Source organism: Benincasa hispida, chromosome 4, assembly GCF_009727055.1.
Source record: "Benincasa hispida cultivar B227 chromosome 4, ASM972705v1, whole genome shotgun sequence".
NCBI classification, from domain to species: Eukaryota; Viridiplantae; Streptophyta; class Magnoliopsida; order Cucurbitales; family Cucurbitaceae; genus Benincasa; species Benincasa hispida.
Window position 1 is genome coordinate 40,551,730 of NC_052352.1, and position 55,357 is coordinate 40,607,086.

Here is a 55,357-nt window from a genome sequence, read left to right on the forward strand (position 1 = left end):
ATTTTTCTATTTTTAAAAATCCTGCAATTTTAAAGGTTGAACTATGTTTGCATTGGTACGATAAATTATAGTACAATCTCTACTTTTACTCTCATTTTGATCGACCGTGTTTTGTTTATAATTTTAAACCAAAACGCTATCAAAGTCAACATTGCTAATTAATGTTTTCCCATCTTAGGCATAAAGATATCTTTGACGAGATCACGATCAAAGTGTGTACAAACAATATTTGAGAGATTATCATCATTCTTCAGTTCTTCTTTCATGTACTCCATGAGCTCTTCAAAAGGATGAAAGAATAAACATCTTGGGATTTGCCATCCGAAGAACGAATGAAATTCGCTTTCAAAATCGAACTAATTCATGGAATGTTTCCTGCTTCATTTAACACATGATTTTTTAGATTTTTGAAAGACTTGTGCGATAGGTAAGAAAAAGTAGGAACCATAGGATAAAAATCTAAAAGGGTTGCTCAAAAAGTGTTTTCAATAAATATAAGGAAATATTGCAAGATAACATAATATATTAAATTTTAAAATAGTCAAATTTAACCTAATCAAAGTTCTCATCAAATTTCAAGCCTAGAGGTTGATTGGTTAGAAAAGTCTTCTCAATCATAGATATCTTTTTAATTGATTCACACCATTCCATTTAATAAAGAATTTTAAAAAATATATATATTGAGTCTTTCACTTTCCAAAAATACTACATATTTTATTTATTGACACTAATTCCATTTAGCTGAATTTTAGTTTTTTGAGTTCACATTTAAAATAAATTGAACAGATATGTAATATTTTTTTATAAAAAAAAAATACCATTAGAAAAAGAATAATATTGGGTTGAATAAGATAGATCACCATGATGACTTAAATAGGTTATATTTAATTAACTAAATAATAACATAAAAAGCATAGGATAGGTCAACTTTCATGCATTGAAACAGTCCAACATGACCTTCAAATTAAATTTAATTAAACAAATGCAAAATTACTAATATATAGATAACATCAAGTTGAATCTTTCTCGAAAATAATAATAAAAAGATCAATAACAATAATGTAAAAAATATATATATACACTATTATGATTCTATCATTTGAAACTTATATTACTTTAGTCTATACTTTCATTCAAATTTAATTATCTAATTTTCAATCAATCTTAACATTAATCCATAGCCTTAATTTACAGTTAACTTTCCCAAAAAGAGAAAATTCACTATTCTATTAACATTTTTGTTTTTTTTTTTTTTTTTTTTTGTTCCATTTGGGAAACATATTCCACATGGTATATTTTCTTAAATGAAAACTATTGTTTTTTGTGGTCAAATTATATAAAAATTAGCCAAATTTAATCATCTTCCCTTTTTTCCGTCTTCCTCCCTGTCTTCTTTTCCGTTTCCGCCATCTTCTCCTTATCCTTTTCCGTCTCTATCTCTGTCTGCTCCTCCTCCTCCTCCGTCTCTGTCTTCTTCTGTTCGATCTCGGTCTCTCTTTAACCCACGAACTTTCTTCTTCTTCTTCAGTCCAATCTCAGTCTCTCTCTCTAATCCACACACTCTAACATTCAGCAGCCACCACACTCATGCCCTATCGTCAATCCACCACCATTTGGGTCTACATCGCAAATCTAGTTGTACGTCGCTGTCAATGAGCCAATTTTCTCTCTCTACCTGATTCACTGTCTCTCTTCCTCTAACTCTTAGATCCATGTAGCCAATCCTCATCATCGTTGTCTTGTCATCGCCAGTGCTAGAGTTCGTCGGATTTTTGGATGTTTTAGGATAATTTTATTTGGTTCTTGAAACATCCATTAACTTTTGGGGTTAAAATTGATTATTAACCCATGAAGTTGGATACTAGATTTGAGTTATGTTGCTTTTAGATAGTTGTGATAGACATTGTTACATATGGATACTAATAGAATCAACATTTATTAGTGATAGAAACTGATACAAGTCTATCATTGATACTATCAGTAATAAAAACTGATAAAAGTCTATCACTAATGGACGTTGATAGAAGTAATCATTGATAAAGATTGATAGAAGTCTATCAGTGTCTATCAATGTCTATCAGTGATAAAAATGTATAAAAGTCTATCAGTGTTTATCAATGTCTATTGTCTATCAGTGATAAAAATGTATAGAAGTCTATCATTGATACTATAGTACTAGAAAATACAAGTTTGTTAGCGTTTTTTGCTATTTATGTAAATAGTTTGACATTTTTTCTATGTGTGAAAATTTTCTTAAAAGTTAACCTCATAGTAATGTTCTCTAATTAAAAAAATCACACTAATAACGAAAACTTATATTAAAATTTATTGAAAATCTATAACTAAAATAAATGAATTTCTAAGTACATAAACCAAAATTAAACGTAAGTTTAATTTATAGTATTTGAGTATTTGTTACAATCTACAAAATCTAAAATTGGTTGGCCGATTCACCTACAGATAATTTTTGTTAGTTTTAACCAATTTCAATACACTCAATTTTGATTTTTGGTCTTACACGAAAAGAGAACGATTTTGGTCCAATTAGTAGTCGATCGAGTGGTCAATTTGATTTTCAAAAAATTAATTTTGACTTTGATTGTACATTTTTCTAAAATAAATAGGCTTGTTCGAATTAAAAATCAGAGTTCCTGACTTAAACCACAAAATAATGCAAAGGTTAAATTATCATTTCCGTCTCTGCATTACAAATTACCTGCCATGTTCGTTCATATACTTTTACATTCTAATTTTAGCTCTTGAAAATAATCTGGGGTATTAGTTTGTCGCTAATTTTTTAGTTTTGAAAATATATTTATGATTAAATTTCAAATTTATTTAGAAAATCTCAAATATTTTATGATTTAATAAAAACCTCATCAATTGGACTATTTATGATGCTTTATCAAATCATAGTGACTAAATTCTAATTTTTATAAAAACATTCGAAACAAATTTACAATTTAAACCTATATTTATAATGCCTTTATTTTAATAAAAAAAAATATTTTTTTATTTAAATAATTTAATAAAAATTAGTTAAACTTAAGATTTACTGACATGAACTAATTTTTAATAATTGAAAACAGAAAATTAAAATGAAATGAAATTTGAAATATATGAACAATAAGTGGTATTTTAATTTATAATATAATATAAATTCAACGATGTTACTTTAAAAGCCTTCCCAGACGCGCACCTAGGTGCTTAGACATCGCATGGTGCTTGCTTGACAAAATAAGGCGCATGTCTTTTCCATTATTTTTAAGAAATAATAATGACCAATGTTTTCCTTATTTATTAACTAGAAAGATTAATAAGCTTAAATACAAAAATTTGTGTGTTTAGAATTTTGTTTTTCCATATTCCAATTCAGATATGTTTTCTTTATGTAAAATTAATAAATTTAAAAAAAAAAAAAAATGCTTTATTCTCACTTGTGTTCAAGCTCCAAAAGACTCAAATATCAATAAACAAAAAAAATAATAAAAAATAATATAGTTTCCACTGACTAAATAAATTAAAACAAAAAGACTTATAAAATCCAACCTAAAAATCCTTTTTTTTCTCTAGCTTCTAGTTAATACCTATATGGCTATATACACTACCCCCAATCTCCCAGCTCATTCATATGCATTCTAAGGAATTTTGAGTACCTCAGAACTCAGCATTGTTATCCCTATCCTTTTTAACAAAACACCTACCTCTCCTCCTCTCTAAGTTCTACCAGAAACAGAACCTCAGAAAAAATGTTGAGATATGGAAAAATTAGAGCCAACCTCATTCATCCAATTTAACGCGCTTCGAATGCATTTCCCGTATCCAATCGAGGCATTCTTCAGACGTTCCTGAGGGGCGTGCAAGCTGCCATGCAAGTATCTTTTGTTGCTGTAGAATATTTAAAGATGATCAGTACCAGAAAATCGCTTCGGTTTCATGCCATAATATTTTCTTGATAATTATAATATTCAATCGATATTTATGTATTAGAAATAATGATTGATCCTTCAATATCAGTGTAAAATGACTCAAATCCTTCATTTTCCATTTTATTGAAATATTGGCATAACGGAATTGTAATCCTTGGCTTGGCCTTTACTTGAAAATCCACTCACCCATTCTCTAACAAGTGGTCCTCCTGCTTTCAGCTGCAAAATGTTCATAATCTCCTTCCCATTCACCAGAGGTTTCACCTCCCACACATTTTCCAGACCTGAAAAGCAACAGGAAAATGGGCACGCCCGAGGAGAGGAGTTAGAAGCTAAAGATTGAACGAGGAAACGCAATGTTCTCATAATGCTTTGCTGCGCAGCTTTTGGGTTATACCTAATTTAACAATCTCATTGTAAACAACGTCAAAAAGTTCCTTTCGCTTTTCCAGTTCGTAGTGTCGGTTTAACAGATCTTGTGTATAATCTACATTAGCAGGATATAACAAGGTGGCCATCAATAAAGCTACAGGCCAGAAGTCTTTAATTTCCCGTAAAAGAAGCCCTGCGAAGAAAAAAATGTGTCAACAAAAACAAGGAACGAGTTATTACCCCCTGTAATTAGGACAAAATCATGATCAATAGAAAATCCAATAAACAACACATAATTTAGGAGAGGCCAACAGAAAATCCAATCAACAGATTAGAAGTAGATCGTTGAGGTTAATCTTAAAGGTTCCAAGATCCTTCATTGACAAAAGCTATTCTTGCATTTCTCTGATTGTAGATAACCAATAATTGATTCTCTAATTTTGTAAATTCACCTCTCCAGATATATGGTTGTGAAAGATGCTGTATTTTCTTCCACAAAGGGTCCTTATGATTAGTCTTTGAACATGCAAGCATTTACATACATTACAACAGATGTTTCTTCCATCAAAATGCGAGGAAAAAAACCTCCAAATACAAAACTAATTATCCAACTCCACAGGGACTTTCTGTATTGACTTACTAGGAAAACGAATATAAAACAAGCTCCAAGTAGAATGTAAGATACTTTAGTTTCGGATATTAGTAAGGTCATAAGGGTAATTAGTTAGGGAGTTAGTTTGTGTAATTTGTTAAAAAGAGGAGGGTGAGTGAGAGAAGGAAGACAATTGTTAAGTGATCTAGAGCTTGGGCTGGCATACTGATGAGGGGAGGTTCCAAGTGCCTTTATACTTAAATTATCTTGTTGTTCTTCCTCTTTTATATAAGAGTATATTTCTGATCTTATTCTAGTTAGAAAGTATTCTAAAATAGAATTAAATATATGACCAAGCCCTGCTATCAGAACATTCCTAAAGAATTACATTTTTTTTTTTATTTGTGTGTCATCCTTGCGCAAGGGCCATGCTAATCTTCTATATCATTCCAATTTTATCAGATGTCCCCGAATGAACATTCCTAAAGAATTACATTAAAAGTGGTCATCTATTCTTAAATCCGAAAGTGACTAAGCTGACTGATGCATGCAATGAAGAAGGGTACTGCTTCCAATGAATGAATAGACGGGAAAATAAAATTATGACAATTTTTTTTTTGAAAAAAAAAAGAAGAAGAAGAAAAAGGAGAGAGAGAGAGAGAGAGGAGCTTATTATGAATCTACATCATAAAAATCGTGGCAATAGCTAAATTTTCTTTCAAAGATATCAATCACACCGTTTCTTAATTGTCCATTGCTATAATTTGTTTTATATGAGGTTTTATATAGTACCAGTCAATACTCGAATCCTTGACGTAACAGGAACATCTTCACATCCAACACCCCAATCAAGTCCATTGGGTTGAATCTCCTCTTTAGATACAAGAGGAATCAAGGACAAAAACTTCTCCAAGGCCTGATGTACGTTAACAACCTATATGGGAAAGATGTAATCTGTAAAACAATCTCTGCAGATTCAAAATTCCACGGAAGCGTGTGACTTTGGATATATATATATTATATATATATATATATATATATATATATATTATATATATAATATAATGCAAAGAACAAACTAGGTCAGAGTATAACTAACTGTGTCGGCATCGCTAACTTTTCGCTTCAGAGAATCCCGAAAAATATAGTTGACAACAGGAACCTGCAGGGCACAGGATTCAAAATTTAAAGCAGACAAGAATATCGTAAACATATAATACAACATTTAGTGAAATGTCAAATACCAAAATGACTTTAGATGAATACCTTTTTGGACTTCTTGTCTTTAAATGTGAATTTTCTGAATGGAAGGAAGAGAGAAGCATACATAGAGAGCCTTTTCTGTTCATCCTAAAATTCAAATGTTACAGAACACCATAAGTAAAATAAAAACACTACCAAGGGCATAAAAGAAACAAATAAATAAATACCCATAATAAATTTATGCATATAAAAAAAACTATCAAGGGAGAAACTGCAAGGACATAACTCTAATAGCCCTTTCACTTACATTAAAGGTAAAGCATTTTATAAGTTGAATGAGGTTCCACGTGGCATCCAGACAAGCAATGCAAAGGCTGACAAAAAGGATAACCCAAAAACATAAGAGAGAGAAAGACAAGGAGAGACCGAGTTTCTGAGAATGAACTATAAGGCATATGGTAGAACTGCATGTATTCATTTAACAAGAAGCATTGATTTTTATCAATTTTCTTGATCTAAAGAATAATTATAATGTCAAATAGACAGTATGGGGTAATAGAACCCAGAGTGTTCGTTCTCCAACTTCTTGGCCTTATGCATGGCTCACGATATTATGTACTTGGTAAACTACACAAACAACTTTTTGGCAAGATGAACAGTCATACCTATTACACACCTCAGATATTTCAGGTTCAGTGTTAGCAGGAAGAGTAAAGACAGTCCAAAATAAAGTTAAATCACAAATGTAGCTCATTGCTTTAACTGGCTGATTCCCAGCAATCATAAGATCAATCTACATAAATGATAAAACCAAGAAAGAGTATCAAACCACTAAAATAGAGTAGGTTTACTGGATTTTATATATAAATATATTGTAATTAAATCATTTATGACTTATGAGAGAAACTAGAACATAAGATATTCGATATTAAGTGCACCTCAACTCCAATACGTTCTCTGCTAATCTTTGCAGCAAGAGCAGCCTTTACTTCTTCACATGCTGCAGCTTCTTTCAGTTCTTCGTCCAATGTGAACTCAAATCTTGCACCTGAAATAATAAATAAAGTAAATGTGCCATAAAGATAAAATGTAAATACAGAGCTTGGTTCAGAGAGCATATGCTCTCCTTTTCCAGTAAACAATTTTAGGCAATTAGAGAATAGAAACTAAAACAGTGTGCCACATTGAAGAGAAGTAAAGAGACAGTAGAAAGAGTAAAACGTAGCATATAAAGAAAATATATTTCACTCTAAGACCAAGAAAATGCAAAACACCTGAGAAACGATAGAAATTTAGTAAAAATGAAGGCAAACGAGGAAAAAGTACCGAAGTATTTTAACATAGAATCCTAAGCTAGCTTGTGAGAGAAAAGAAGCCCTAAACCAAATGAAAACCCAATAATTGGAATGATAAAGATTTAGATGATTGGAATGAATGACTTAATATCTTTCTAATATGATCAATTACAACGATATCGAGTTTTAAAGGATATACATTTTCCTATTAAAAAAATGAAATAAAATAAAATAAAAATGTTTTAAGAGATATATTAGTTTCCATATGTTGGTATTGTTTCAAGTAAGCCACGCCTTCAAGAGAATGATAGTATTGATAAACAGAAAATACAAGTAGGTCATGCCCCTTAAAAGAGATTAGAGTTCAAGACCAATGCTAAACCCGTGAACATAGAAGGAGAAAACAACATAAGATAGATGCAAGGCTCACATAATTAGTAAGACAAAGAAATAAATACAAACATACAGAAACGTATGGCTCGAAGGACTCGAAGTGGATCATCCATAAATGTAGCTTTAGCAGGTAAAGGAGTCACAATTTTCCCAAACTTCAAATCTGAAAGGCCTGCAGCAAGGTTGTAAAAGAAGTGGAGAAATGTAGAAAATGTTCCAACTAGTACTATTTTTAGATCTCAATTATCAAAGAATTTTGTAATATTCAATCCTTCTTTTTATGCATTAAATAGCCCATTTCATCTCTTATAATTATTTTATGATAAGAAATGAAGCTTTGTTTCTTTTTTAGAAAAGTTAAATAAATCAGTTCTCAACTTGGATTGCAAACAGAAGTAATTGATACAAACCTCTTTTCGTAAAATCTTCAACTATGCTCAAGTTGATATTGTAGAACAAGCTTTTGGGAAGAAAAAAAACCAACATTAATATAACAAGAAATAAATGTATATAATGTTGAAGGAATATAAGATCTTGAATGGGCAGGCTATGTGATAAAGAAAAATATACCTATTGATTGTTAAATCCCTTCTATATGCATCCTCTTCTGCCGTCCCAAACTTTTGCTGTAAAATCAAGTAAACGATTAACCATCATGCATATAACATACATTTAGACAAAATATCCAGCATTAGTTATACAAAATGTTGCAGATGACGTGATTGATTAAAGGTTTAAGCAAAGGTGCCTGAGTTAGCCCTTGCAAATCTAACAAGAACTTGGCCAAAATATCAATAACCAATGAAGATTTCTGCACTCACAACTAACCAGTCATCTTATGGCCAAAAATACACTATTTCTTACAGTCTGAAGTAGAAAATTTTTTATCTCCATAAGAACAAATATTAACAAATAAAGGGGGAAAACACATAGTCCAAAAGCTAAAAAGCTTTTCATCCTACAATGTTTGACATTTTAGACCATTGATCTCCCAGGTCGTTGCCTGGTAAAATTCCAACCTATAACTATAATCTTAAGGACAGCTGAAATTTCCCTATTAAAAACAAAACATGAACGTGGAAATTAATAAGACTGCACGTGGAAAACAGCAAATGACTACATACCTTAGCAGGAATACGGCTATTCTCACTGTACTCCTCACACCTCAAGTTTACAAAATCAATCCATATATCAAAGATACGCATCCTTGCTGTTTCTAGATGTTTTGATTGGTCAGGGTTACTGGAAAAATATAATTAGAAGTTAGGAATCGCTTCCAAACTGTTCAAAGGAATCCAAAAACTCACAAAGATCATGGGGGATTGAAACAGAATGTTCTGTCAATAACTTCATGCAGTGAAAATAAGGCCACAGCATAACAAACTTGAAAAGTTAAAATGAAACTATCTCCTCCTTAAACTAAAATGCCACCAAATATTCTCTTCAATACTCCTCCTAATTAGCATATAACTATGCAAATACACGCGATTCTCATACCATGGAATAACAGCGACTCCTTGCGCTTCTTCCCCAACTGTCAACAAATACTCTCTAACCTTATCCACAAACTCGCTACCCAACATATTGTCCAGAGCGATATCGATGTCATAACAATCTTTGCCGAGAAGCTGTAGAAACAAAAACCCATAAAAATTTATCCAAACCCAAATGAAATAAAAGAAATCTCCAAAACCCCACGAAATAGTTCCTAAATTCTGGCCCGTCAAAAGCAAGCAAACAATAATTAACACAATCTCAAAGCATGAGGGAGGGAGAGAGAGAGAGAGAGAGAGAGTGGGACCTTATCGCGAACCCAACCGCCAGCAACACGAAGCTGTGTTTGGAGATTGAAGTGACGAAGAGTCCCGAGAAGCCTATGAAAAATCTTTTCCTCGGTTTCAGTGAGTTCGATGTTGTCCTTGACTTGAACAAGTGGTTTGGGGGAAGAGATTGAGGTCGCCATTGATTTTGGAGAGGGAGTCGATGGGGGTCTGGTTGTGGGGAATTTGAGGGCAGGGAGAGAAGTTGAAAACTTGAGGAAAGAAGTGTGGAAAGAGAGTGAGGGAAGGATGAGAGAGTGGAGCTTCAGAGGTGATTTGAAAGAGAGAAGCAGTTTCATGGCTTTGTAGAGAAGAAGAAGAATAACTTGTCGCCTTCCATTTTCTCACAAACCTCAAAACTACGCGCCCTCCCGCCTGCTCTGTAATTTTTCGACCCTCTTCTGATTTTGTTCCATTGTAAAGGTTAAAAATTAAATAATAGTAATAATAATAACAATAATAATAATGGTTTAAATCAATTTGGGTCCCGAATGCACCAGTTGAACGGAGTCGATTTTTTATCAAATTTTCGATGAATAGACTATGATCGATTTAGTAGATGTTCAACTCGATCCTGACTATCAAGGGGTGTAAACTGTCAATCAACTTAATTCTTCAAAAAAAAAGTTTAAATGTCGGTTTAGATTTTTTTTCATACCGATGTCGACCAAGCCCCTCCTCTTCTCCGATCGACAGACTTCGGTTCAATCTTTAGTTGGTTGACTCGATTTTTCGGTCAATCATGCATACTCCTACTAAGGACCCATTAGATGACGTCTTTGTTTCTTGTTTTTCATTTTTGTTTCTCATTTTTTAAAATACTAGTTTACATATATCTCATTTGATAATCATTTTATTTTTTGTTTCCGTGTTTTAAAATTAAGTCTTGGATACTACTTTCACCTCTAAATTTATTCCTTTGTTATATAGTTTTTACTAATAGGACGTTTTTGGGCAAAGAGCTGGTTATTATAGTCATAGGTTATTATAGCTGGGTTATAATATAAACTATTTTAGTTTGAGAATAAAATAGTAAACACAATGAATTAAAACATGATGAATGTAAAATAGTAAAATTTGTAGTAAATAGTAAATAGGGAATACAAATTAGTATTTACTATAGCAAGAGGTGGTTACTATAATCTTACGATAATTTCTTGCCCAAAACACATCATAATAGTTTTAAAAATCAAGCCAATTTTTTAGAACTAAAAAAAAATAGCTTTCAAAATTTTATTTTTGGAATTTGGAATATAGTTAAGAATTCAATCATTGTATTTAAAAGATGCAATATAAGAAATGTAGATAAAATGGGTTAATTTTCAAAAACATAAACTAAAAACCAAATGGTTACCAAATGGAATCTTAATAATTGTTTCTTTTATTGTTTCTAAAATTCGAGAAACTGTTTTTTTATTTTATTTTAAATAAGGCCAAATTTGAGAAACATATTCAGTTTCTATTTTTATTTATTTCCATGTTTAACATGAATAAAAAAAATTGGATTTAGATTACGTTTCACGTTGTGTTAGTTGTGTAAAAAGTCACTTAGGAAAAAATATTAACAGTTTTTTGCATTTGGTAAAATAAATTTAAATTAAATCTGTTAATATCAGCTTTAAAAATACATTAATTTCATGTTGACTTCAAGAGTAGTATCCTTTTAGTATACATTAATTTATGATTCTCCTAAAATCAGTATAATTTTTAATTAATATTTAATTTTCAATTTTATATCTTAAAAAAAAAATTATTTTATATATTTATCTATTTCTTATCTAATCAAATATATTTTCTATCTTTCATGAATTAAATGCAACATTAAAAAAAGTATATAATATTCATTTCTTTAAAATAAAGCTATTTTCCAAAATATTTAAAAATCAATCTATAACAAACAAAATTTATTATACTAAACAATTATTTAAAATTTTAAATTAAAAAAAAAATTGATTATAAATCTATTTTAGTTAATATATCTAAAATAGTATGTTCTTGTATTTATTTATCAAACACTCTAATCTACCTTATCACGTTTAAGCTGAAATTTACCAAATACTATTTTACTTATTTTCATATCCAATTTTTCTAAAAGCACAGATACCAATAGTTATTTTAAAAGCTACTGCAATCTAAAACAAAACCATAGTTGATTGGTAGGCATGCACGCCCCAAGTCATTAGTGGACTTCAAAATGAAGTGACTTGTATTTTTAGATGATTAAGTTGTCAAATAAACTAGCCACCCTAAAAAAGTCTAGGGTTTCAATTTTAAGTTAAATGGTAAATTGGAAATTGATAGGAGAACTCAAAATGATACCATTGCATTTGTCTACAAAATGTTCATCAAGTGCTACATATAAAAACAACGTTCGAATGATGTCACTACATTGTTCTACAAATCGATTTGTAAGTTCATCTATGATTCTTTGCATTGTCTTGTATCATAAAGGGTCATGTTCGATTGAATGCTATACATGAAGAGAAACAGATCTATGAGTTGATATTGAAAAATGAGTTTGATGTGGATACGTTTGTTTTGAGTAGCTTAGTTAGCATGCGTAAGAAATGATGGGAAGAAGAACGCAAGAGCTTGTATTGATGGTGGAACATGTGTTCCTTACACCTATCAACCAACATCGAAAATAGCTCCGAAGGAAGGTAAATAGGTTGAAACCATGTCGGAGAGCAAAGGAGTTGAATATTAAATATTTTGTGGGTTATAAAAATGGAAACGACCAACCCAATTGACCTAAAGAAACTAGATCTCTATGATTATTAGCCTAAAGTAGACCAACGTATTTGGCATATAGAGCCTATTCATTTAAAGATTTTTTAAAAGTTACTAAAACGAAAGTTTTTTTAAAGTTTAGGGATAAAAAATATAATAACATTCAAAATTGATACATCAAAATAAAATTTAAACCAAAATTAAATCAGTATCACATAAAAAATATATCTATATAATACAAATAAATAGAGAGATCAAACTGCCAACCTTGCATGAAGGAGTTCATGGCAGTTTTTTTTTAAGTTCAAATAGTTTTTTTTTTTTTTTTTTAAATGTTTGACTGCAATTTAATTACCACTAAGCTGTAAGCTCATTTGGTGGGATTTATTTATTTATTTATTTGTCAATTTTGTTAGTTAATATTAACCCTATTATTTGGATAAATATCAATTTATATTTTTCAACTTTAAAATTCAAGAGTTAGTATCAATTTAACATAACTTTTGAACTTTTTATATAAGTGAATCAATTTAGACTTATATTATGATTTATTTTTCTTTAATAATTTTAACTTTTTTTCATTTTTAAATTATTAATGCATATAACTTTCACATTGTCTATAAAATTTCTTTTAAGTATAAATATTACAGTAAATTAAAGATGTGATAGTCAAATAAACGGTATCATTTTTTTAGGTAAATTTGAGTTGATTTTAAATGAAATTGTGTGGAAAAAGCTACCAACTACTAACAAATTGTCTAAATTAAATTCACCTATAAAAATTTGAGGTTTAACTTGATGCAAATAAACGTTTTCTTTTTCTTTTTAAAAGAGATGCAAACAAGCTAATTATAAATATATTTTTTTTCAAACTTAAAACACAAACCTTCGAAAACAAAGGTGTATTTTGTCCTAGATTTTTTTTTTTAAAAAAAAAAAATTGAACTTATAAATGATGTTTTCTTAATTTTATATATATTGTTATCTACTTTCGATTAGTGTTTTCAAAAACTAAGTCAATTCATACAAGAGGGAACAAAAAAGTTAACTTTTAGAAATTAAAAAAGATAGTGTTTTTGTTCCTAGAATTTGACTAGAAAAATAAATGGGTTGTTTGGGACACCAATTAGAAGTTGATCTAGTGAATAACTCACCCCATATTCAGGGCATCAAATATAGCATAGTATGTACAACTATTTATAACATACAATTAAGTATAATAAATAATATTTCAAAACTCTCTTTACATTACTATTTTCCACTCATCTTCTATTTTTTTCTTTGCTACAATGTTATTATTTCCTACTCAAATAACCACTCCAAATGCCCCAATTTTTTTTAACACAGAAGATTTTAAAAAAAAAATTACAAAAAAGACATGTAGAGCTAGGGGTGCAACAAAAAAACCGAAAAACCAAAAAAGAACCAAACCAATCCAAATCGATTCAATGATTTGGTTTGGTTTTTAGTATAAAATTGGACATATTAGTTTGCATTTGGAGAAAAACAAAAATAGTGGTTCGGATCGATTTTTTATTTAAAAAACCAATAAAAACCAAATCAAACGGAGGTATATACATACATTTAAAAATAAACTATGACATCAGGTATCTTTTAGTATTTTAATTATTATGGTGCATTATTTATCGTTTATAAAATAAAACCAATTATCATGGTGCTTGTATGTTCTTTATTTAAAAAAGTGCTAAGAAAAAAATAAAAATATCAAATTTCAATCTAGAAGAAAAAGAAATAGACTCAACTATAATTTAAAATTAATCAATTTTAAACAAAAATAGAAAGAAAAATAAAACCTGGAAAGAAAAAAGAAAATATCAAAAACCAAGAACCAAATCGATGATAAATCAAACCAATCTATTGGTTTTGTTCTTTATTTGACATTAGTTTGGATCCCTTCTTTGTAAAACCATTAGGTTTGATTGATTATTGGTTAGCCCCAAAACCGATTATTACCCTACAGTAACGATGAAGTGGATCAAAGTAATAAAAACAAAATAATAATAATACTAATAATAATTACAAAAATTTATAAGAAAAGAGTACACTAAACAAATTATAAATTTTTTCTAAAGTGTGTAATATAACATAAATCAAATACATTTTTCTCTCATCATTTATGATCTTTCTACCTACACTAATTTCCTTATACAGCAACTCATTCCCCTGTCTACTGGTGACAACAAAAACAAAGGCAATTAGAAATGGAGATTCCAATTCACATTGATAAACAACAGTATAACAATGGAAACCAAAAAAAAGAAACTGGATGAGCTCAGCCATTTCTACCACCCCTTCTGCTCACAGCATCACACACACGGCATGGCAGCGTGTCGAGGCTTGCAGCTCGGGTCCTTCTATAGTTACCCAATGCACGGCATCGTCTCCAAGCATGGTACTCGGCATAAGCTACTGGATCATCCGCAAGTCGCTTTACATAAGAAGCTAACTCTTCCAAGGAGCTGAATTTAGATCCATCAATTATAGAATGTGGAGGAACAAAGTCCCAAACATTAGGGGCACCAAAATAGATCGGAACCGAACCAGAGTCTAGCGCATAAAATAGCTTCTCTGTTACGTAACTCTCAGTCATTGTGTTTTCAATTGCGAGAACGAATTTGTAGTGAGACATTGCACAATGCAAGTGATCCCACCATTTTGGGGTGACACTGCCATCATTTGCACATTCAGGGTACATCGAAAGGGCCATATCGAGTCCACCTACGTTGTTCAAGCACTTGCCAAATGAATGATGAGGCAGCAAACTTAGAAGCTTCTTAGCAAGCTGATTTCTTTGGGGAAGACAACGAGACGACGACCAATAAATGAGTGTATCCTAAGAAAATTTCAATATCATTAGTATCACATTCCTTAACAAGTTAAGTCCTGCATTGCAGCACAGAAGAGGGGAGAAAATTCGGGTGGCATTACAAAGACAAACATCAGATGGGAAACCGAAAGGCTCACATTGTTTTTTTTAGAAGATACGTGATAGTTTCGACCATTGTGAAAGAGTGCTCCTGCATAAGTTGACTGAACATCATCGTCTGCATGATAACTAACAAATAGATCCTCCAAACCTGAGCGCTTCCGACCAGCCTCGAGATCCATATATATGCGAAGCGGATCTCCTCTGTGCCTCTAACAAACATTGAAGAGAAAAGTAAACAAAATTGGTCCAACCCCAACATAACAATAACAATGACAAAGGAGTTGGTACCCAGCATATTATCATGTCTAAGATAGAGGAAGCTGAAAAGGTATAGCATATTAAATCATGTACAAAGGGCAGAGACTAAGATTTCACAATGAAGTTTACACATTCTCAACGAAAGCTCTGTTACTCGTAGAAATGAAAACACGTTACCAAAATCAACAAGCAGTATTACTTCACAAAAACCTGGGAATCCTGATAGTTCCAATGATCCATGGTTATCGAGGTCGTATGACACGGTAAAGAATTTCTATTATACCGTCGATGAATTTATTTCAATTCTTCCTTCAAAAAGTGATATCTGTATTAAATCCAGTTACTTCAACAGATCGAAAGAAATAATCACCAAATAATGTGCAGAATCCATGTAGCTACCCCTTAAGAATCCATGTAGCTACCCCTTAACCAAACGACTTTGAACAAAATGTCACCCATAATTCGAACGGGATAAATGCGTTTTACTTTAAGAGTACCTCCACGTATATATAAAATCAATTTTCAGCATAAATGTGGAAATTTTTGCTTAGCAATCATCTATAGACTTGACTCGAGAATGCATCAGAACTTTCTACCTGCTCAGTATTCCTCATGTCATGTGGCTGACAAGGCAAAAAACTAATTGTTTAGCTTAAGTCGATGAATTCTTTGGGATGGACTAATACTTACAAGACAACTCCATTTCGTAATAACTAAAACAAAGTAGTCTGCCTAAGTATGGCAACGCTATGGCAGCACATTGGAACTGAAATAAGAACAAGGCCACATCCCAACCACCATTGAATTTAAACTCTCTGCAATCTTCATTTCCACAGTCGAAGAACAGATTTAAGATAAGACCACTAGTATTAAATCAGTTTTAAGGCAGGCCAGGATCCATTGGAACTGAAATAAGAACATGGCCACATCCTAACCACCATTGAACTTAAATTCTCTGCAATCTTCATTTCCACGGTCGAATAACAGATTTAAGATAAGTCCACTGGTACTAAATATCAGTTTTAAGGCCAGCCAGGATCCATCAGATCAAATTGTACTGAGTAATACTATCTACGGGCTCTCTCTCTCTCTCTCTCTTTTTCTGTCAGACCACCTTCCCGGACGAGCCAGCCGATAACTTTCCTCTACAGTCACTGGACCAAGGTCAGTTGAACCATTAATCACGCTCCAGCCACAAGACAATGATTCATCCACCAGACTTGGCTCTCCATTACATTAGTAGTACTAAACACAAAAACACTAACAACGATCAGCTCAAGATCTATTTCCAGCCAACCCCTTGATATAAAACAACAGAAATCAGCACTGCAGTAAAGCATAGCCTAATAACTTCAAGCACTTTATAGAGATTTAATCCCAAACATAAAGCACTTCTCATTATCTTCCATGGTTCAAACAATTAGAACTAACAATGGCTTCATCAAAACAGATCATAAGAACTGAACGAGGCAGAACAAACAATCATCCAAAATCGAGCAAAATGCAAATATTAGTGAGAGAGGAAGAGATTCAGATCTCTTCAAATACTACCAAACTATGATCTTAAAGTAGTAGAAAATTCGGCATCCAAACAGATTGTAGAATTCGAATAGAATAATGGAAATTTAAGGCTACGAAGAGAATCTACCTGCCGCGGAGGCGTACTGGTTTCGAATAACAAGGCGTCAGGTTTATCGGCAAGAACAGAAGATTTAGTCCAAAGACAGCTCAATCCACAAGAACACGAATACAAATTGTCTAAATTATCAGGAATCCAAGTCCATCCTTTCACCAAAACAGCAACATGATTCAGTTTCAGCCCCCCACATTCCGAATTAGAGTCGCCGCCGACTTGCTGCAGCGAAACTGACGAAGACCCATTGCTCAAACCGCCGCTAATTTTCTCCCGGAACCGATCACAACCCACCTGAGAATCCCATTTCTTGAAGGCGATGATCAAATCAGTGAAAGGGTCGGAAGCGAATTGGGGTGCGGAGAGATTCAGATCGTCGGTGGGCGGTACGATGGAAGTGGATGCTGGTGGAAATTCGAGGAAGCCAGTGAAGAAGATGATGAATAATGCGAAAGCGAGCATGAATACGACGGCAACGGTGTTGGAGGGCTTCAAGAGCATGGTTGGTCGGAAATGGCGGTCGCCGGTGGGTTTTCTCTCTCCGGAGAGAGAGAGAGAGAGAAAAGGGGGAAATTGGTGAAGAACGTCTATGTGAAGTGAAGTCGTTGAAGAGGGTAAAAGTGGAATTATACAGTAACAAATTTGTAGATAATCTTTACGTTTTACATTAAGAATTCATTTTGCAATTCCAATTTAATAACTCCCATTCCACACGTTAAAATTTTTTCCAAAAGAGAGAGAGAGAAAAAAAAAGGCAAATTACATTTCAAAACACTGTCACTTTCACTTACCGTTGGCAAAAATTCTTGTAGGATTCCATATACATGTAAATCTTCAGAAGAATGAGATCAAATTGGAGATACAAAATGAATCCTTTGAGACGGAACGGAGAAATTATCTCTATCCCGTTCTCAATCTTGACCTCACTTCGAATAAATTTTTATTATTTCTTAATATGTGTGTGTGAATGTATATTTTTATTAATTATTTACTTTTTATATAGGTATATTTTTAATATTTACAATTTCAATATGAATACAAAAAAAATTAATTGATTTCTAATAAAAAATAAAATATGGGGAATTTTTTCTCAAATGGGGATTCCCGACCCTAATCCCAACTTCTCAAAACAAGAAATGGGGTAGAGACGAGGATTACATATCCCAATGAAGACAAGGATGGGAGTGCATCCCCGATCTCTCCCCACCCCGTTGCCAACCCTACTTTCACTCAATTAAAAAGTAATATTCTATTCTCTTTTAAAGAAAAGAAGTAAAATTCTAAACAAATAATAATATTTAAAAATTGTAAAAATATCATTTTGATCTATATTCTAAAATTTGTTCAATTTTAGTTAATAAATTTCAATTGTTCAATTTTAATTAATGTATTTTCAATCAATTTTAAATTTAATTATTTAAAATAGATTAAATAATAATAATAATGTTCATATAAGAAAATCACATTTTCAATATTTATGGCAGATATGCTAATAATAAAACATTTTAGAAAAAGTAAGAAATAAATAACAACTACTGAAATTAAAGTTTATTGGTCGCATATAACTCAACTGCCATCTAGTATGTGTAATGACTTAAAATTCTGTTTGAGATTATCGTAGCTTTTAAAATAATTGTTGTCATCTATGTCTTAAAAAAAAAGCTCTAAAAATATAATGATTGATAAATTTCAATTTTAAACTAAAAAACATATTATGTTGTTTAGTAAATTAATAAATTCTCGTTTTTTTAACAAAGGTTTTGAACAAATCAGACATGTTATTTCAATTATTTTTATATCAATGATTAATATCATTATATTTTTAAATGAATATTTAATATCAAATTCATTATAAGATAACTATTTTGAAAATTTGTATGCTTAAAATTGAAAATAAATTTGTTTAATCTAAAATATTTCATCAAAGTTTTTCCTAAAAAAAATGGATTAATCCAAAGTTTGTTAATACTAAAGAATATATGTGACAAAAAGAAAAGGACATATTCGAAATTTCTTAATTCAATGAGAGAAGCATATTTTTAGAGAGTTGAATTCTAAAGTTTGTATGAGTGTGATTATAAACCTAAGAATAAAATGAAAGCGGTTTTATATGAATCAATGAGGTCTCGTTTGATAACCATTCAGGTCTTATTTGGTAATTATTTTGTTTTTTGTTTTTTGAAAATTAAGTCTATAAACACTACTTCTATTTCCAAATTTTTTATTTCGTTATCTGTTTTTTACCAATATTTAAAAAGGCAAACCAAATTTTAAACTAAAAAGTAACTTTTAAAAGGGTATTTATATTTTTTGAGTTTGGCTAAAAATTCAACCATTGTAATTATGCAAATTATTATAAGAAATATAGAGAAAATAAGCTTATTTTCAAAAACCAAAAAACCCAAAACGAAATGATTATCAAACTAAGTCTTAACTTTTTTGTTTTCTATTTTTGAAAATTAAGTTTATAGACATTACATTCACATCTAAATTTTCTTCATTTGTTATCTATTTTTTACCAATGATTTAAAAAATCAAGCCAAATTTGGAAAAATAAAAAAGTAACTTTAAAAACTTGTTTTTGTTTTGGGAAGTTGACTAAAAATTCAACCATTATTACTTAAAAAAATGTAAATCAAATCATTGTAAAAAATAGGGAGGAAACAAACTTAATTTTCAAAAATAAAAAACAAAGAACAAATCAGACGTAAATAATCAAATTTACCAATACAATGCAAAAAGCAAAATAGATTTTTACTCTAGAAAAACATTCTCAAACGCTCTAAAAGGCTATAGTTCCAATCTCTCTAGCTTTTTTATTATACTTCAAAAAATATTTAAAATCTATTTAAAATATATAGACTAAAATGATATTTTAATTTAAAAAATAGAGATCTTTACTAATATATGGGATTTTTTTAAGATATAAGGGATAAACACTCGAACTTACCTGTTTCAAAATATTAACAAAAAGACTTTGAACCTTTACTTTTATATTAAAATGTTAAATCACAATTTATTATTATTATTTTTAACTTTTTAACTTTTTGGTTTTTAGTAGATAAACTTATATGAAAAAAAAGTCTAAAACTTTCTCAATTTCCAATTTTGTATTTATGTGTTTTAACACAAATTTTGTGAACGATCAATTTTTTACATATCCAACGTTCTTTGAAATTCACTAACCTATTAAACGCATATCAAAAGTTTAATATCCTTTAAACATGAAAATTGTTACAATAAATCTATTATTATTTATTAAAGAAAATGTTGTATCATGTACAATGGTATGGTGACGAATCCAAAAATTTTATTGACAGGAGCTTTTTATAACCTAAATCTACGGGAGGCTGGCAAGCAAATCTATCACTAAACTAGCTAATGGTTTTGATACAATGCTACTTTTATATTATATATATATAAAGAGCATAAAGTTGAGAGAAGACTCAACCCATACTAAATCGGCCGCCAACCATGTATGCATCACGAACCTATTATATTCAAAACTAAAATTTCAAAAATTTATCTAGATCCTTTCACCAAATGAAACTTATTAGACATAAAATAAAAATGTTAAAACCTACTAAAAATTCATATATATTAGATATAAATCTAAAAATTTAGAAATTAAACTTATAATTTAATATAAAATATTGTTGATTTTTTAAAAAATAATTAAATCAAATCTACAAGTGAAATCAATATAATTCTATTTTTCATATTTTCAAAACAATGTAACAAAAAAAAATGACTTGAGACTCTTTAAAACCAATTTAAAACATAATCTCTTACCAACATGAACATGACTGACATAAATTTATATTAACAACATCAAAGTCAATGTTTGATTCTCACCTCACAAATTGTAAAAAAAAAAACAAAAAAACAATTGTCATAAAATGACATATCGCACGTCTTATTTAATAATAAAATAACCAATATTTTATTTTTCTTCAAGGACCTAATATTAGTCACCAATTAAGATATTTAAAAACACAGATATGACCAACATTCAAAGTCCACGATCACTTTTTTTCCTTCTCCCTCTTTTTTTAAATATAGAAAAGTCTAAACACAAATATTATATTGAATATTCAACTTACAAATATTTAGGTATCATTCGATATTCATTTTATTTTTTATTTTTAAAAATTAAACCTATAAACATTATTTTTATCTTTAAGTTATCTACTTGTCACCAATGATTCAAATTTTGAAAACTAAAAAAAATAACTTCAAAAAAGTTATTTTAATGATGCAAATCATTATAGAAAGGTAGATAAATCCAATGATTGTTTTGACCCTTAATGTTTGCCTATCAAACTCAAACAAATATACAAATCTTAGCAAACTCCAACCTCCATTACACAACAAACATTCCCATACCCTCTTTCACTTGCTTGTGGGGATCTGCATTTAACTTATGTACAAATATTTTAAGCATAAGAAACTATTGCTATTTAACAAATAAAAATAAATAAATAAAATCTCACCAGTTTTTAATTAACTCTCTATACCAATCTCCATGAACAATCACAGACACAACAGCCATCACAACCAGAACTTCTGCTGCCTCAACCACCTTTTCTGTAAGGGCTCCGGCTCCGATGGGCAAAAGAGTCACCTCCGCCAGTTGCCTTCCCTTTCTACCACTTCCCCCAAGCACAACACCCCGCATGGCCAGATAAACGTTACGTGAAACCCGTGTGTATATGACATCGCCTTCTTGTAAGCTTTTTATCAGCATGTTTGCTATAATCTGCTTTCTTGCTTGAAGTTTTTCAGGATCTGAATCGCGATCGACTAGAACACTATCGAGGGCTTCGACGATCTCCAGTATTCCTGCATTTTCTACAGTATCCAAGAGGTTGCAAAGACGCTTGCCACATGTTGATAAGATACTATCGACTTCACTTGGACTGGAGACTAATCTCTCGTTGAGAAGAATTTGACGCATGACCAACAAGCTGGACAGAATATTTATATATTAAGATTACAAGACTAGATTCTATGCCATGTTATCTATCATAATCTGAAACTGCAATTTGTAGACAGAGGAATGCAATATGATGTTGATTTGAATCGTAACTTGTTTTAGTTGAGACTTCTTTTCATAACAATATTCAGATCCTGATTTGCTTCCTGTTTCTCAACTTCGAATTTACTATTATAGCTCCGATTTTTTTTTCCTTTTGATAAAAAACAAATTTTATTGATGTATGAAATTTACCAAAGGAGGGCAAAAGCCAAAGAGTTTAAAAAAGAAAAAAAAGAAAAAAAAGAAAAAAATCTCCAGTCAAAAGAGAAGAGAGAGGGTAAGAGAGGGTTAAGAGCTATAGCCCCTGTACTTTTAGATAAGAGAAATTAATTAGGACTACGCTTTTAAGCCAAACATTGGATGCCCAATAGAAATTCAAAATAATTGTTTACGTGGGCTTTTCGGCTAAATTAAAATACTTTACTATTTGGTTCTCGTCCAATGATTTTTAATAACCCCAACATCTGAACCCACAAGAAATCAACGATTATATATATATATATATATATATATTAAGCTCATCCAAAGGTTCGTTTTTTTTTTTTCTTTAGACGAAGTAATCAAAGAAACCAATCCAAACTATTCTCTCACTTCCTCATCATGGATGAGAGGGAGAATACAACCAGGAAAGGGGCATCTTTCCAGAACAGAGAACAACCTTAAGAGGATACCAAAGCTGCAGGAGCAGTTTTGTTCTTCTCTCTGAAGGTTGGTATTTGGGACTGCTAAACTTGGTATGACAAAAGATCCCAACCTGACCAAAGGCTATAATTCGATTTGGGGGTGGGCAACCAGGTAAATTTCATTTTAAATGTTGACTATATATAAATAGAATAAATTTGAAATTGTAGTCTACCAAAACAGGGCTTAAAGGTAAGAGCTGCAAATTTCACCAACCTGGTAGAAATGACGATGATCCTCTGAAGTCGAGACTGAACCATCCTCAGCCTGGCTAGATTAAGCTTGAAAGTCTCTGGCAGAGTATCACTGCTGAGCCCGGTTATTTGATTTACTAACTTTAGCAGTCCGAGCCTAATTAATAAATCAAGTCTCTCTCCCTTGCACTCTGGCTGTTCTTTGCCTGCATACATTAAAGCTCATAGTTAAAACTAATAAGTTGGAATTAAACAAAGAACGTGGATATAATTGGAAGTGATTTTGAAACGGTTGAAGTCACTTTTGTCACATCTAAAATCTCTCCCAGACGTAACTTTAACCATTGGTTCTGATTGTATGGAAGTGCATTTTAAAATGCAAAACCAGACATTAAAATGATTATATGGAAACTATTTTCGATAGATCACTTTTTTTTTTTTTTTTTTTTTAAAAAAAAAAAGACACTAAAATCACTCATAAGCATGTACAAATACATCATCAATGTGACAACTGGAGTTACCATGGACACTTATTCCAGATGTCAGGCTTATCTTTGACGGAACCAGACTGCTTCCTCCAGTTCGTATGGTAGACGGCAGGATCTCTGGCTGAACTGTATTCTTTGATATAGCAGCAGCCACAGAATCAGTGTGTTCTTTCCACTCCAGCTCCACATCCGGCCATACAGATGAAAGCCATTGCCTTGTAAGGGGTAAAGTGGTAGGTGCATCAGTAGGAGATCCACATCGCTTAGTGAATGAATTTCTTAGGTACTCCAAACCAGCAGGACCCTTGATGAGCGGTTCCACCATCCTTAAATGTGCATTTGCTATTTCTTCTTTTAGATTCTGCCATCAAATATAGAAGTTCAGTTAAAAATCAACATGGACAAGTATCTTGCAGGCGTGACCAAACAATATATGTTTCTAACTAACATATCCAGAAATGTAAAACCACTCACTGAATCAAGAAGCAAGGAGAAAATATGCTTTCTTTGGAGTTCAAGAGGGAGGCACAAAAGAAACAGACTATGGAGACTCTGATACGTGCACTTTCCCTATACCCACTATATCTCTCATTTCAAAACACAAAGATTCAAAAGTTTCAGGCGCCACCTAGAGAGAGGAAGTTTACGGCCTTCGGTCGTACCATTTGTTAGCTTCTGAGAAAGATGATACCTTTAAAATATCAGAAGTTTTGATTGAGGATGATGCAAATGGTAAATCCCTGCTTTATAATTTAGAAAGAAGCTGGAGGAGGCGGAAAGAAACTTGTGGATTAATTGCGATGTCCACTGTTAGCACAATTATATCCATTTATGAACATCCCCATACAGCAGCAAAGGCTATTGAGAGACTGATGAACGCTTTAGTATAAAGGATGGGTGGAAAAGAATAACAAATATTACTTGGTCTCCTGTGAAGGACTCAAAATCTATATTCAAGGAAGCTCAGACTCTGGTACCATGGTACTTAAAAAATAAAGAATAATAAAGCTATATTTGGCAAGTCGTTGAGGAGGTTTCTCGTGAAGAAAACATTGGTTCTGGCAATTGGAAGTTAAAGAATGAAAATGATTGGGAGAGTGCTACAGCGTCAAAAGGGTTTACTTCTATCATATACTTGAATAGGAATTGATTTTGAACTTTTAAGTAAAATACCCAGAACGCGAGGTGACAAAATATGAAAATAATTAACTTAAAATGGACCTGAATCTGATGTAGAACAAAGCGTAAACCTTTGACCATCAAGAGAGCAAATGAATGCTTTAAGTTCTTTCCAGAACAGGAAACGTCTCCTAACTCTTCCATCAGCTTCTGGTAACTTGCTTCCATCTCTTTCTCTTTAGCTGGGGCGGAAAGTTTTTGTAGAGTGACTAAACTAAAGTCCAGGAGTTGTTTGAAGTAACCCACATCCAGAGTCCCTGAATTTAAAATCTTCAGCCAACAAAGAAACAAGAGGAATCAGTAAGCGAGATCGATACTTCATTATCATTTACCATTTTATGCGGCCACCAATTGCTGACAAAAATACTCAAAGTAGATGTACCTGCGTTAGAATTCCAATATCAATTTTCTCAGCAATCTCTGATCTCCAGGACGGTGGAGACATCTCACACAATTCATTCCTGACCTCTTTCAGGACCTTGACAACCCAGCTGAAATCAGGATCATCTTTTTCCATAGATTCCATTACGCCATCCCAAAATGCTTTTTCCATTGTCTCTTTCAGTTTTGCCTACATAAGTCGGTGCGTATAAATAGTTAAGTCCAGAAATCACAAATTGATTCTTCCTTCGCTATTTATCATTTACATATCAGAAAATAGAATGAAACATTCAGAAGTGTCAACCTTTAAACTGGTTTCAGCTTCAGTTGGAGCATTCGAGGTGACCGTAAGGAAATGGTGATAGTCATGGACAATCTCATTTGCAACTAACTCATTCTCAGTGACTAGCATTTCACTGGAACTTGTATGTTGCTCTGTAATATATTTGGAAGAAGGGAAATTGTCATTTTACTAAATGAAGAAGAATTAAAACATCTATCTTAAGCAAGATTATTCATCATTTCAGACAAAGAAGCCAACAAAGCATCCGATAAGCTATGCAGACCTGACTTAGAACTTTCTGCTCGTCGGAACCCTGTAGAATAGTCAGTATCCAATTCCGAGGAGCGTGACCCGGCAACTGATAAAGAATTTTCTGAAGTCCCAACTTGCTGTAACTTTTCTCTCATTATCTTCTGCTCTTCGTTGACCTACCATCAACCAGATGAGTCCAAAAACCATTGACCAACTAGGATTTTGTTGCTAAAAATGTGCTTTAGAAACTACAACCAAAGAGAATTACCTGTATATCATGTACGATATTGCCATTATCACCTTCCAATCTCAGCTTAGAAGTTTGCGCCATAAAAAGCTCCAACTGGCGAGCAACACCCTTCATATTCTCCTCAAAAAATATAGCATCCTTGTCTTTCCACACCACAAAGTGATGAAGGTAAGAGCACCATCTTTTGTCAAATATCTCCAACTGGGATCTAAACGAAGGTGGCGTGGAAGATTGCTCCTGATGAAAGGTTCGTAAGGGACCCTCTAATATAATCTTAATCAACAATTCGAATTCCTGAACAAAATTTGATGCCGACTCCAGCAGCGCATTTTCAACCTCACTCTTCCCAATAAAAACTGTCTCCGGATGACCCAGTATCATGTAAGCAAAAAGCACTACTTTAGCAGGGTATCTAGATAATTTAGAGGCAACCTTTGCAGCTTTCCTCAAGCCAATAGTCTCCGACCTACTTGTCTTGTTTACTTGATTACTGCTTCTGCCATGCAGTCCAACACGCTTGAGAAGGTGATCTAACTTCTCGATGCTCAATTTATTTCCAGAAATCGTTTTCAAGATTGTAAATCTGCTCTCTATGCGAACTAATAAAGCTCTGACAGTTTGTATGGTTGCAGTTGCATTGATCTTAGAAGCAAGCTGCTCAAATTCCATTGACTTCACAGATTCTGCAGTAATATCTAATTCTTGATATGCTTTTGCCAAAGCAAATGTAGTTTTTCTCATTTGTACAAAACTCCTCCAGAATCTGAAGATGGGACAGATTGCATTATAATTCATGTTATCACACAAACAAAAATAAAAAAATAAAACATAACAGCAGGGAGAGCAAGCAGGCAAAGCATAGATACAGGGAAAAGCTAAAACTGAACCAGTATCCACAACAATAGAAATAGTTGCAATTAAACTGTACATTAGTAATTAGGCATTAAATTTCAGATTTTTCTTTCTATTCCAAGTCCTTTCAAGGCCAAACCATTCCTTTCTAGTGTTACTCTTGAAGCCTCAAATTGATATCCCAAGAAATTAGATATTAGATTTTGCACCTGAGCAAACTTACTCATGGACACAAACATTTAAAACCTGCCTACAGAAAACAAAGGAAAAGTGAATTTGTATTACTTTCCTTCAAAATTACTTTCCTTCAATCAGTTCTTAGATATTTAAAATACGAAAAAACATGTGGGGGTGTCCATCAACCGTTCTCCTTCCTGGCTTCAAATCAACCTGAGGGGAAACGTGCCAATATTTAATGTTCTTCAGTTGTGTTTCATGAACCTATTCCAAAACTAAATCAATGGAGAATATTCATATACTTAACTTCGCAGACAGAACAACTAACACAAATGCAATTCTAGGGTAACTATTTACCAGGGTCAGAATTTCTCACAACATGCCACCATTTCTCAGGTGACTATTTACTTCCAATTTATGCCAGGAGTCAGGAGACCTTGGCCAAAACACCCACCACATAATTGCTTTCTTCATAAATGCAATTTAATCATTTCTTTGTTCATAAAGAGGTTTTATCATCTCTGCACTCTTCGGATCATATGCACTTAATATCCCATTCTATTACGAGAGAAAGAAAAATCAATTTCTCATGGGCCGCATATAAATACACTTAAATTGCCGTGCTTATTAATGCTACTCAGTTACTTCTTTAGCTTTACCTTGATTTAACAGACTAAAATAGAATGCAAAAGACTAAAATATGCCAAAGAAGATTCAGAACTTCCATTGTCACTCTTATCTTGATCTTAAGCAAGATGCATGACATAAATAATCAAACTGTGATACTTGATTGACCGTGTAAAAATTTTCAATACCACAGGTAAAGACCTAATCACGCACATGCAGTCGAAATTAGGACCACTCTAACAACCTTAATCCCTGGAAAATTTAATATTATAGTCATCAGTCATCGGGCTAGAACAGATTTCAGAAATATGAAGCAGTATAAGGGTCTAGTACCTCGCTATAACTGCCGACGGGTCCAGCTTAGGCATCCCTTTTATATTAGCATGAACAGTATCACATGTTCTTCTTCTCTCCATCAAAAACCCAGCTCTTTGCCTCTTCGCCTATTCGAATATTTAAATAAGATTAATTTTTGTTTAAAAAGGATCTCCATTTGAAGTGGAAAACAAATGAAACAACTCGTAAAAGAATTGGGTAGAATTTTCTTACAGAAGAAATCAAAGTCTATTGTAATTCAAACAAATAAAATCACCCGGCCAACGTTGTCGCTTAGCTTTTCTTAGTTTGTATTTTGGGAATAGCCGACAAAAAGATATTCTATAACTTTCTTTACAAAATTAAGGTTGAACAATCTTTATCCAATATGGTACGTCATACTGAAGAGAGAACAACAATCGCAAGAAAAACTATGAACTTAAATAAGAACAATAGAGCACAAGGAAGAAACCTGACGACGTAGATCAGCCTTCTGGAGCTTGGCTTCAATCTCTTCAGCAGTAGACGGCGCCTTAGACTCCATTAGGCGACGGCGAAGCCTGCGAGGCAGCTTAGGAGGAGTAGAAGACGATGCCGACGAAGGCTCGTCGTCATTTGCCGGAAAATACAGCGCTACTCCGCCCTTCCTCTCCGATTCCTCCTCCAGTCCCACAGCCATCGAACTGAAACAATTCGAACAAAAATTCACCAACTTAATCGACTCCAAGACTTCGATTTGGTCAAAGCTTTACAAGATAAATGCCGATCTCAGAGATTCAACAACGGATTTCTCGTCGAAATTCAGAGATTGTTTCTGGAATTTGGAATCCAAATGTTTTTGAGTTAACGCATCTGTACATGAAAAAGGAAAATGATGATGGATTTGGATCGCGCCATTTTCTTCTAGAGTCTTCGAGATCTTTTTTGGCGTTTGTAAATTTTGAAATATCGAGAAACAGCTGGATTTTTTTTTTATTTCTTTATTTGCATTTATTTATTAAAAAAAAAAAAAAAAAACATTTCTTTTAGTCAATACTTTTGAGTTTAGGCCGTTCACTTCATAAATCAACCCACATGTAAAAGTAGTCCATTTGATTATTTTCGATATTGTTTACTTATGTTCAATATTTGAATTTATATTTAGGGTTTATTTTCAAAATCTACAGTAAAAAATACAAAATGATTGATAAATAGAAGATGTTCAAGCCAACTACGTCTAAAAATTACGTCGTATTGTTTACTGTTGTGATTACCATTTATTGTTACTGTTCCAAATAAAAAATTATAAATTTTGACACATTTACGGTAGACTCTCGAAGGTAAGAGTAATGGAATTGATAATAATAAATGTGATAAAATTCATTATTCTAAGTAAAAGTGATAGAAAACAATTCAATTACATTTTCAATTTTGGCCCATTACAATTGAACTATCAATGAAGTTCCACTACAATTATACCAATTTTCATTATGGATTGATAAACGTAGCCTTAGTTTTAATTTAGTTCCTATATTTCAAAATGTTACAAATCTACATTTGAATTTTGATCAGGTTTCACTATCTTTCATCGTTATTAAAATGTCAATTGGAATTTAGCTTCATATTGATTTTAAGATAATCGATATATGCAAACACCAAATATTAAAAGTGGGTATTTAATGAAAAGTTTGAGATTAAAAATGTAAATTTTAAAATTTATAGACTAAAATGAATAAAACTTAAATCTGAAGGCTAAATTTGTAACGTTTTAAAACATACAAATTAAATTGAAATGAACATTGGAATTTAAAAAATATATATATGTGACATTTTAAACAATGATGATGATAATGGTTTTCATTCATAATTTATAAAAAGGATGTTTGTGGAGAGTAAAAACTACATTTTTTTAAGAAAAAATCAACTCCATACAAAAATATCTACATGACTAAATCTAAGATTTGATAGAAATATATAGACTAAAATTACATAATTAAAAATATAAATGACCAAAATAGAGCAATACTAAAAAAAACACTAACAAAAGTATTATTTTTAGGATAAAATGCAAAGATTATCTCAACGTGTAGTGGTACTGGAATTATATAATTAAACTTTTAATCGTTAAGTTTTGACTCTCAAACTTCTATCAATGTTAAAATTAGACTCTCGATCTTACATTAGTTATAGAAACTGAATCGTTGATGCCCTGTTTGATAACCATTTTTTTTAAACTTAAGTTTACATCATCCACATTTTTTACCATGATTTGCATCGTTATTAAGTACGATGGTTGAATTCTTAGCCAAATTCCAAATTCCAAAAACAACATTTTGAAAGCTTTTTTAGTTTTTAAAATTTAGCTTGTTTTTTAAACTATCGGTGAAAAGTATATAAGAAAATAAGAAATTTCGAGCTAGAAGTAGTGTCCATAGACTTGTTTTTTAAAAAAAAAAAAAAAAAAAAAAAAAAAAAAAAAAAAAAAAAGTGAAACTCACGAACTTATACAATTGTTGCAATTTATATATTATGTGAGTTTGAGAGTCCAATTTTTACACTGGTACTCAATTTTTACCGTCTAAAGTTTGAGAATATAATTGTAACTGCTACCATATTTGATAGGTGATTTTTGCGATTTACCCTTATTTAGTTATTGTAAGGGATAATTATAGATGTAGACCTTCTACAAAACTTGTTTTCATAAATGTCTAAAGATGATTTGATTGGAAACTGTGACGAAAATACCTTTTCATGGGTAGTGGTGTGCATTTATTGCTGTTTAGTAGGTAAAATTTTTTCATATTTTTCGATCATTCTTAATGATGGAGAGAGAAATTGATCATATATATATATATATTTTCACGTATGAGACATTTTTTAAATAAACATTAAAACATTATGTTAGATGTCTGAAAATATTTTAACCAATATATGATATATACCACAATATATAAATAATAAATTGACTAAATGTTCAACATAAATCACGATATATATCATAACTTTCATTTATATTACAATATGTATGATCCCAACAAAACAAAATTTAACAAGAGCTCCCTAAGAGAAATGTAATTCAAAATTAATTTAACAATGTCAATATATTACAGTATATAAATCACTCGACATTCAGCATAAATCACAGTATATGTCATAAATTTCATTTATATTACAATGTGTATGATTCTAATAGATCAAAATTTAACAACAACTCTCTAACATAAATGTACTTAAAAATTAATCTAACAACTTTAATGTACCACGATATATAAATCACTCGACATTCAACATAAATCATAATATATATCATAAAGTTCATTTATATAACAGTATATAAAATCCTAACAAATAAAAAATTAACCACAACTCCCTAATAGAAATGTAATTTAAAATCGATTTAACAATTTCAGTATACCACAGTATATAAATCACTCAACATCCAACATAAATCACAGTATATATATCATAAATTCCATTTATATCACACACATAATATATATACATCATAAGACAAAAAGTCACACATATACGTACACTTATATACCACAAGACATAATGCCTAAATAAAAAATATATTTCACACTTCATTTATATCAAATAAACGAATAATATATCACAGTATATATCAAAATTTCTACAAAAACTCTGAAAAATCGGAGAAGTACACTTATCCATGTTTAAAATTTTCATCAAGTTATGGGAATTTTGAGTACAATGACCTCAAAATCTCGATTGGGGAAATTTCGTTTTTCCTCCAAATTCGAAAAAATTCCGAGAATATTTTGATTCCCTCCATTTCGACAAAATTCGAGAATTCAAGAAAATTTTGAGAAATTTCGACATTTTGAGATTTTTTTTTTTTTTTTGAATTATCTACATTAGCCCAGTTCAAGTTTTTAAATTTCATGGTTCTGATTACACATCATTCCATAGTTTCACAAGTTGACTTTTTTACCCTTAATCTCAAATTAATTAATTAATTAATTAATATTTTGATGATAACAAACCTGATTTTATTTACTAACAATTTTAGTACTTGTACGAGTCTGTATGTAGAGCTCGGATTTACAAATCCATCGCAATTTGAATTACTGAAACAAAGCTTAAACGAAAAAAGACATGAACGAAACAAGCTTAGCATAAAAATTATGAGCTGATGATGTGGTAGAATTTTTCTCATCAAAGTAGATCAACTAAAAGGTGCCACTTTGAGCAATAGATGAGAAACACACAATGGACTTTTGATTTTTAAAAAGGAAATTAATTTAAAAGAAAGTAAATTTAATATTATTTTATGTTCATGTCTAATAGCTAGTTTCATATACATATTGGATATTTTGTTTTTTTGTTGGGTTTTAAAAGAAACCATTTTTAAAGAAGTGTCTAACTTTTAGTTGAATTAAAAATCTCCCCAATTGATTTTTGTTTTCTAAGATCCAATGACCCAAGTTAAATGTGGGTTTCAATAAATTTTTCTCTTTATTTAAACTCACCTTCTTTTCCAAATCATGACAACAATCTTTATTATTTTCAATCATCCATAACTCATTAAGCCACAATTTTTGCTCTCTTCAAGCTTCAATTTCCTTATTTTCATATTTGTTTAGAGAGATATTTTATGTTGTAATAAATTGAGTGCTAAATTTGTAAGTCCACTCTTTTAGAGAATCTGTCGAGTGTACGCTTTATTTTTCCAAACTATTGTAAGAGTTGTTATTGACAAAAAAAAAAAAAAAAAATGATGTTGTAACGGTTTGATCCTTAATCGTGGAAAGGATAAGGTTTGTTTTTGCATCCGAAAAAATAACGTTGTATGGTTCGACTCTAAGCCGTGGAAAGAGTCAAGCTCGTAGTGACATACCCAAAAGGAACTTAGAAGTGGATGTAAGCGGGTTCTGCCGAACCATTGTAAAATGATCGATGTCAATTTCTTTATCCCCTCATATTTAGTTTTGCAATTAATTTGTTATTATATTTTATAACTTGAAATCAATTACATTTGTTGTTCTTGGAATTGATTGCTCGTATTGGACTAGTTTGATTGGTCATTCCTGAATTTTTATATCCATTATAAATCTTGTTACTATAATCAAATTAGGTACTTAAAGTAGTATTATTAACTCTTTGATTATTTTGGGTTGAATTGATTTGCATGAAATTATTGTTTAAATCATTTTTTACAAAAAAAAGCTGTTAATTTGTTTATTTTGGCCCACATTAGTAAAAGTTTTTATTAAGTTAAATAAACCCTATTCACCCCTCTAGGGTTGGCATACCGATCCTCCATCACACGCTAATGCCATTTTTGACAAAGGATCAAACCATTTTTATGTGATACCTTTTATAATATCCAACTTTTACCATTTTAGCTTTATTTTCGACGCATAACTTTAATTATAAAGAAATTGAATTTGAAAAAAAAAAAAACCACAAAAAATAACATATATCTATTTTTAACCTCATTCAATTTGTTTTCCATTAAATGTTTACATTCACCTAAAAATTAAAGTGGTGTGAGTTTTTTTTTTTCTTTATTTAACCATCCAAAACTTTCATAATTTTCATATAATTTCACCTCATAATATTCCTAAACTTTATACTCAAAATATTCCTAAACTTCATATTATTTTGTAATTATTTTCTATTTACTTTTAAAATTTTGCTTTTATACCAACATTTACAATAGACATCTAAATGTTGTCTTACTTTATAAAAATTATGATTAAAAATGGTTAATTATAGTATAATTAAACCACAATCAAACTATCATTAACTAATTATAACAATTTCTATAAAATCAGGATCTCGATATTTTAAACCTGGCATATATCATAGTATATATCGAAAATACGCGCCTCGTTTAAAATTGATTTCTGTTTTAAAAAGCGCGTAATTAATTGATGGTTGGAGTCTAAACCGTTTGTGTGTGATTTTAAGGTAATTAGACATTTTTGTAAATAATTGAAAGGTTGAATATAAATGAAATATTGGATATTTATGAGGGCTTATGTGTCATTCTTTATTTTAGCGGAATTGTTATTGTATTTTGCAATAACTTTAGTACGGTTGGCCAAGGGCCTGCTGGTGGGCTGTGATTTGAACGCAGCCCGAAAGCGCGAGCAAGAAATCCAATGCGTTCGACCACCTAAATAAGGCCCATAGGCTGGGCCTTTGAATGTAGCCCAATATGTAGTTCAAATAGTTGTGGGATTATTATACATTCAATCCATTTTCAAAATTTATTTTTATAAATATCCAAACTATTTTATATTTTTGTATATAAGATTTAATAGATTTTTTGGACTAAAATACTCTTGAGTGTGATGGACGGCCGGAGAGAATGTGACATTGAAAAAAATTTATCTATCTTTATGAAGCACCTTTAATGTAGGAGAGATAAAATGTATTTATTTGTTGAGATTATATATTTTTTTTTGTTTAATCGAAGAGAGAAAATGTAATTAATGAAATTTTATTTTCTATTTATGGTGTTTTCATTTATCGACTTATTGGTTTATATGGTAGATTCATGGTTATTTTAAATATACCTTAGAACTAAACCAACATATGAAATTTATCACGGTATATAAACCATATATTGACTTAATGTTCGACATAAATCACAATATATATCATAAATTTCATTTACATCACAATATATATGTCATATATACCATTTAGATAGTCAAAAACCGCAACAAATCAAAATGTGTATATATGAAGTCTAAATAATAATAATAATAATTAATAATAAAAACTCTAATTTATATCAAATAAATAAATACACATATCACAATATATATCAAATTTCCTATAAAAGTTACGTCTCATTTAGAACTGTCTCTCTTTCCCATTTTAAAAGGCGTATAATTAATTTATTAGTGGGACTAAATGATAATTTGACCTTAATTTTATTGTAATTTTTAAAGAAAGTTAGACATTATTGTAAATAAGGATAAACTTGAATGAAATAATAGGTCCCTTATTAGGTTTCATGTGTATGTAGCCCAATAATTTTGGAGGATAATTGCAATCGATAATATCCTTAGAGCTAATTATTCAAGTGTATTACGACCTTTTTTAAAAAGTGCAAATATAATCAAATTCATCAACGGGCAATGATAGACTCCAAAAGGTAAAAAAATAAATTTTACCATATCTATAATATATATTTTTCTAAACATTGTCTTATACCTGCTAATATTTTAGATTTGATTACTATATTTTTAATTGTTCCAATAATTTTAAACTCAAATTAGGGTAACTCGACCAAGGACTAAATTTAAATAATTGAACAGACTAAAATACCCCAAGTAACAAAATTCTGGAACTAAAAAGTAATCTCGATAGTTATTAATAATAAAAAAAAACTAAGTGGTAAAGAATCATTTGAATTGCAATTTAAGCTTAAAAAAATTGTTAATTTAAATTTAATAAAAAAATTAAGATAAATAAACTACCTTGTGTTTTGTCAAATTGGAGGAAAATCAGGATTGTGGGGAATGTGGACACAAATACCTGTTATTTGGTGTATAAAGCATTATAAATACCATATTATTATATGAGAGAACATAAAAAATGCACCACTATTTTCGATAATTTTAGTTACATTGGATTTATTTTGACTTGTTATATATTATACATAACCAATCAAGAAATGATGTGGTTACCGTTAAGGTGAAACTCGTTCTTAATGCACATGGTGAAATTGTTGTAGGTTAATGTATATTAAAACTTTTATGACAGTCATTTTAAAGTCGTTGTACTATTAATTATCATCTCATTATCCATCATACAATGTCGTAATGTATTGAAAGAATCTATCTACCTAAAATAATTCGAAAATATTGATATCGATAAAGTTGAAAATAATAATTGATATAGGAATCTAAATAAATTATAAAAGAATGTGGTATACTTGATATTAATATTGACTATTGATAGAGAAATTGACGGAGAATCCCAAGGGTGTGTAATGGTAGAAGCAAAGTTGGGGTCTCCTAAATACCACTTGGCCATTTTTAATTAAAATCTAGAGTTAGTCATTTTTCAAAAATAGTGTATTTATGGCCATTTAGTCTAGTTTCTTTAAAAAATTATCTATGAAGATAAGTTGTGTTCAAAAAGATTTTTGAATTTTCAAAATGAATAAGTCTCTCGTCATAAAATTTAAAACTATTTAATAAATCTTTTAAACTTTTTTAATTCTGTATCTACTCGATTCATGAATTTTTAAAAAATGGTGAATAGATCGATAACTTATTAAATTCAAAATTGAAAATTCACGAGCTTTATTAGACAAAATTTTAAAGTTAAAAACATATTATATATTTATGATTTAATTATTTTTATGTGAGATGAAAAAGGAAAAATGTTTTCCAGGAAAACAAAACTTTTGCTCATAGTTTAGCACTTTTGACACCTCAAAGTTGTTTTTTGATATGAAAATATATTTTTCCACATGGTATTATCCTCCTCATTCTCAATGAGGTATCTAAGCCATAGTTGGTTGTGGTGTCTTGATGTTTGTTTATGTATGTTTTAGTGAAAACAAATGATATGTTTTAGAAAGCTTATAGATACTCGAGACAAGAAATTGAAAATTAAAAATATCATTAAACACTTTTGAAAATGAAAAATTTTTACGGATAGAAAAAATGTCAAACTATTTACAGAAATAGCAAAAAACACGCTGATAAGTGTCTATTAGTGATAGACTTGCATTAATTTCTATCACCATAGTATCAATGATAGATTTCTTTCAGTTTCTATCATTGATAGACACTAGTATACTTCTATCAACCTCTAATAATGATAAACTTGTATCAGTTTTTATCATTGATAGTATCAATAATAGACTTCTATCGATTTCTATCACAGGTAGACACTGATAGATTCATATCAGCATCTATCAAAGAAGATTAAAATTTTCTATTTTGTGTAAATAATTTTTTTTACTTTTTAATTTTTGAAAATCTCCCTTTTAAAATCCATCTAGTTATACATGAATTTGAAACTACATGAACTAAACTTATGATTTAATCATTTTATGTGTGTCGAAAAAGGATGGTATACCCTAATTGATTAATCAAAGAGTATTTAAAATATCAACCTAATAAGTTATCATTCTTCAATAAAATAGGAAAATAAATTTTCATGGCAATAAACATCTTAACTATAGAAATTATCCTCAAATTGACTTCCATGAACATTGTTCTATTTTATATCTACTATACAATCTCAATGGTCGAGTCATTGGTAACTTTTTGGCTGAAATATCATTTTGTAATTTTTGTCATGGTCTTTTCAATTAATGTTAAATGTAATCTCAATGGCTATTTTATTGTTTTTTTTTAAATGTTTTATTATCTACTAATTTTTCTACTGTCAATTTTGAAAACATATTTACATACTATATCTTTAGTGCATAATTTCTTATACTATTATTTAAGTAATTTTAATAAAAATTAATTCCGAAACTATTAATTTAAAATTAGATAAAATAACATTTTGGTCGTTGAATTCTAAAGTTTGTTCAATTTTAGTACTTTCAAGTATGTCCAGTTTTAGTTTATATACTTTCAATAAATTTTAAATTTAGTCTCTATTGCTTAGTGTCGTTGATTTTTTTTTTAAAAGTGTATAGTTATTTATTAGCCTTTTTACTCTCAATTTTGAAAACATACTCATATATATAATTTTAATATATATATATATATATATATATCTTGCATGAAGGATGTTATGATTATTTACCCAATTTCAATAAAAAATAATTTAAAAGAACTCAATTTAAGATTTATTTAAAATATAGGGACTAAAATTGAACAAGCCTCAAAGTACAAAAACTAAAATAGTATTTTTAATCTTTAGAATTGATTTAAAGTATAGAGATTAAAATTGAACATTTAAAACTTAAAGTATAACAATTCAAGAATGCTTCCCCGTCCATTGAGATCCCCGAGAAATCTTTGCAACATTCTCTTTGGAAGGCTAGAGGCTCTTCCCAGGGCTAAACATTGTGCTTTGAGGATTTTACAGGATATCGTTCCCACCAATGCCAACATATCTGTTGAGTTTTGTGTCCTAAATTTCGTAGGGTTCTATAATTTATAATTGTATTGTACAAACGTCTTTTTTTATCTAATAAAATATGTGATGTTTTATTTGTAAAGTATAGGTCTATGAGACAGACCATGTTTAGACTAGGAAAAGTGGGAGATTTGTACTGGGCGTGTTATGCCCTAGTTTATTGTTTTGTGTATTTTGCATATTAGTTTTGACTTTTATATTGTACACCCCACTAGCTTTAAGTCAAGTGGGAGATTGTTGGAGTTGATGCCCTAAATCTTGTAGGGTCCTATAGTTTGTAATTGTATTGTAAAAACATCTTATTTATCTAATAAAATATGTAATGTTTTATTTGACATTTAGTTGCATTAAACCCACAAACCAATAAACTAGTATCCAAGGTTATCTTGTAGCTTAAACATGTATGTAGAGACATATGGGTGGATCATGTTTAAGTGATAACCTAAATGGTCTGTAGTAGATAGAAAATACTGGATACCTTATCCTGGTGACACTACGAGTATGACTCGTTTTGTAAATGATACAATTGTTGTAAAGTGCTACAAGTGATATGATCCTGATCATTCATGTAGAGACATGTGAGTGAGGGTATTCTATATAAAGGAATTTGTATAAGACTGGACCACGAAATATTTTGTCTTATTATATAACACCATTCATAATAGAGACTTACATTTCACCAAGATGACCATAGGTGACATGACCTAAATCCTGAGTGAGTTGTGAACTCTTGCCTATGAAGGCAGTCATTTGATTAATATGGGTGAGAGTGGTCAGATCACCGCTCAACAAGCCTACCCTTTTAGGGATTTGTCTGATTGAGGAGTTGGGAACACATCTACACAAGAAGGAACTCACTCATTCCCCAATGTCGGCGTAAGTGGATAAATTACTCCTTAAGGGTTGATTTCAGGGCTTGAACAATGTGGCGCCACACCCTCTCCTGGTCCCAGAGGGGTTTGGTCATAGTTGGACTATTATTTATTGTTCATTAGAGGGATTAGTGATACTTAAAATGTTAGATGTAACTATAAGAGCAAAACGGTAATTTTGGCCAAATGTCGGGGCCAAAATGTGGATAAATTGAACTATTAAGGGTTGATAAATTGCTCTTTAAGGGTTGGTTTCAGGGCTTGAACAATGTGCCGCCACACCCTCTCCTGGTCCAAGAGGGGTTTGGTCATAGTTAGATTATTATTTATTGTTCATTAGAGGGATCAGTGGTACTTAAGAAATTAGATGTAATTATAGAAGCAAAATGGTAATTTTGGCCCAACTGTACTTACGAGCAATTTATGAAGGGTCATCGTACTGTTGACTGGTTATATCCAATGGACACAAATATATCTGTAGTACAAAGAGTACAACTATCGGTCTTTAATGGAGTGCCCGACAGTTAACAGATAGTGAATAATTTAATTAAAAAGTTTAATTAATTATTCACGTACCGTTTGAGCTTCAAGCTATAGGTTCATGAGATTCCCTCTGTAGCTCAACGAGAATTAATGAGAATAAATTTTTGGATTAATTTGAATTGTTCAAATTGATTGGGGGAATTAATTATGTGTGATATAATTAATTTAGTCTAATTGTATATGATATAATTACTATAATGTAAAGTTTATATGAGAGGAAATAAATATTTGAGTATGATTCAAATATTAATGATGTGAATTGAGTTCATATAATTAAATTTAATATAAATATGATTTATATTAAAAGCTATTGGTGAAAGAATTGAAACTATAGGTTATATTCTATTTGATACAATATAGAAACTATAGATTATACGTTATATTTGATATAGCATATAGTTTATATATATATATATATATATACATACATAGATACATACATATATATTATATGATAAGGTAGTTATCATATAAATATATAAATTAATTGATTTATTAAAAATAAATTAATTTTATTTATTTTTAAAAATCATTTTTTGGGAGGAAGCTGTAACTTCCTCCCCTCTCTTTTCTCTCCTCTATGTGATTGTGGGGGGTTGCTTGCTACTTCTTCTCATTCTGTATTTTCACAAAAACACAATACAGAGAAATCACATAACTGTTTTGAGATCTCTGAACAATCATCTTTCTCCTCTTTTCTCTCTATCTTCTTCCAAAATAGCAAGAGTCTAGACCTCCTATATTCTCATCCAGAGAATACAGTGAAATTCTTGTGTTGGTGTTCCATTCGGTTCAAGGGTTTTACAATTGAAGACAGTTTTTCAGAGGTAGGGGTTTATAAACCCATTTACTTTTCTGTTTTAATCTTCTCAAGCATGTTGTAAATTATTTTTTAAATGCATAATTTCTGTTTGTTTGTTGTAAAATTATTGTTTTGTAAATTTGGTTTTTTGAGTATGATCCCGTTTCCGCTCAAGGATTTTCAATGGTTTATTCAATATCCCTATTTTTTAACCTTTCGTGTTTGTTTTGTAAAAAAGATTGGAATCTCATGCTCTTTAATTTTGTAAGTTGGCAAAAAATATTTGGCTTAAGTATATTCCTAATATGTAGTTTTTATTCTTGATGTGTAAGTCTTTGTGGCACCCTTTGGAACTCTGGAGTTAGATGGTAAGAAACCTAAACGAGAAAGAGCAGAGCATGACGATTACTATATTATGGTGTATCTGAAGCTACCGAGACTCTATTAAGATCAATGGGACAAAAGCCTCCTCGGAGGCATTGTTGAGAATGGTTGGTTTGGCTCTCATACGAGATGTTTCTATGCAGGAACTTGATCGATGCTATAGCCGGTGGGAGAGCTTATCGAGTCCTATTTTGTGAAACCCTCATCAGCAAAATGAGTGGAAAATGAACGTTGATGTTACATGGAACAAGGAGAAGTGTTGCGGTGGTGTGGGTTGGGTAGTGCATGACTCTATTGGATCTCTGAAAGAGGCAGGGCTTAAGAAGATTTGCGGTGGGTGGTCCATAAAACTTCTCAAAGCTCAGACTATCATTGATTTGATAGACTAGCTTTCCTCTTCTGATTTACCTTTCCCTTTCTCTTTAGTGGTAAAAATCAATGTTATAGAGGGCGTGAACTTAATTAGAAACTACTCAAAAGATTTTATTGAGGTAAAAGATGCATTTGTCAGAATTTGGAATTTTGTGAGAAGATTAGTTCCTGTCTCCATTTCATTTTGTCCCCATGTTTGTAATGTTGGGGTTGATGCCCTAAATATCGTAGGGTCCTATGGTTTGTAATTATAATATACAAACATTTTATTTATGTAATAAAATATGTGGTGTTTTATTTCAAATTTGGTTGCATTAACCACAAACAATAAACTAACATCCATGGTTTAGGTGAGATGTAAGTCTCTAGTATCAATGGTGTTATATACAGAGTTTAGTCATCTCGTGGTCCAGGTCTTATACAAACTCTTTGTATAGGACACCCCAGCTCCATGTCTCCACATGAATGGTCAGGATCTACCATCTGCAATAGTTTACAACACTTGCAAACCTCTACAAAGTGGGCCGTATCCGTAGTGTCACTAGGATCAGGTATCCCACCTTAATCCTTATACTACAGACCGATTTAGGTTATCACATAAGGCATGATCCACTTGTATATCACATATATATGTTTAAGTTCACATAAGATAACCAAAGAGCTTTGTTTATTGGATATGAGTAAATGCCAAATTAAATAATACTTATTTTATTCATTGAACAATGTATATCTTTACAAAACAACGAGACTCCGGGAGAATTAGGACACCAATCCCAACAATCTTTGTAGCTTAAACATATATGTAGAGACATACAGGTGGATCATGTTTAAGTGATAACTTGAATAGTCTGTTGATGGATAAGGCTAGGTACCTTAGCCTGGTGACGCTACTGTTGGGGTTTGTGCTCTAAAGTCTCGTATCCTGTAGTTTGTAAACAACTTTGTAAAAACGCTTGTGATGTATAATATATATGATATTTACTTCACTTCTTGACTTTGCACATTTAGATTTTTTTTATTTTAACACAAACCAATAAACTTAATATCCCTGGTTGTCTTTATGTAACTTAAGCATGTATGTAATGACATACAAGTGGATCATGTCTTAAGTGACAACCAAAATAGTCTGTAGTATATGGATATAGGAGGGAAACCTTATCATGGTAACACTACAGATGCGACCCACTTTGTGAAATAGTTACAAGTGTTGTGACTTGTCACAGATGGTCTGATCCCTATCATTCGTATAGGGGACATGCGAGCGGGGGTGTTCTATACAAAGAGTTTGTATAAGACCTGACCTCGAAGTGTTAACGTCTCGTCATATAACTTTGTTCATTACTGAGACTTCATTTCATTAGGATGACCATAGGTAACATTACCTCAATCCTGAGTGAGTCGGGAACTCCTGTCATTGAGGGCAATCCTTTGATTTGCATGGGTACAAGTGGCCAGAGTGTTGACTCAAACCTACCACTTTGGGGATTCATCTGATTTGGGAGTTGGGAACTCAACTTCACAAGATAGAGTTCACTTATTCCCCGAAGTAGGGGTAAGTAGATAGATTGCTCTCTTAATGGCTGATCCAGAGGTTTGAACGATGTGGCGTCACACACCTTCTCATGGCCCGAGAGGTGTTCACACATAGTAGGACTATGTTGTATTGTTCATTAGAAGGATCAGTGGTACTTAAGGAGTAAGATGTAACTATAGGGGCAAAACGGTAAATCGGCCAACTGTACTTACGAGCATCTGTGAAGGGTCATCGTACTGATGATTGGTTATATCCAATAGACATAGAAATATATCTATGGTAAGAAGAGTTCAATTGTCAGTCTTTAGTTGAATGCCTGGCAGTTAACGGATGGTGGATATCGTGGCTAAAAAGTTTAGTCAGCTATTCAGTACCGTTGCAGCTTCGAGCCATAGGTCCATAAGGTCCCCTTGGTAGCTTGGATACAAGTTGAGAATCAATTTTTGGGTCAGTTTGAAATGTTCAAATTGACAAGAGGGAGTTCGATTATATATGATATAATTGAACTAGTTAATTATATATGATATAATTAACTTTATGTATGAGATATATTAATTTGGAGGAAATTGAATATAAATATGATTTATATCCAGTAGAGGAAAAATACTATGATTAATATATGATATTAATTCATAGGTTATGAATATGATGTGATGATGTTCATTGTCTATTAAAGGGGTATTAGGACGACGTCTCTTATGTTTTCATAACGGATGAGTAAGTTGAAAAATCATTTTGAGATGCTTAAATAGCTCACGGTGTGTTAAGCATTGGATGCGTGGACATTGTGTTAAAGAGTGTCATCGTTTAGCAAAACTTGTGCCTATACAATAGTGCTTGAATGATCGCTTACCTATACGATAGTACTAAGTGATCGCTTAACGATTACACCCATACGCGCTATTTATTAAACGACCGTTTACCTTTTCCTAAGCGATCATTTAGCACCCGATATTTACTAAGCGATCATATAGATGATCGCTTAGTTTTTCCTACATGATCGTTTAGAAAATCGCTTACCTTTTCCTACACGATCGTATACTTTACCTAAACGATCAAGCATTTTGTCTATATGATAAACGAGTCTATCTCCCACTTGCTTGATCATTGTATACGATCTCCCTTCCTCCTTCCCTCTACCAAATCCGAACAAAACCCACCATTTGGATTCTCACTCTAAGAATGTTGAGGGCTCTGAGTGATAGTGTCATCCCCGTTTTCTTCTGTTCGTGTGGAGACTGTTCGAGGTAGACGATTGGATTTTGCTGAGCGATAGCTTACCGTCTCAACGAAAGCGAGATTTGCTGTGAAGAATAAGTCTTCAACTGGTATGATCTCTCGATCTCTTATTTATTGTTCCTTTGATCATGTCAATAATTTAGTATTATGAGTGCATATTAGTATGTTTGAATGTATATGTGGAAATTCTGTCACAATGAATTGGAAAGATTCGCTTTTGCTTGTAGGTACTCTTGAACAAGAGTTCTAGCAACTACGAGTATGACCCACTTTGTAGATGTTACAATTTTTGTAAAGTGCTACAAATGATCTGGTCCTAATCATTTATGTGGAGATATTCGAGTGGGGATATTCTATACAAAAAAATTTGTATAAAACCGGATAATAAAATGTTTAGTCTCATTATATAAGCCCGTTAATAATAGAGACTTTCATTTCACCAGGATGACCATAGGTAACATGACTTGAATCCTAGTGAGTTATGAACTCCTGTCAATGAAAGCGGTCCGAGTGAGAGTGGACAGATCGTTGACTCAACAAGCCTACCATTTTGGGGATTCTTCTGATTGGGAGTTGGGAACACAACTACACAAGAAGGAATTCACTTCTTCCTTAATGTCCGGGCAAGTAGATAAATTGTTCCCTTAAGGACTGATTATGGGGCTTGAACAATATGACATCACACCCTCTTCTAGCCCAAGAGGGGTTTGATCATAGTTTGACTATGATTTATTGTTCATTAGAGGGATCAATGGTACTTAAGAATTTAGATGTAACTACAGAGGCAAAATGATATTTTTGGCCCAATTTTTACTTACGAGCAATTTTTGAAGGGTCATTGTACTGCTGATTGGTTATATCCAATGGATACAGAAATATATCTGTAGTGCGAAGAGGGCAACTGTCAGTCTTTAATGGAGTACCCGAAAATTAACGAGAGATGAATAATTTAATTAAAAAAGTTTAATTAATTATTCACATACCGTTAGAGCTTCAAGCTACAGGTCCATGAGGTCTCCTCTGTAGCTCAACGGGAATTAATGAGAATCAATTTAATTTTTGGATTAATTTGAATTGTTCAAATTAATTGAAGAAATTAATTTTATGTTATATAATTAATTTAATCTAATTATATATGATATAATCACTATAATGTATTTGATACATTATAATATAAAGTTTATTTGAGAGGAAATAAATTTTGAATATGATTCAAATATTAATTATATCATTCAATTCATATAATTGAATTTAATATAAATGAGATTTATATTAAATGTCATTGTTGAGAGAATAGAGCTAGAGGTTATATTGTATTTGATACAATATAGAATCTATAGATTATGTGTTATATTTGATATAACATATATATATATATGATAAGGTAGTTACCATATAAATATATATTAAATTGATTTATGAAAATAAATAAATTTATTTTAGTTTATTTTAAAAATTATTTTCGAAGGGAGTTGTAACTCTCTTTCCCTTTTCTCTAAAAAACGTGGTAGTGGGAAGTAAGAAGGTAGGTAGTTCTTCATCTTCCTGGTGTGGTTTTCTAAAGAGAGAGATAGAAGTATAGAAGAGTCTTGTGAAAATTGAAAATATCTCTTCCTCTCAAAACTCTCAACTCCCTATTTTTTTCCAAATTAGCCAGAGCCCACAAAACTCCTAGATTCTCATCCAGAGTGTTGGGAATGATGCCCTAAACTCTCGTCTCCTATAGTTTGTAAACACAGTTTTGAACAAACGCTTGTGATGTATAATATATGATATTTTCTTCACTTATTGTCTATGAACATTGGATGTTTTATTTGTTTTACCACAAACCAATAAACTAAAATCTCTGGTTGTCGTTTGTAACTTAAGCATATATGTGGAGACATACAAGTGGATCATGTCTTAAGTGATAACCAAAATGGTCTGTATTATATGGATATAGGAGGGAAACCTTATCCTGGTAATGCTATAGATGCGACCTGCTTTGTATAATTGTTACAAGTGTTATGACTTGCTACAGATGGTCTGATCCTGATCATTCATGTGGGGACATGCAAGCGATGGCGTCCTATACAAAGGAGTTTGTATAAGACCGGACCATGAAGTGTTAACGTCTTGTTATATAACGTCATTCATGACAGAGACTTCACTTCACTAGGATGACCATAGGTAACATGAGCTCAATCCTGAGTGAGTTGGGAACTCTTGCCTAAAGATGTCTACGGGGTGGGGCGGGACGGGGTCGGGGATGCCATTCCCCATCCCCGTTCCCATTTCATTTCTCATCCCCATGAAATTTTCCACGGGGATCGGGTTCCCCGCGGGGAGTTTTTCCCCGTTACCTTTTTTTTTATTATTTATAAAAAGATAATTAATTTAAATCATTAATGTGAGTAATTTTTAATTAAATAATTAACTTTATCACTAAATTATTTATTATGGATAGTTTTATAAGACAATTTGAATTTAAAGATAAATTACTCAAATTTTGACCTAAAAAAGCAAATTAATTTTTTTAATAGAAAGAAAGAAATATAAATCAAATTATTTACATATATAATCTAAATTTAAACATATTCATTATCTTTCCCAATAAATAATCAAATTTGAAATTTAAATGTAATATTTATATAAAAATAATAATAACATAACATTAAATAACTATATTAAATAATACGTAAAAGTTAATCGGGGCGTGGATGGGGAACGGGGCAGGGTCGGGACCGGGGGCGGGGACGGGGAATGCATTCCCTATTCCCTCCCCCATTCCCCACCTAATCGGGGAATCCCCATCCCCATGGGGAAATTGGACATCTCTACAGTCCTGTCTTTGACGGCGGTCCTTTGGGAATGATGTGGTGCCACACATCTTTGCATGCCCCAAGAGGTGTCCACACATAGTAGGACTATGTTGTATTGTTCATTAGAGGAATTAGTGGTACTTAAGGAGTTAGATGTAACTACAGTGGCAAAACGGTAAATTGGCCCAACTGTACTTACGAGCATCTGTGAAGGGTTATCGTACTGTTGATTGGTTATATCCGATGGACACAGAAATATATCTGTGGTAAGAAGAGTTTAGCTGTCGGTCTTTAGTGGAATGCCTGACTGTTAACGAATGGTGGATCTCGTGGCTAAATAGTTTAGTCAGCTATTCACGTACCGTTGGAGCTTCAAGCCATAGGTCCATAAGGTACCCTTGGTAGCTCAATGGATTTAAGTTGAGAATCAGTTTTTGGGTCAGTTTAAAGTGTTCAAATTGACAAGAGAGAGTTCGATTATATATGATATGATTGAATTAGGTAATTATATATGATATGGTTGACTTTATGTATCAGATACATTGAAGGAAAATGGATATAAATATGATTTATATCTAGTGGAGGAGAAAAAACTATGGTTTTTATATGATATTAATGATGGATCTCTTACGAAAGAGTTCTATGAGCGCGTTCGAATTGCTGCAATTTCACAATGACCGAAAAACAACAAATACGTTCAAACGCACAGTTATTCAAACGAATAGTCAATTAAAGGCATGCTTTGAAAAAAAATAAACGAGGGAGAGAGTTGCCATACCAGTTGAAGACGTTGTTCGAACTTTGGAACTCAACGCAGCGGAAACCTCTGCCCGATCAACCAATGCCTAGCAGATGCATCGACTATAGCAACGCGAACAACCTTTTCCTAAGGGAAACCCAAATGAAAAAGTGACGTAAACCAGCTTTACGGCCGTTCCACAACTCCAGAGGTGTTCTTGCAACACTCTTGGAGGGAACACAGTTGAGTATGTATACNCGTAAACCAGCTTTACGGCCGTTCCACAACTCCAGAGGTGTTCTTGCAACACTCTTGGAGGGAACACAGTTGAGTATGTATACCGCAGTCTCTACTGCGAAACCCCAAAACGAGTTCAGTAAGAAAGCATAACTCATTATCGAGCGAACCATGTCTAACAAGGTCTTATTTCTCCTCTTCGTTACACCATTCTGCTGAGGTGTACCCGGCGCTGAAAGTTAGGAAACGATTCTATATTCTATCAAATAGTCTTGGAATGCCGAGTCCAAAGACTCTCCACCTCGATCCGATCGAAGTTTTTTAATCCGTTTATCCAATGCGTTTTCAACTTCTGCTTTGAACTCTTTGAACTTTTCAAAGGATTCAGACTTCCATTGCATAAGATAAACATGCCCGTACCTGAAGTAATCATCGGTGAAACTGATAAAATACTCATAGCCACCTTGGTCTCGCACATTCATATGACCACAAAGGTCAGAATGTACTAACTCAAGAGGCTCCTTGGCTCTATAATCTTTTCCAGTAAAAATTCGTTTAGTTATCTTACCCTTAAGGCAAGATTCGCACACTGGTAAAGAATTTTCTTCTAACTCACTTAGAAGTCCATTCTTCACCAATCTCTCAATCCGATTGAGATTGATGTGCCTTAAACGTAGATTTTACTAAACGATCATTTAGGAAATGGTATACGATCGTTTAGCAAACATGGTACACTATAAGATCGTTTAGGGAAGCTATTCGATTGTGTAGGAACTAGCGTGCGATCATTTAGGCGCAAGGTGGACGATCGTTTAGGCGCAGAGCGACTACCGTATAGGCTCTCAAGATTAAGCGATCAATTACGATTTCACCAACGCGCTCTCTCTATCTCTTTTCGTATGAACAATTCAAAATGAAAAAAAAAATCATTTTAATTCATCGGTTACAATAACCGACGCATTCCCACTAACGCACGTCCGAACATGAATTTGGGTTAATTATCATATAATTAACCAATTAAAATATTAATAAATATAATCATATTATATTTTTACCCTATAGTTTGATATCACATATCTACTATAGTAATTTCTCTTCTACTTGATATAAATCATATTTATATCTAATTTTCTCCAAAATAATGTATCTTATGTATTTAGCCAATTATATCATATATAATTAACTAGTCTAATTATATCATATATAATCAAACTTCCTCTTGTCAATTTGAACATTTCAAATTAATCCAAACACTAATTCTCGACTTTATCCAAGCTACCTAAGAGACCTAATGGACTTGTGGCTCGAATCTCCAACGGTCCGTGAATAGCTGACCAAACTCTTTAGCCACGCGATCCACCATCCGTTAACTGTCAGACATTCCACTAAAGACCAACAGTTGAATTCTTCTTACCACAAATATATTTCTGTGTCCATCGAATATAACCAATCATGAGTACGATGACCCTTCACAGATGCTCATAAGTACAACTGGGTCAAATTACCGTTTTGCCCCTATAGTTACATCTCACTCCTTAAGTACCACTGATTCCTCTAATGAACAATACAACATAGTCCAACTATGTGTGAACTCCTCTCGGGCCAAGAGAAGGTGTGTGGCGCCACATCGTTCAAGCCTCAGAATTAGCCCTTAAGGGAGCTATCTATATACTTACCCCTACCTTAGGGAATGAGTGAATTCCATCTTGTGTAGCTGAGTTCTCAGCTCCGAAATCAGATGAATCCCCAAAATGGTAGGTTTGAATCGGCGAACTGGCCACTCGCACCCATACAGATCAAAGGACCGCCCTCAATGGTAAAAGTTCCCAACTCACTCAGGATTGAGGTCATGTTACCTATGGTCATCCTAGTGAAGTGAAGTCTGTGTCATGAACGGTGTTATATAACGAGACGTTAACACTTCGTGGTCAGGTTTTATACAAACTCTTTGTATATGATGCTCCCGCTCGCATGTCCTCAACACGAATGATCAGGATCGGACCATCTTTTACATGTCACAACACTTGTGATCATTCCACAAAGCGAACCGCATCCGTAGCGTTACCAGGATAAGGTTTCCCTCTTATATCAATATACTACAGACCATTTTGGTTATCACTCAAGACATGATCCATTTATATGTCACCACATACATGCTTGAGTTACATACAGATAACCAGGGCTTTTATGTTTATTGGTTTGTGGTAAAACAAATAAAACAAGCAACTGAGCAAAATACAAGATGTAAAGTAAATATCATATATTATATAACACAAGTGTTCGTACAAACTGTTTACAAACTACAGGACACGAGACTTTAGGGCATCAACCCCAACAATTAAACCATAGGTTAATGAATATAATATGTTTATATTTATTATTTTTAATTGGACAATTATGGGATAATTGTGCCGGTGTTTTCTTTGTAACCGTGTGATAGTGGGAGGTTGCTTGCAGTTTTCGTAACTAAAGAATAAAATGAAAATCGTTTTTATTTTGCGAGAGATCAAAGTATTCGTTCACGAATTGTATACAGCCTATCGCATAGCAAACCGAGAGACTACACGATAGCTCAATGTTTCTACACGATCGTATACACGCACGCTTCTTTCTAAATGATCGCATAGGATTTACTAAACGGGACCGTTTAGCTTTTTCCTAAACGACCGTACACCCGAGCATTTATAAACGATCGTCTATACGATCGCAACCTATTTACTAAAAGATCTTGTACATTCTACTAAACAATCAAGCATCGTCTATACGATTGATCAGCTTTCTCCCACTTGCTTAGTCGTGGTATATGATCTTCCTTTCCTCATTCCCTCTACCAAATCCTACAGAGCCCACACCTCATGGATTCTCACACTAAGAATACCGAGGGTTCTAAGTGGTGGTGTCATCCTCATTGCTGTGTTCGTGTGGAGGCCGCTTGTGGGTTGACGACAGGTGATTTGATGAATGATTGCTTGGACTTTCCAGCGAGAGTGAGAGAAGCAGTCCATTGTTCGAGAGCGAGATTTTGGTGAAGAAGAGTTCTTCAACTAGTACATATTTCGTTCTCTTGTTATTTATTGTTCTAAGCATGCCGATAATTTGTTGTTAAATGCATATCTGTTAGAATGTAAATGAGGTAATTCTATCACAATGAGTTTTGAATGACCCGCTTCCGCTCAGAGGTACTCTTGTATAAGAGTTCCTTCAATTGGTATCAGAGCCAGGTTCTGATATTCCAAATTCATTGATGCAAAGAATGACATTTACTTTCTCGATTGGTAAAAGCATGTTTGCTCTCTGTTTAAGCGTTAAATAGTTTGTGGATGTGAGATTAATGGAGTTTTCTGGGATGAAGCCCTGGTTGTTTAAATTCTTTTAAATTTGACATTAACTGTAAGGGCCCCTGTGTTTTGGGCATATTAACTGCTATCGAGTCTGTAATTTCAAAGTTGCTTGAGTCTGTGAGTCATTCGTGAAGAAGCTTCAAGGCAAGGGTTGCTGTTCTTCGAGAATGAAGACAACCAAGCATTGATCGGGTCATGTAAACGAGGGGGTAGACGATTGTTGAGTATCGAATACTCAGAAGCTGGTTAACACGCGTACACTAGACGATCGTGTAGGTACACAAGCTTCATCACTTAGTTACTGACTATACGATCGCAGGGTAAATTGTTTACTTATCGCTTTTAAGTAATCATTTAAACGATCGGGTTTCGTCGCTACGTTGTCGTCTAAACGATCGTTTAACACCCGCGTGTTTTTTTTCTTGTACGCTAAACGATTGGGTACCTCATGCTTCAACGCATAGTTATTGGTACTCGATCGTAGCTAAACGATCGTATACCCGACCACGTTTACTAAATGATCGGGAGCCTTACCTGGCGGTTCAAGACCTGGTTCGCCTGTGAACCGGTTTGCTCAATGAAAAATGTAATAGATAGAATCTTTCCTTTCGATTTTGAGGTGGTTCATCCCGATCCATTAATATTTTTGAATGTACATAGGATGTATGTTTAATTTATATGTCATAAGATATGCCATATAGAAGAAATCCCACCTTAAGTTATGCATTGGTCATGCATCATCTCTTTATTATAAGTGTTATGATTTAGAGAAGCATGATTTAAATTACATAAGAGCATGTTCATGCATCATATAATATAAGAGTTATATTTATGCATAGACATGCATCATCTTTATATTATAAGTGTTATAGTATAATGGTGTATGAAGCATGTTTGTTTGGTTCGTTACTTGTATATAAAAGTAATGTATAGTAATGAACGGACATTGCATGAAGCATGACACACAGGTCAAATTTATAAGTGTTATAAATACCTCGTTGTGTGGCAATGTAGTTTTAATTGTTTCTTTTATAAAGGTTATAAGGAAATTAAAACTAAAATCAATAAGAAAGACATGCATGCTCACTTAGGTTTAAATCATGGTTTTAAAAGTGTTTTAAAACTTGGTTGAGTTAGACCTAAGATCACGGTTCTAATATGATTAACAACCTTAGGCTTTAATCTTTAATTAATTTAATAAAATTAAATTGACTAAGAAAAGGTTAAAGTGTAGCAAATCTATCTATAAGGGACCTATTGTCTAAGGCGGGTTCTATCTAGGTTGGGGTATTTAAGGTGACGAAAACGGAACACCCCTACCTGGGAACCTACCTGAAAAGGTGAATTAGATAGATTTGATGCATGCATGCAAGATTGATAACAGTCCATTAAAGAGTTTAATGTGACTACTTGAACTTGTTTAATTTCAAAGACAAACGTTGTCTTTCAGCAGATTAAACTCACTTAGATTAAAATCAGTAGCCAGATTGTCTATATTAATGAACCCCTAGGTAGAACATTCAGTTGGTAGTACTTAGGGCATCTAATGTTTCATTTAAACCTTTCGTGTTTCTCCCTTTATTGTTCACATCATGAGATCTATCCTCAACCTCAAAGCACCTTGGGAGTGTCCTCCTAAAGGATGATGTTTGGTAGGTCAATATCAAGGTGGATGGAGAGAATGTTCATAGTAAGTGCGAGCGGAACGTGCGACAACATATCCCATGATCTCTCTCATTAGGTTGAATAAAGTTTATGTGCATCGCCTCGAGGCACCCTGGGAGTGCCCCTCTATAGGATGGAAGTTTTGCATGTTTCTTTATTTGATCTCTTGTATAGGATAAGGTTACTTAGTCTTTTATCCTAATATGCTTTTTCCCTACAGTGGGCGCATTAGGGCGGGACTCTAGGGCCGAAAACGAGGGGTTACACTTATGCGAAATTGTTAAGGGTTAACAGTTCTGGAACGAACAAATGGTGACGATTAGGTGCAGTTCTAAGAGTTGGTTCTGCCTAATGGTTGAGAGTGTCTCATCCCAGTGAAGGGGCATCTGATCACCCCACCTGTGACGTTTGTCCTGCCTCACTGGGGCATCATCGTGAAATAGAAGTCTTTTCACTTATGGTACTTGATAACTATTTTGCTAAAACTAATTGGTGTTAAGATGTTGTTTAGAAAAAGACTTATAAAAGTTTGTTCGTTTTCAGCAACGGTTTTAAATGGCTACAGCCATAATTGCTTTGCTTAGCGCCAATAAGTTAACTGGCGACAATTACGCTAGTTGGAAACATATGATTACGACTATACTAATCATCGAGGATCTTATGTTTGCCCTTATGGAGGAGTGCCCTCCTATTCCAGCTCCTAACGCCGCTCAAAATGTTCGAGAGGCTTACGAGCGTTAGAAACGGGCGAACGAGAAGGCCCGAGCCTATACTTAACCAGTCTTAGCGACATTTTGGCAAAGAAGCATGAGCCCATGGTCTCAGCGGATGAGATCATGGAGTTCCTGCGGGGGATTGTATCGGACAAACCGTCTGGATAGCTCAAGCACGAGGCTCTGAAATATATCTTCAACTCCAAAATGGAGGGAAGACACCTCTGTTCGTGAACACGTGCTTAACATGATGGTCCACTTCAATGTGGCGGAGATGAAATGCGTCTAGGATCAGAGGGCAGTCAGGTTAGCATAATCTTGCTTCGTTGCCGGAAAAGCTTCCTACACTTTTTTAGCAATGCGATTCTTAACAAAAGTGGACTATACCCTTACAACTCCCCTCAACGAGTTGCAGACATATCAATCTTTGCTTGAAAATTAAGGAGAATAAGGAGAAGAGGCAAATGTTGCCTAAGCAGTTTCATCGAGGTTACACCTAAGGAACGAAGTCTGTACCTTCTACTTCTAACATTGGGAAGTGGAAGAAGAGAAGGGTAGTAAGGGGAAGGGAAGACGCTTTCTAACCAACACCCGTCGCCCAGCAGAATAGGTGTCCGACGCAGGTTGACACGGAAAAGGTGTTTCCAACTGCAACCAAGATGGACATTGGAAGAGGATTGTCCTTGGTTGTTAAAGGAAAAGAAGGCGGCCAAAGGCGAACAACCGTAAAAATATGAATTTACTGGTGTTAGAAACTTGCTTAGTGGAGAATGATTGATTCTACCTTGATTATTGATTCAGCGCCATAATCATGTTTGTTCTTCTTTTCAGGGGATTAGATCCCGACGACAGCTAGAGGCTGGTGAGATGACGATGCGAGTAGGCACCGGGCATGTCGTCTCATCTGTGGCAGTGAGAGGGATTCAATTGACTTTACAGAAAAAATTTCTTATTTTACAAGATGTATTTGTAGTTCCTAAGTTAAAAAGGAACTTAATTTCTTTAAAATGCACGTTACAATGTAAATATACTCTTGAGTTTAATGTGAATAAAGTGTTTATTCATAAAGATGGAGTAGAAATTGATGCGTTGTTTTATTGAATGGAAATACAGATGATATGCATTGATGGATTGTGTTGTACAATCAAGTTTCCTCAGCGGAACTCAAGTGTAAATTCCCCAAAGTTTCCTGGTAAGTCCAGGGTCGAACACAGGGACTTGTGAAAATAGTTGCGTTGGTAATGTTTATGAAAAATTTGCGGTAACCAAGTAAATAAATAAGTGTTGCGTGTGTTGTTGCGTTGATGAAAAAGAAATAAATAAAGGCGGCGGATTTGAGAAAGATAGTTGCATTGATAGATGCAATGAGTATGTGATGAACGAGTTGAGAAGATCTTTAGCTAGCGTTACTCGAGAATGTGTCAGACTATGCGATCATGTTACAACCATGCACAACAAGTCATTTCCCAATGTAAATGCGATGCTCCTAAGTCTAGGACGCATGTGTTGAATGCAAAATGTCCATAGAGCTTATCCTTAAGTCTCTACTCTTGTCCTATGCATTGATGCAAAATGCATGAAAGTGAGGTGACCGCATACAATCATATCTTATCACTAAGATGCATGCGATGCGTTAATAACAAATAGGGCTCATTCCTAAGCACCTATCTCTCGTTTATGCCTTCTAATATGGTTCTTCCAAACCTAGATTCTGACCTGACCTTCCCAAGTCTAGATTCTGTCCTTAGACTACCCTCTCGAGTATCTCTAATAGACGAATAAAGTATTCATAAACAAGACAATCGCAAGAATGAAGATTCCCTCGTCATGCTAGCTAATTGTTTCTCAACCCATTCAACTAATTTAACTACTCATGCGTGAACAACAGAGAGTGAACAAATATAGAGAAGGAAATTCCATTCTTATAAATAAGTTGAATACAAAATGACAGTGGAAAGTAAAGGTAGAGAGCCTAGTAGCAATTCCTTGTTGACCGAGGCTTTTTACATTGAATCTCTATTCTGAATTAAAGATGTTCCCGCTTCCGCAGGCATTGACGCTCTCTTTGTTTTGGAGCTTCCGGTGCTTTCCCAATCTTACCGGAACGATCTACCGGCACACTTTCTTCCTCGCGTCCGCCTTAAAATGAATG

General features: G+C 32.6%; 3 protein-coding genes and 1 non-coding gene across 4 annotated transcripts; all 4 read right to left on the reverse strand.

Annotated features, from left to right (window-relative positions):
* Positions 1-3,408: 3,408 nt before the first annotated feature.
* LOC120076869 (tRNA nucleotidyltransferase cca2) lies at positions 3,409-10,002 on the reverse strand. The gene is made up of 15 exons (XM_039030816.1): positions 9,586-10,002; positions 9,282-9,412; positions 8,909-9,026; positions 8,355-8,410; positions 8,195-8,244; positions 7,858-7,956; positions 7,035-7,144; positions 6,762-6,889; positions 6,404-6,470; positions 6,160-6,243; positions 5,993-6,055; positions 5,686-5,827; positions 4,327-4,494; positions 4,116-4,213; positions 3,409-3,888 (listed from the first exon to the last, which is right to left on the reverse strand). Exons 1-15 carry the CDS (start codon positions 9,901-9,903, stop codon positions 3,781-3,783), a joined length of 1,740 nt encoding a protein of 579 aa, XP_038886744.1. The 5' UTR covers positions 9,904-10,002; the 3' UTR covers positions 3,409-3,780.
* On the reverse strand, positions 5,272-5,371 carry LOC120076940. Its single transcript, XR_005481685.1, has one exon. It is a non-coding gene; the product is annotated as a U6 spliceosomal RNA (small nuclear RNA).
* Positions 10,003-14,406: 4,404 nt separating the features above from the next.
* Positions 14,407-17,798, reverse strand: LOC120075937 (alpha-(1,4)-fucosyltransferase). Its single transcript, XM_039029687.1, has 3 exons — positions 17,191-17,798; positions 15,320-15,493; positions 14,407-15,188 (listed from the first exon to the last, which is right to left on the reverse strand). The coding sequence occupies exons 1-3, from the start codon at positions 17,674-17,676 to the stop codon at positions 14,628-14,630; spliced, it is 1,221 nt and encodes a 406-aa protein (XP_038885615.1). The 5' UTR covers positions 17,677-17,798; the 3' UTR covers positions 14,407-14,627.
* A 3,669-nt stretch (positions 17,799-21,467) lies between these two features.
* On the reverse strand, positions 21,468-28,811 carry LOC120075584. Its single transcript, XM_039029120.1, has 10 exons — positions 28,365-28,811; positions 27,911-28,020; positions 25,940-26,684; positions 25,703-25,847; positions 25,441-25,571; positions 25,138-25,326; positions 24,798-25,025; positions 23,610-23,937; positions 23,111-23,294; positions 21,468-22,142 (listed from the first exon to the last, which is right to left on the reverse strand). The coding sequence occupies exons 1-10, from the start codon at positions 28,569-28,571 to the stop codon at positions 21,665-21,667; spliced, it is 2,745 nt and encodes a 914-aa protein (XP_038885048.1). The 5' UTR covers positions 28,572-28,811; the 3' UTR covers positions 21,468-21,664.
* Between the last annotated feature and the right edge of the window lie 26,546 nt (positions 28,812-55,357).

Coding starts and splice junctions, on each gene's coding strand:
- LOC120075937 (XM_039029687.1), bottom strand. CDS start 17,676: ATGCTCTTGAAGCCCTCCAACACCGTTGCCGTCGTATTCATGCTCGCT. Junction 15,494..17,190: donor CCAGTACGCCTCCGCGGCAG/GTAGATTCTCTT, acceptor AATGTTTGTTAG/AGGCACAGAGGAGATCCGCT. Junction 15,189..15,319: donor TATCTTCTAAAAAAAACAAT/GTGAGCCTTTCG, acceptor AAATTTTCTTAG/GATACACTCATTTATTGGTC.
- LOC120075584 (XM_039029120.1), bottom strand. CDS start 28,571: ATGGCTGTGGGACTGGAGGAGGAATCGGAGAGGAAGGGCGGAGTAGCG. Junction 26,685..27,910: donor CCGTCGGCAGTTATAGCGAG/GTACTAGACCCT, acceptor TCCCATCTTCAG/ATTCTGGAGGAGTTTTGTAC. Junction 25,026..25,137: donor ATATTGGAATTCTAACGCAG/GTACATCTACTT, acceptor TGTTGGCTGAAG/ATTTTAAATTCAGGGACTCT.
- LOC120076869 (XM_039030816.1), bottom strand. CDS start 9,903: ATGAAACTGCTTCTCTCTTTCAAATCACCTCTGAAGCTCCACTCTCTC. Junction 7,957..8,194: donor TGAAGATTTTACGAAAAGAG/GTTTGTATCAAT, acceptor ACCTTGCTGCAG/GCCTTTCAGATTTGAAGTTT. Junction 6,244..6,403: donor TAAAATGCTTTACCTTTAAT/GTAAGTGAAAGG, acceptor TTTGAATTTTAG/GATGAACAGAAAAGGCTCTC.